Source organism: Nicotiana tabacum, chromosome 6, assembly GCF_000715075.1.
Source record: "Nicotiana tabacum cultivar K326 chromosome 6, ASM71507v2, whole genome shotgun sequence".
Taxonomy (NCBI): domain Eukaryota; kingdom Viridiplantae; phylum Streptophyta; class Magnoliopsida; order Solanales; family Solanaceae; genus Nicotiana; species Nicotiana tabacum.
Window position 1 is genome coordinate 155,983,109 of NC_134085.1, and position 72,089 is coordinate 156,055,197.

The window sequence follows — 72,089 nt, forward strand, 5'->3', positions numbered from 1 at the left end:
AGGATTCAAGGAGTGATTATTAGCTTGAGAATAAGGCCCTAGCAACATTCGAGGACGAATATTTTTAAAGAGGGAAGATTGTAACACTCCTCAAATTTATAAAAGTTTCAAGACACGCTAAATATAAAATTTAATTTTCCCCCTTAAATTATGCTTCTATTACAGACTTAAACCCTTGTGATTGATTTTGAGTTACTTCTCTATTTATAAATAATTGGATAAACGATTAGGGAAATATTAATAATTTTAATGTTATTAATTATTAAAAGTATGTATAATTAAATACTAGGTAAGTTAAGAAATAATGGCAAACAAATAAAAGAAGGCGTGACAGCGTTAGCCCATAAAGGGCTGTGGAAGGAAAAGAATTAAACAAAAGGCATTACAAAATAAAATGCCTCTCATTCTGTTTACTCACGCAAAACAAAATGGCTTAAAGCCTTATACGAACAGAGGCAGACACGAAATTACACGGAAAGTTTTAGGGTTCTTTACAAATCACTAATTCTTGAACTTAGGTATATAAAATTCTCTATTGTCAATTATCGTACATTATAAGAATTAGATAGTTAATTCTCTTCTTTCTCTATATTAACAGTAAATTTCATGTTTAGGTGTTTCAAGTTAAAATTAATTAAAATGCACTGGTTGTTGTAGAATTAATTATTTGACGGGTATAAATTTGAATGGGACTTACGTGTTGGCTCGAGGAGTTTTGAGGTGAGTGGATATAACCCTTTACTAAGTGGTTCTACTCACAAAAACACACCCACAAAGTATTTGATAAAATACTTTAAATAGTCAACATGTGCTTAATTGGAACGAGTGAATACATGTTAACTAAGTATATTCTAGTTAAAGCTTATATATTTTACTCGAGAAATATAATCGTCTATTTTTATATTTTTATGCTTTATTATATGATCTTACATGTTAAAGTTTCAAGAGTTAGATAGAACTTTTAGAAATACTTTGAGTAATTTTATTTCATGTTTATGCTATGCATACACTCAAGAATATTATTATGAATACTGATAGATCACTTTCAAACAAGATTTAGACTTAAAAAGTCACAAAAGAAGTTATAGAAAGATAAGTTTTTTTGGAGTATCCTCTATTCAGAGAAGGGTTCATCGTCCAAGCTGAGTGTCCTGACCAAGGCGTTGACTTCCTGAAAATACTTGTGCCAAAGTAGGGAGCACACGAGCCGAGGGTCTTGTTGCTGAGAATTTACTTAGACATGCTAAGGTAAGATATATGAGCACTGTCACACCTCCTTTTTCCGCCCCCGCGAGGGGTGAAGGAGTTTTTCCAATTAAGGGACAATCGAAACAGGATTTGTTTGTTTATTTCAGAGTCGCCACTTGGGAGATTTAGGGTGTCCCAAGTCACTAATTTAATCCCGAATCGAGGAAAAGAATGACTCTGTATTACAGTCCGCGAACCAGAAATTCGGATAAGGAATTTTGTTAACCCGGGAGAAGGTGTTAGGCATTCCCGAGTTCCGTGGTTCTAGCACGGTCGCTCAACTGTCATATTCGGCTTGTTTATCTGATTTTATATAATTATGAGCTCATGTGCAAATTTTAACTCTTAACCGCTTTTGTCATTATTATTATTTTACGGAGAATTGCAACATTGTGAAAACATATTTCAGACCACGTCGCAATCAATGCACACATGGTTATCGACACATTTCGACTTCGTTGAGATTTGGATTTAGGTTACATAAATGCACACCCATATTTAAGAAAATGATTTGTTAAAGACGCGCCTAGAACGACTAGCGTATTGTTGTTTTGGGAAAGGCCGTAAAATTTCTCTAGACGGCCAACTCCGATGTTCTAAGTAATTGATGCATACATTTGTGAGGGCCCCGCAATCTATACATTTTACTAGGCGAGGCTCATCTCATTTATTTTAAATGGACAAATCCTAAAGCGACTACATTTTTTCTATTAAAATTAGTCTCTAAAATAAAGAAAGAAAATCCTAATTAATTACGAGCCTTTTTTTATTTAAGAAAGCATGGCATACTAATTGCTAGATTAATACAAATATTGATGAAAAGAAATTTTACAAAAAAAAATTCGAAATTATAAATAAAAATAAAATTCGACAACTAATATTCAAAAGAATCAAATATAGCTAGATTAAAACTCGCATTGTTATAAAAAACTATTGAGATTAATTATTCATAACCATTTGAAACTAGATTTAACCATAATTACTAAAGCTTATTAGAAAGTTTATTAAACTTAAACGTTCTTCTAATCTTGTTTGAACTCAAATCATGCCTTAATGCCTAATTCACGAAATTTAGTTCAAATCCATGCCTTAGCTAAATTTAGCTACTTGTTTACGATTAACCTATTGTTGATAATCTTAAAACCTTCATAACTAGCGAGTTAACCCGTTTTGCCGAGCCGATTCATTAAAGACTAACTTATGTTATTTTCTCTTATTCCAATTATTATTCAGTAATACATGAAATAGCCTAAATACAATCAATAAAAGGAAGAAAGAAAAAGCGAAATCAAAACTTCAAAATTTCATTCTTCATATGTATTCATGCTTCCACATTATTATCTTGTAATAGCTAGTATTACAGTCGTGTACCTGGTATTGGAAATAAAAGAAGATGAAGATGAGAATCAGCAGCAGTAGTAACAATACAGCACAACAATAACAGCCCAGCAACAGTAACAACCCAGGAACAGAGTTTGCAAACCGGTGGAGTAGTAATCCCAAAAAAAAAAAACTTCAAGCTTCGATGAAACAACAACAATTAATGCTGATTTCAAACAATGAAGGAAAGTAGAAGATTTTTTTTCAGTTTTTGTTCTCTCCTTTAGTTTTGAAATTTCTCTCCCAAAATTCTATCTCTCAAAATTCTTCCAAAATCTCCTCCCTAAATTCAATCCCCTCATCCCCCCTTATATACAAAGTAAGACCCCCTTTTACCTCTTTCCCCTTTTTTACTTTAAACTATTCTTACTACCCCTTTTTACCTCTTTTTTTTACTTTTACCCCAATATTCTTCTACTATGTATAACTTTTAACCTTTTATTATTACCTACACTATTTCTAATTTTTACTTTAGTAAAAGTAGTCAACGTGGGCCCCACTGTTTCCTCTTTTTGAATGGTCAAAAGAAGACATCATCATTAACCTTTTCCTTTTTGCTTTTATCATTACGTCTTGTCCCCCACCATAATTAAATAATCTGCAATTGGTTAATTCTCGTATTACCCCTAAAACTACTGTTACTGCCCTGATTCAAAATCTGTTATAACTTCAAAAATCTGTCCAAATAACAATTATCGCACATTTAAATAGCAATTAACTATAAAAGTCACACAATTTAGACGTTAAATGCTAAAAATGCAATGTACATTATTTTTATGATTTTGTAAAACAAACTTAAATAAATACTAAATGCAAATGCGACATATTTTTGTAATTTTTTATTAATTTAACCAATAAACATGCACACACAGAAATACAAATAATTATCAAAAATGCCACAAAAATTCTAAAATTGCACACAAAGGAAAATTGTTTTATTTTGGATTTTTTGGGAGTAATTCTCTCATAGGGCAAAAATCACGTGCTTACAAGCACTGAGAACCATGAAGCGATTGTCACCTAGTGGATTGGCTCTATTCGATCAGGTTGGGATCGAACCCGTACAGATCATACGGTGACTAAGACAGAAATAAGTCAGGATAGTGGAAACTCCCAAAGTATAAAGTGAAGTATTTTTTATAAGAAAAAAAAAAGAAAAGAATTTCTTTTAGAATATTCATAAATTGCTATTATGCAATGTTCTTAGAAGCTTTATGTTTTCTATGCATTTAGAATCTTTTTCTCGTAATGTATTTAGTATTAAAGTTTCGTCCCCTGTCGTTGAGACTCATTGATTATAATGGATGATACTAATGTTCAATTTTGGGAACCTACGTTGGTCTGTGGTACAAAGTAGGAACCAGTTTTGCATGCAAGTAGGTTACACTTTAGGACTTCCCTCTCTTCCGGTGTTATTGGTGAGCTCCGCTTTTGTTTATGGAGTATTCCTTTGAGTCATATTTATGTAGTTATATTTCTTTGTTTGCTTGGAGAAAGAATGGGTCCATCTCATGTCCTGAGCAGTGCGCCAGTTTAACGGTAGAGGCTTCATAGACACAGTCGGTGGGTTAAGATTCAAATATTTTTGATAATAACTTAGCAGTATTTCAGTGGTTATTACGAATAAAGTTTGGAGTTGATTTATTTTAGATATTTAAATTAATTAAAAGTATTTGGTTAAAGTATTACCTGGTTGATTATAAAGTTTGAAGTTATTATAGATTTGATAAGCACAGATGGTTTGCTCGGTCAAGTTTAATGATCGGGTGTCGGTCATGACTTGTTCAGAAAATGGGTCGTGACAAGAACTATGCACTTTGCTACCATTTACAACAGCCACTGAAAAGGTAGGAATAGTTTCCAACTTATACCCCAACTTCTTGGCTATGGTTAAGTCCATGAAGTTGTGTGTCGACCCCAAATCAACCAAAACATACACCGTATTACCTTTAACCCCTCCTCTCATCCTCATAGTTCTATAATCTACTGTACCATCCAAAGCATGGACAAACATTTGGGGTTGTAAGGCAAATTCTTCATAATTCTCTTCCTCTACATTATCCTCCAATTGTCATTATTCCACTTCCTCCTCTACTTCAAGAAGAAACTAATCGAGTACTCCTCAGTCAACTCCACTTGATTTATCATCCCATCAAACTTGTCCAAGAATTCCTGCAATGTCCCTGTTTATTTCAATGCCTAACTCAGCCATTGGATCATCATAGAAATTTTCATCAAATCTCATCTATAGGGCTCGCACATAGTCATTCCAGTTAGGCATCATGCCCACTCTGGCTTTCATCAAAGCTTTGTGCCACTGTAACGCCCGACCTTCTAAATTAATGGCAGCTAAGTGTATCCTAGATTCCTCCATCGTTCCGTTAGCCTCAAAGAATTGCTCACACCTGTAAATACATCCCTCCAAATCAACACCCCCTAAATTTAGGAAAGTCCACCCTAGAATACCTCATTCCAAACAGATTATTGTTACCATGCCCATGATTTCCCCCATTTTCTACCAAAGCTCCGGCGACCCCCCTAGGGTTGGTTGTCATCGCCGCAATCAATTGATGAATTTCACCCAACACATCTTCTTGCCTTTCCCCCATCGCTCGAACCTGCTCATCATGTTTCTCTGTCGTGGAACGAATTTGCTCGCGGAGCTCATCCAATTCCCGTCGGACTTTGCCGTTTCTAGTTGTCGTCTCCGGCCTCGCTTCACCCAAGACCGTGGCTCTGATACCAATGTTACGTACTTAATAAAATTAAGTACAAAATTATAAACCTAAAGAGCCACTTGAAAGAATAGCTCTTGAACAATCTACAGCTAACTTGTTCTTAGAAGAGAATTAGAAATGCAGAGATTAAGAGAGAGAGAGAGATGTTATTGAGTAAAATCTAAATAGCTATTACACTAAGCTTCTTCCCTTATATCCTATAATCGAGCTTCTCTTCTAACTGATTTTTAACTGGCTGTTAGCTCCCTCTCCTAACTAACATTGTCTAACCGCCTAACTAACTTTCCCTCTAAAATGACTATTATGCCCTTCTTCTATTAACAGACTCGTAACAGTGGGATACTAACACTATTCAAAGAAGAAATGGGGCCATTAAATGTACCAAATAGTTTCAATTCAATGGCTAGAAAAGGCATCAGGTTATCCTCCTAACTATATTTCTACAGGCATCAGGTTATTATCCTCACTATTTTTTTACTCACTGACAGTAATGAATAGTGTTACTCTTCTCCGTTAAAATAAGACATAATAAGTATATTCAGACTTCAATGAGGCCTTCCTAAAATGATAAAATCAATTGATGTTAAGGTGCTCGATGTTTTGGTTCTGATCTCTTCAAATGGGGTTAATTTTATTGATAAGAAAATAATTTATCCACGCCTAGTGTTTAAATTAGTAAATTAGCCTACTAATTTACATCGCATTTGTATTTAAGTTATTGTAGGGACATTGAGGTCGATGAGGTCATGGAGGCAATGCGTAAGATGAGGAGGGGCAGAGCTACCATGCCAGACGAAATTCCAGTTGAACTTTGGAGTTGTGTGGGTGGAGTAGGTTTGGAATGGCTTACTGGGTTGTTTAATGTTATATTCAAGACTAATAGGATGTCTGAAGAGTGGAGGTGGAGTACAATGGTTCCGTTGTATAAGAACAAAGGCGATATACAGAGCTGTAACAACTATAGGGGTATCAAATTACTGAGTCATACCATGAAAGTCTGGGAGAGAGTGTAGAAATGAGAGTGCGAAGGACGGTGTCTATTTTAGACAACCAATTCGGGTTCATGCCTGGGCGATCTACCACAGAAGCTATTCACCTTATTAGGAGGATGGTGGAACAATACAGATATAAGAAGAAGGATCTCCACATGGTGTTTATCGATCTAGAGAAAGCTTACGATAGGGTTCCTAGGGAGGTCTTATGGAGCTACTTAGAGGTTAAAGGGGTCCCGGTTGTGTCACCACCCTAACCCCGAACCCGGTTGTGATGGCGCCTCTCATGAAGACAAGGCCAGCCAATTAAACCCAATTCACTTTCTAAAACAGTTAAACAAATATAAAAGCAGTCTAATTATGAATTAATGATAATGAGTAGCGGATATGCAACCCAACACAACCCTAACCGGGGTGTCACAAGTCACGAGCATCTACTAAGGTATAAATACAACTGAAAGCCTGGAGTGTACAAATACAGTCTATTGAAATGAAGAGAGAGAAAAGAAGTGTTGCGAACGTCGGCAGCTACCTTGCTAAACTCTGATGACTCTGCCTCCGATAAGCCAAAACCCGCAACCGGGTGTATAAATACCAAAATCTGCACACAAGGTGCAGGGAGTAAAGTGAGTACTCCAACTCAGTGAGTAACAAATGTAAATAAAAATTGAAGGCAAGAAATCACGTAAAGCACACCAAGATGCTGTATACAAGCAGTTTAAAACCAGTAAGAAAGCAGTAAAGTTGTAAAAATCTCTAAAAATATCTTACCTTAGTTTAAACTTTTTTGAAAATGGCTTTTTCAATGGTTACGCAAATGAATGCAAAATAGTTAGTGCAAAGAAGCACAGAAATTCACCCCTCGAGCACAAATACCATAGTTTAACAGGTAAAATGACAAGTAAATATGAAAGATAAAAAAATAAAGGTTCGCCCCTCGGGCACAATGTCAACAACTCTGCCCCTCGGGCAATATCTTAGAACAATACCAGCCCCTCAGGCAGTCACATATAATAGTATCAGCCTCTCGGGCAATCACATAGAACAATACCAGCCCCTCGGACAATCACATAGAACAATACCAGCCCCTCGGGCTATCACATAGAACAATATCAGCCCCTCGGGCTATCTCTCACATCATAATGGGTACTCGCGCTCACTGGGGTGTACAGACTCCGAGAGGGGCCCCTTACGGCCCAAGCGCAATATCAAGACATCTCGTGGCATCAAATCTAGGCCCTCGGCCTCATATCAGTCAAGCCACCTCGTGGCGTATATATCTCAGGCCCTCAGCCTCATAGACAATATCAACAAGCCACCTCGTGGCGTACATATCTCAGGCCCTCGGCCTCATATCAGTATTAGTGTTTCCTTACAACTAGGCCCTCGGCCTTACTCAGTCAAAAATACTCACAAGCCCCTCGGGCAATAGTAAAACAGTATTTCTCAGCCGAAAACATCATTTAAAATATCATTTAAGTCTCAAAATTGAGTAAAATTGGCTGAGTAGTAAACAGTGGAAAATAACGGGACTGAGTTCAAGTAATAAGTCAAACAGTGAGGAAATGGTAATAAAAATCCTGAAGGTTTCAAATTGTTGGCACGAAGCCCAAATATGGCAATCAGCCCCAAGCTGATGAAAGAAAACAAGTTTCAGTCAAATACGCGGTAAAATCATCAATCGGGACGGACCAAGTCACAATCCCCAATAGTGAACGACCCCACGCTCGTCATCAAGCGTGTGCCTCACCTCAATATAGCACTACGATGTGCAATCCGGGATTTCAAACCCTCAGAGCATCATTTACAATCATTACTCACCTCGAACCGACTAAATCTCTAGCTCGCGATGCCTTTGCCCCTTAAGTCGGTCTCCACGCGCGTCGAATGTATCCAAAATCAGAATGTGGACGTCAAAATATGCTAAGGGAACAAAGCCCAAGCGAAAAAAATCAAAATATGACACAATTCCCGAGATTACCAAAACCCAAGCCCCGGGCCCACATCTCGAAATCGGGTAAAATTTATATTTTCAGAATCCTTATACCCTCACGAGTCTAACCATACTAAAATTATCCAATTCTGATACCATTTGGTCCTTCAAATCATCATTTTATATTTTTGGAAGATTCTACAAATTTTCTTCCCAAATTCCATACCAAATCACGAATTAAATGATGAATTCAATGATAGATTTATGTACTCTAGCAAATCTGAGTTAGATCACTTACCCCGATGAATTTCTTGAAAAACCTTCGAAAACTCGCCAAAATTCGGGCTCTCTAGGTCAAAATATTAAATAAAACCCAAAAACTCGTATTTATAGAGTACCCCCACGGATTTCCACCTCTTCGGACCGCACAAAAACGATTGCGGTCCGCACAAAACTAGTGCAGTCCGCACAAAAACGACTGCGGCCGCACAGGTTTTCATCTGCAATGACAGGCTTTAGTCTTTTGGCCATAACTTCCGCTACAGATGTCAAATGCTATTATAATATGTTTCTGAAAACTAGATTCAAAGATCTACAATTTCCATTTTTGATTCATCTCAAAATTCTTTGTAGATCAAATGATATGAGCTTGCGAAGTAGGACCAGTGAAATATTCTCACTGCTGCCACACTACAATTTGTGCGGTCCGCACAGCACCTACCGCAGACGCACTTCTTTTTGTGCGGTCCACACAGCACATACTGCGGACGTACTTCATTTTGTGCGGACCGCGCGGGTGGGTTCCAAGGCCTGCAACCCTTCTGGACATGCTACAGCTATGATTTTCGGCCTAAAACATCCTGGAACCTACCCCGAACTTCAAACCAATTGTACCAACACATCCCATGACATCGTTCAAACTTGTTCAAAACTTCGGAACGCTCACAACAATATCAAATCATCAATTTAACATAGGATTCAAGCCTAAGAACTCCAAGAACTCTTAAATTATACTTTCGATAAAAAAGTTTCTCAAATCTCGTCCAAATGACCTGAAATTTTGAACACACATCCCAAATGACACAACGAAGCTACTGCAACTCTCGGAATTTCATTCCGACCTCTATATCAAAATCTCACCTATCAATCGGAAAATGCCGAAATCTCAATTTCACCAATTCAAGCCTAAACCTTCCACAGACTTCCAACATGCATTCCGATCACGCTCCTAAGTCCCAAATCACCTAACGGAGCTAACCAAACCATAAAAATTCCAATCTGAGAACAAATACAAACAAGTCAAATTTTGGCCAAACTTTGAAATTTTAAGCTTTCAACTGAGACTGTTCTTCCAAATTCATTCTGATTAACCTGAAACCCAACACCAACGATTTACATAAGTCATAATACACTACATAGGGCAAGTCATGCCCGAGAATTGGCGAGCAAAGTGTAAAAGCTCAAAACGACCGGTCGGGTCATTACAGGTTGCCTACATTAGGGTGATTAAAGACATGTATGATGGAGCTAAGACTCGGGTTAGGACAGCAGGAGGAGACTCCGAGCATTTTCCGGTTGTTACGGGGTTGCACCAAGGGTCTGCGTTCAACCCTTTCCTATTTGCCTTGGTGGTGGATGCCATAACGCATCATATTCAAGGGGAGGTGCCATGGTGCATGCTATTTGCTGATGACATAGTCCTAATTGACAAGACACGACGCGGCATCAACGAGAGGCTAGAGGTTTGGAGACATACCCTTGAGTCTAAAGGTTTTAGGTTGAGCAGGACGAAGACGGAATACCTCGAGTGCAAATTTGGGGCCGAGCCGACGGAAGCGGGAGTGGAAGTGAGGCTTGTCTCTCAAGTCATCCATGAGGGGTAGTTTCAAGTACCTTGGGTCAGTTATTCAGGGGATCGGGGAGATCGACGAGGATGTCACACACCGTATAGGGGTGGGGTGGATGAAGTGGAGGTTAACGACGGGAGTCCTGTGTGACAAGAAAGTTCCACCGTTACTAAAAGGTAAGTTTTATAGAGTAGTGGTTAGGCCTGCCATGTTGTATGGGACCGAGTGTTAGCCGGTTAAGAACTCACACATCCAGAAGATGAAAGTAGCAGAGATGAGAATGTTGAGGTGGATGTGTGGGCATACAAGGATGGATAAGATTAGGAATGAAGATATTCAAGAGAAGGTGGGCGTGGCCCCCATGGAGGACAAGATGCGGGAAGCAAGACTCAGATGGTTCGGGCACATTCAGAGGAGGAGCACTGATGCACCGGCGAGAAGTTGTGAGCGACTGGTTGTGGTGGGTACGAGGAGAGGTAGAGGGAGACCTAAGAAGTATTGGGGAGAGGTGATCAGGCAGGACATGACGCGACTTAGGATTACTGAGGACATGGCCCTTGACAAGGAATTGTGGAGGTCGAACGTTAAGGTTGTAGGTTAGGGAAAAGTTGTGGATATTTTTACAGCGCACTAGAGTGAGACTAGCCAGTTAGGAGTTAGTCTTAGGATGCTACTGATCAGCTACTGATGCAGGGCTTTATCTGTTGGATATTAGTATACCTTCCATCTTTTTCGTATTTCTTATATTGCTGTTATTTTATGTTATATATTTTATGTTATTTTATTATGAGTCTATTGATAGTACTAATATATCGTCTCTTGTTGCTTTTTTGAGCCGAGAGCCTCCTAGAAACAGCCTCTCTGCCCCTCAGGGTAGGGGTAAGGTCTTCGTACATATTACCCTCCCCAGACCCCACTTGTGGGATTATACTGGGTTATTGTTGTTGTTGTTGTATTTGTCTTTATATAAATTGTTATCAGTTAACTATAGTAAATTGATACATATTCTCACCTATTTTTTGTCACTGATCATGGTAAATTAATATAATTTGATATAAACATCAAGTATCCTAATAAATTAATATAATTTGATATAAACATCGAGTGTAAGTAAGTTTTTCATGTTCTTCTTGTGCGGGTAACTTATAGCAATTTTGTGATTTTCTAACATTTAGAAGTATGTCATTTAATCCTTAATCTCCTCAGCCGGTACCTGATCTCCTTGTTTGCATCAGTCCACTCCAATGGACCAAAAAAAGTACAAATAACAATGTGCTGACATGACAAAATTATCATAAGTAACAAGAAATTTCTCGTACTGCAATGAGAATAAAAAGTATATTGCAATTGTCAATTTTTTTTTGACATATTTTGTGAGTTCCTATGATTGTTTTTCCCTTTAGAACTTTGAAATCTACGTTGTCCTCATTAGTCTCCTAAGTAATACGTCCCTAATGTAGTAATATTGGTTCAAAGAGTTTGAACTCTTATAAATTTCTCATATACCTATTCATACAACTCAATAATCCCATAATTTTGAGTGCTTTCTTTGTTAACCTCAAAACATAATACTATGATATTTCGGTATTATGTTAGTGTTGTATTTTTTGTTTTGCTCTCAATTTGGGTTAGTATTGAAGGTCGTAGTATTTCTGAATTCTTGACCGAAGAATCAGAAGGAACAAAATGGGCTGTCTTAGTTGCTGGCTCCAATGGCTGGGAAAATTATAGGCATCAGGTTATCATAACTATTTTTCTTTTACATTGTCTAATCCTTCTTTTTTAAAATATTTATACTAGAAGCTCCGCAATTTTTTTACTAATTATATTTTATATAGTAATTACTTAGGTAAAATTGGTTCTGCATTTTATTCCTCTAAAAATATTTTGTAACTAATCCTAATTTCAGACAATTTTAAAATTCTTACATTTTTGTATAGCAAGTTAAAAAATACCTACGTCTTGAATAAACGTTGTCACAAATAAGGCAAAATTAGAAACACTTGCAGTATTAGAAAATATAGCGATAAACTGTAATAACCTAAATTTCAATAGAGATTCTTTTGCAATTAGCCTTAACTTAAAAGATAAAACAACAGAAACAGTGGATAAAAAACTTCTCGCGAAAAAGAAAAACGAAAGGGTTTCTCCATTTCGCTAGTCCTGATTTAGCCCTAAATAATGGAGCAAGTATTTCGGTGCAAGTTAACTTATAAACTCAATGGTGAAAAAAAATATTACATTTATCCAAAAGATATTTATAGATAAAATACGGAATTTATAATCTTAAGCATAAGACGTATTACTTGCTACAACAGTTATAGTATAAAAATTCTTTACTCGAACTCTTTCATATTTGAAAAATTAAAAATAGTTGTTGACATTTTTAATTACTCTTTTTTAACTTCAATTTGAAATACTGATCTCCTAACACTCCTCCCCCTTTTCTCTTAATAACTTTAGGCAGCTAAATTGATAGAGATTTTATAATTCAACTTATATTAAAAGATCAAACGAGAGAAAGAATTTCTCACAAAACAAAACAAAACAAGAAATAAGTAAATCAAAATAAAAAGGGAAAGCAAAAACACTATAGTCCCTGAATCACTTCACTGGGTCGCTCTTAAGAAATGCTGGCGGATCCTTTTTTAAAGAATTCATACGGTCCAAATCAAAATCAAAAGGAAAAGCAAACACTATAATGCATTTTTGATGAATCCATACGGGTCCGAACAACATAGCTTACATATTTCTTTGGTCATTTCAGGCACCAATTACTAAAGGATGGAGGTCAAAACATCATCCTATTCATGTACGATGATATACAATAGAGAGAACCCCAGACCTGGAGTCATTATCAATAACCCATATGGCCATGATGTTTACAAAGGTGTCCCCAAGGTTTGTTTTTGTTCTTTCTGAGTTCAATTCCTTGAAAATTTTATTTCAAGATTATAGTGTTTGCTTATGAGGGGTTATTTTTTATTGATGGAAGGCAGGATTATGTGCTTGAAGATGTTAATGCTAACAATTTTTACCATGTTATCCTTGGAAACAAAAGCGCTGTAGTTGGGGGCAGTGGGAAAGTAGTGAACAGTGGTCCAAATGACCATATCTTCATCTACTATCCTGATCATGGTGGCCCGGGTGTGGTTTGTAAGTAGCCTCTCCTCACATTATTACACTCTATATTCTACATAATAACTTTTGCTTAGTCTTATGTTTTCACATTTTTGATAGGAGAGGGGATTCTTGAATGCCATTGCTAAGAATTTTGGATTATTAGTCACTGTAGTTGTGAATATGCATAATCAATTATTGTTAGGAACGTCTCGCCTAATGCCACGGTTAGGCAGTTGGAAATTTCAGCTAATATTGATCACAAAATTGGTGATTCTCTCCTGGTTTTTATCATACTTTGATAAACTGATTAGAATATGCAAAATTGTTTCATGCTTTTACTGTTATCAGCGATGCCAAGTGGAGAAGATGTTTATGTAAATAATCTAGTTGATGTGTTGAAAAAGAAGCATGCTTCAGGGACATATGACAGACTGGTAAATTGGTGTTTTAGTTTTTTCAGGCTTTCTTTTCCTTGGCACAAGTTTTGATCAGTGAAAATTTAAGTCTATAGTTTCCATCTTTAGGTGTTTTATTTAGAAGCTTGTGAGTCCGGAAGCATGTTTGATGGTCTTCTCCCTGAAGGTCTAGACATATATGTCATGACTGCATCAGAACCTAATGAAGATAGTTGGGCGACGTATTGTGGTGAGGGTACTCCTGATGATCCCTGCTTGGTTGAGTGTCCCCCTCCCGAGTTTCAGGGTGTGTGCTTGGGAGATTTGTACAGTGTTGCTTGGATGGAAGATAGGTATAAACAATTTTTGTCACCTCCTTTTTGTTAGTCAATGGGCAAAAAGTGAGTTGATGCATTTTATTGATTTTAGGCTTCTTCCCATATGATCTAGTTTGTTAAAAAGCCGATATATTTTGAGTATATCATGATCTGTCAATACCAAAACTATAAGCTTGTCGCATTGTTAGGAACGAGTACGCCAAATACAGATTCTTGTATTTTCTCCGATAATTCTAGGATGAAGTTTAAAAGATGAATTTTATACTTAGAAGATGACTTATGTCAAACTAATAACTGTTTGCACTTGTGAACAGCGATGTAACAGATCGTGATGCTGACAGTGTGCAAGGGCAGCATAGCCGATTAAGAGTTTGTTCTGTTGTGGACAAATATTGTATATGCTTTTAGCAATTTATTCAAAAAAATAGAAGAGCAATTTTTAATGCTTCAGATCCTATATGCTACATCTATGCTTTTTTTTACTTCTAATGGAAGCTTTATGATTTCATTTAGTCACTCATGTTGCAAATAGAACTGCAGCCAACATAACATTTGGTGGCTATGGCTCCCATGTCACAGAATACGGTGATATAGTGGTGAGCTTTGATCGACTTTCCACATATATGGGTGAAGCTTCCACAAACCACAGTCATGCCTTTGTGAATGCCATGTCATTCTCGACATCATCAAAGAGTGTGGATCAGCGCACTGCTGAACTTTTCTATTTGTTCACCAAAGTATGTTTCTACCTCTTTTTGCAGCACAATTGGTAGACTTCTTTTTCCTACACCACACAATTTCCATTCATTTTTTTCTGAATGTTTGCAGCACCAAAATGCCCCGGAAGGCTCTGATGAGAAATTCAAAGCTCACGCGAGACTTACTAAAGCTATATCACAGAGATTGTAACAATACTGTCGATGAACCAGATACTTCATAACATTTTGCATAATTCTCAAAACTGTCGATGAACCCCTTTTATCCATTTGTCACGTGCTTCCCTACTCAACCTGGATCCCAAGCAAATCTCTTGTTGGGCTGTCTAATTCCTTGGCCTTTTCGCAGTTTAGCCCTCGGCCCAACAGCTTGGCTAGCCTCGGTCCAAATAATTGACCCACAAGCATTATTGGAGTTATCCATGTTCACAACAGAGAACTCAAGTGGACAACAATGTAAAACGTCTTGGGGAGCTTCTTTTTTGTGTTGAAAAAGGTACTGAGGTACTACACAGTGTTCTACCAGCTGGACAACCACTTGTTGACAGCTGGGATTGCCTTAAGTCCTACGTAAGTATTTAACTTGGCGATAAAGGCAAGATTCTTTGTGGTACTTCAGTTCAATCTTCGTATTTTTGGTTCTTTTAATGAGAATACATGACCACTCTATTCCTGCGAATAGGTTAAGATATTTGAGGCACATTGTGGAAGATTAACCTCGTATGGAAAGAAACACATACGTGGTATAGCCAACATATGCAACGCTGGAATTACGAGTGAACAAATGGCTTCTACATCTGCACAAGCATGTTCAAGTTAGTAGAGGGTATTCTTGGCAAAAGGATATAATGTATGTTTAGCCAGTTTGTGTCATGGCTGCAAAATTTCACTTTTGGTAGATAGCTACACACAGAATAACGCTGCTGAGAAGCAGAAATTTGCCCCGTTTCCATGTACTAAAGCTTTTCAACAATGAAGCATTTTGATCTTTTTATTTGTTCACCAAGTCTTGTTCAATATCAGTGGTCTTCTATTTTGAATAGACATGGTTAAGTAGCTTATAAAAAACAAGTTATGAAAGCAAAAAAGAGGAAGAAGACAGATTACCAAAAAGGAAAAGAAGGATTCTGATGTAAAAATATATTTCCCTCTTATCATTCTTGAAATATTTTGATCACCCAAATACTGCAGGGTTTCTTTTATAGGTTAGATGCTTTTACTTTTTTGGTAGAACCTAATATCCTAATTTTGTTTGTACAAAACACAGTTACTTTTTTTGGGCTGGAGTATCATAAATGCATATAAACAGAACTCTTCCTGCAAACCAGATTATGGATTGGGGCAAATTAAGAGTCTATGACTCGGCGTGAAGCCACATTTTTAATGTTAAGAAAATATTTGTAGCATACTGTATTATGCTTCTCTCCGTTTTAGCCATCTTAAAACTTCTTCCCAACAATGGCATCTTTGAGAGAGACAAACGTTGATTTTGTTGACTATTGGAGGGACTTTCATGCAGTAATAGAAAAAGAAGCTCTTCTTGCAACCTTCAATATGATTTATGTTCTCACCACTCCAAAGCTTGAATTACTAGGCGAGTGGAAACTGTATGTTCTATAGGGCATATCCGCGGCTCTATGTAAAACATACTATAATGTGATCAGCACAAAAGGACTATTTGACAAATTGGAGGAAAAAAATACATGAAAGAAGACGCGAGTAAGTAAAGAAGTCTCTTGCGACCTGTTTTCTCAATTGTAAGTTGAGTGATGGTAAGTCTTTCATGACATAAATTTGCTAAAATTGAGAGGACTATTAATAACTTTGAACAAATAAGATGCATCTGCCCTATTGGGGCAGGGGTAAGGTCTGCGTACACATTACCCTCCCCAGAACCCACTATGTGGGATTCTACTGGGTAGTTGTTGTAAATAAGATGCATATGGATAATACCATCAGTATTTGGTCTGTCATTCAGAAGCTTGCTCTGTCATGAAATGACCTTTTTTCTAATTTAAAAGAAAGTCAAGCATATATTCCCTTTCAAACATAGTTTGTTCAGGCAGAGCTTTTGCATAGTAAGAGTTATATACAATGATGACGAACTATAACAATAGTTACAGTAAGATATCTGCTTCTAGTACATTTCAACTCAATAATGATGCGCTTCTAACCTGTATTTACAAGGAAGCAATTATGCTAAAGAACCATCTTACAATAACTATATCAATCTTCATACTGAAAATCACGACATTGAGCAATCATACTGATATTTAGCATTAGATGCCAATCATGCACTAAAACCCCTGTGGAGGGAACTCCAAGTATTGGATGGAAAGCTGGGACAAGCTTGTGCTGATGCCTCCACCATCTGCTCCATCTTAATTCCAACGTTGCATATGTTGGCAATGGAGCGCATATGTTTCATTCCATACTGGGATAACGATCCACAATGTGTCTCAAATGTTCTTACCTGTACAACACAAGGATAAAGAAGTCATATTGCCGAAGAATATAAGCCATGACACCATCCAAACTAACGATACATCCAATACAAATGATTTGTGCCACATACCCCATATATTCAAACAAGCTACAAGAGAATAAAATTTCCTTCCCACCAGCAAATTTTGGAGATATTGATGAAAATGGGGTGTGTACTTACAAATGATTTAAGGCAGTTCCAGTCATCAACAAGAGGATGACCAGCAGGGCGGACACTACTTAGCACCTCTGGACCTTTTTCAATTCCAAACAGAAGTTTACCGACAAGGGCTATGCTGTTGTCCAAGTGCAATCTATGTGATATTGCTTCATTTAACTGTTTCTGAGCCTCTACTTTCCTCACAGAGCCTTCAGGAGCCTTGCGGAACTGCCAGTTTGGACAACAGAACAGGGAAGTCAGATATGAAGAATTTTCTTTGTTTAGGGGCAGAAGGACTATTCTACGACAGTAGGACTCACGAAACTAGACGAACTAGGCACCAATTTTCATTCAGCAGTGCGTAAATAAAGAAGTAGAATCATGTTTTTCAGATGAAACTCTTTCTCTGCACTGCATTTCAATGACAATATTACTCATGTTTTGAAACCAGTAGAAGCATCATTTTGGCAGCTTAAACTCACAAAGTGTGCCGGCACTAGAATTAACCTCAGAAAAAGTGTGCTTTGCTTTTAATACGAAAAAAAAAAAAAAACTCAAAACATAAAAGAGCATAATAATACGCCACATTGGCTCTTTTGAACCCTAAGAAACTTTAATTTCAAGATCACTATAGCTTTGCTTGATTAAAAATAGTTCATTCAGCTTAATACCACCTCAGTACACATTCAATGATCCAGTTGATATCTGAAATGCTCAACTCTGAACTATTCGGTGAATTATCTATACTATATTAAAAGTGGAAAACCTTAAGTCAAAAGTTAAATTACTAAAATACCCCTCCTTATTTACTAAACTAACCCATTTAATTTAACTATTAAAAATTTAAAAACTACAGATAGATGCAAGTGGCAGAAGCCTACTTTTAACAGCCAAGCAATGTTTCATATGCCCCTTCTTTAAGATTTCCTTCCATGCACAAACCTCCATTTATAATCTATTTAACTATTCTTATTTTCAGTAATTTTGTAAAGTCCTGTTTATATAAATAACATAGTAGATAATTTTAAGTTATGACTATGTTACTTATTTCTCCAAATTGATATCAACCACAGAGTTCAAAATTAAATTCTAAAGGTAGTTTGATTGACGTAGACTTTTGATTAATTTGAAGGTCTAAATGTTATGGAGTAGATCTAACTGTGTTTGCTGCTTATGCCCTTAAATTGGGATGGCAAACATGATTCTAAAAATGTTTCGTTATTCTTGCTTTAGTGATCTTCTTAATTTTCGTTTTCAGGAAGAATTGGAACAAGGAACATATCATCGCATCTGCACTCCTTTATTTGAGTACGTACTCTCCGTTTATTACTAAATTATCTTCAACAAAACCTTTCTTAATATACTTTTGTTACCACGTCAGCCCTAAAGTTGGAGATTGCATTTTTTTTAGCCTTAAGGGTAGGTTTCTACACGAATTATCCTAAACAAGAGTCTTTGTTTAAAGTCCTAAATTCTTAGATAAGGTAAAAATGTGAAGAAAAAAATATGATTTACAGAAGTTTTATTCGTACCATTGCTTCTTGCGGGTCTGACAAATTTATTCTTTTGTTTGTCAGCACCAAAAAATATACATGTGGCTGAGCAATGAAAATATTAGTAACTCGAACAAGTTTAGTAAGAGGACAAAGTTCGAGTCACATTGTAAATTTTAGTCCTATAATATTGGTTAACAAAAAATAACGTCATTTTAAATTTGTATTATATTTTTTACTTATTTATAATATTTTTATTAATTACATCAGCTGCTGGTTAAAACTTTTAAAGTAGGTAAAGACGATCCAAATAACATTCTTTCTAATCATGTAAAAAAGTGAGGATTTCTCTTAACCAAATTGAAGCTATTATATTATTAATGACCGAATGAATCATGTTAACCCCAATTACTCTTCAATGCACAAAGAAGTTGAAATAATTTTTACTAACAATGCCATTATACAAGAATCCAACAATGACATTTCTATCCAAAAATTTCAAAATGATTTGTATCCTGGGAAGACGGGGAAAATATAGTGACGGCACTATCTTTGTAAATTTTTGAAGGAATTTATGAACTACTTTCATACATAATTAGTTCATACTTATTACTAATTTTAATTTCATACTTTTGTGATGTAATTGCAAGTTAGTAATAGTGGTACTACTTTCAAGACGAATATTAGTATAGACAACAAGAGTCCTGACCATGATAGAACAACTGATTCGAATAAAATGAAAATATACTAGGAATATAGTCTATAGAGAAGTATTAGATAAGGTACTGGTCATTAATACATGTTTGTACCTCATAAATCAAAATAAGTAATATTATTTTACATATATAAAATTGAACTTTGATTGTTCAACTTCCTAGGTGTAGACGATATCAATCATCTTAATCTCGACATACTCTTTGATGTACAATTATTTACTCAAAGATTTATTTTAATAATATGTAATATTATTATTTCAAAAAAGCAGGAACCTTTAAATTTAAAAATTGAATTACATATATATTTGCCCTATTTAAAACCTAATGATCCTAATTAAAGAAAACAATTCACGTTGAATCAACCACCTTTGTGCGAGCGAATGTGTTTCTTCATAGAAGAAGTTGTGCCCTTCAGAAAAGTTACATTATTTAAACTTCTCAGTCCCAATTATGAATTTATACCTCCAACTACTCAATGAAAATTTACTTATTCAAACTTCCTTGATTGTACATCCTTTTGGCATCTTTTAGAGTCTGGTGCTCTATTTTTATTTCGAAGTTGCTGCTTCATATTCAGTGTAGCTTGGGCTTTACACCGGTGAATCACTATCTGCCAATTTAATTCACATAAGTTTGGTAGAATATTTTGTTGGTTAGTCCACTTATGTTACTATTACTTTATCTTGATTTCATTGATAGATGTTGTGAGCCTGACTTCGATAATTATTGTTTTTCAACTACGTGTAATTTTGGAATGGCTTCTTTCGGTTGGTATATCTTGCTTTAGTTTCATTAGTCTTGAGATATTGACTGTACAATTTTCTATTAACATAAATTGGTCCCTGAAACCTTACATCAAATCAATTAAGTATTGGAAAAATGGACTCACTTGCTTCAACCAGTATTGAAAATGTATGACCTATTTGGACGAACAACGCAATACTAAAATTCATCATTTTGGCAAATGTATTTGTAATTCTTGCTACAACTTTCTTTTATCTAAGTCCATTTAATTTGTTTTCAAAGCCTTAGTATAAGTTCTAATTAGTTAAATGACGTAGAGAAAGGAGAGCTTCATGTTGTGACAATGCTAATGTGAAGAAAGGACCACGGTCACCCTGAGGAAGATATTAAGCTCTTTGATTATTTTGAAAAATAAGAAATATAGTACATTATATATATATATATATATATATATATATATATATATATATATATATATATATATATATATATATATATATATTATATAGGGACCTTTTCCCTAAATTTTATTTAACTTGCTTATCGAATTTTATTAATTTGATGAGATTTGAACTTTCACACTTATTGATTTATAATAAATGTTACTTATAGATGTATATGATAAAGTTGGAGATTGTACATGATGTGTACATTAAAATAGGAAAAGCAAGGCATGAGTATTTCAGAAAAGAGCAATTAACCTTGAGAAGATAATTATTTGACGGTGTAATTGATACTGTTATGGTTGAAGGACATAGAGAAGGCAAAGTTGATATAAAAATGCTGCTTCTGACATCGACTATTGGAGCAATAAAATTACGAAAGGGAGATATACCAAAATTTAATTGATAATGTGATGGCTAGAGCGATAATAGAGTTTGTTAGATAGCCTTTGACTTTTTACATAAAAAGCCTTACGGTTACGCATGCATGAATGCTAGGTTTTTATATTCAAATTTGTAATTTATAACTAAATCAAATATTTTTCGAATATGTAACATTTACTATTTTAAGTATATATATATATCCTGTAAAAAATAATATGAAAGCAGAGAGACTAGTTAATTTAAAAAAACAGAAAGAAAAAAAATATCACATGGCAAGGAACATCAGATACAAAAATTCAGTGTTTCTTTGACCTGAATATTATGTGGGAGGCCTCTATAGTAGTTATGTCACCTCAAATATGATGATCAAATAAAGTACTCATTGGCACCTAAAGGTGCCTGCTTTTATAGATGATATTACCACTAGTTGATGCGCATTTATTTCGTGCCGTTTTACAGGTGTAAGTAAATTTCTTCTTTCATCCTTGGGATACTAACGTCTACCATATAAACGCATGTAAAATTGGAACATACCTTTGTGCCAGAAATGCAGAAGATATGCATCACGCTGGTTGACAGCCGTTGATACTCGCAAGGAATTGTCATCCATAAAAGTGTAATTATCATTTGCAGGATTTGTACCCATATATAAGTATAGAGCATCCTTGCTGAGATGTAGATCACCATATTGCATGACATGCGAACCATAAACAGGATTCCCAGTAGCAGTTCTCTCTTTGACCTGCAAAAAGTGCAACATTCGTTATTATTCACAACAAGAACCAAATCATCAGAGTATAAAAACACCCACCTCCCCCCTTGTTCCTTTCTCTCACTTTCACAGCAGAGAAGTATTGGCTTCACTTTCTAAGTTCTTCATTCTACTATAAATTTAAATTTTTCTGCTGAAACATGCACCCTATTAGATTACCACAATTCTCCACGTCCATAAGATCTTACCAGGTGATATTGCTGCTTCACACTTTCAGTCCGCAGGTTGTGTAATTCACTGCTCAGGTACAAAGATACAGAGTCAATAAAAAATTATGCTGCTGAAACTAATAAAGATAATTTCATAAGTAGATTTAAAGTTATAGCAACTATGCCTTAATCTCAACTAGTTGGGGTCGCTAATTAGCATATTCATAATTCCATAATAAGAAAAGTTGACTGTGAAGGAATAACAAATGGAAAGAAATCATCATAAAGCTGATACAGAAGTTGTACTGTCTGTCACACCTCCTTTTTACGCACCCCAGGGGGCGCAGGGGAGTTTTTTCCCAATTAAAGGACAATCGAAACGGGATTGGTTTAATTATTTCAGAGTCGCCACTTGGGAGATTTAGGGTGTCCCAAGTCACCAATTTTAATCCCGAATCGAGGAAAAGAATAACTCTATATTACAGTCTGCGTACCAGAAATCCGGATAAGGAATTCTGTTAACCCGGGAGAAGGTGTTAGGCATTCCCGAGTTACGTGGTTCTAGCACGGTCGCTCAACTGTTATATTCGGCTTATTTATCTGATTTTTAATACAATTATGAACCATGTGCAAAAATTTTATCTTTTAACCGCTTTATTAATTATTATTATTAAGAAATGTGAACATCGCTTAAAACATATCTTTGGACTGTGTCACATGAAATGCACCCACAATCCGAAACATATTTTATTTGATGTTTTAGAATTTGGATTTGGGTCGCATGAAATGCGCACCCGAGTTTAAGAAAATTAAATTATTAAAGGCGCGCCTAAAGCAACTAGCGCATTATTATTTTTGGGGAGGGCCGTGAAATTTTCTAAACGACCCGTCCCGGAATCTAAGTATTTAATATATACACTTAGAGGGCCCCGCAATTTGTCCCTTTTATTTGGCGAGGCTTGTCTCATTTTACTTATTTTTTTATTTTTTATTATTATTTATTTTTATTTTTATATTTTTAAAGGGATGCCATTTTTATGCCTTTAACAGTACTAAACCTTATAGCCTATTTACAACTGAAATCTCATAACTCGTTACAATTTTAATAAAAGGAATCTAGCAAAATGAGTGTTTTGGAAGTAATAACAACAAGTAATGCTAGTTTTGTCCGAATGAACTAAGCAAGAGAAAAGACGAACAAATTAACGTTAAACTGTGTCATGGAGCAACTAACCCTACTTAATTAAATGATATCAAATAAACAAAAATATGTAACACCAAAAATGAACAAAGCGCATATGGTGAAAACATAAGCAGAACATTATCGCATCAATTTATATATTGCATCTTCGAATGTTCAACGTAACATTTCCTTATCTAATGCTTGAAGTTTACTAACCTTTGAACCTCGGCAAACTCAAGACGACAAACACGACCCCGACGAAACTCAAGCCGGACCTCACTCGACGAGGAATAATGATGAAACCTCGGACAAACACCTCGATGAACCAAAGACGACCTCGACGGAGAGTTTGGACCCCACAACTGTCGACGATCAGGTGGGTTGGTGGAAGGTTTTGGACGTGAGGGTGCCAGCGTTAATGGAGGTGGGTTTTTGCTGGTTGCTTGGTCGTCGGGCAGTGGTCGACGGACTGGTTGTGGTGGTTATGGGTGGAGGTGACGGGACGGAGTGGTCGTTTGGTGGTGGTGCTTGGTCGACGGAGGGGAATGCGACGAAGCTGGTGGGTTGTTTGGACGTAGGGAGTAGAAGCGGCAGCAGTGGAGGAGTGGTCGTGGACGACGGACTGGAAGAGTGGTCGTTTGGACGGTGGTTATGGCGTTGTGGGGGTGGTCGACGAGACTGGGGCTGCGACGGGGATTGCCGGTGGTGACGAGGCAGCAGGTTGACGGGGATGGTGCGTGGGGGTGCCGGAAGGTATGAAGGAGCTTAGTGGTCGTTCATGGTGGTTTTGGGCGGTAGGGGTGTTGGTCCGGGGCTAGGAGGAAGTCCGGAAATGGAGTCCCTTTTTCAGGTAGGGTTTTTCTTCCTTCTTTAGGAAGAAGACGAGAGTACAGTCTCTTTTTTCCAATTTTTCCAATCCTTTTTCGTTGGTTTCCCAGTCCGTAAGTCCTCCCTTTTTGTTGGCTTTTTCCTTCTTTTAAAATTTCCCAAATCCCTTTTCGTTGGTCCCCCCTCTTTTCAAATTCTGTCCGTGTTTTTGTAATGCAATGCCCATGAAAATGAGCCCCACGCGTGGTGGGGTTCGAGGCATATGTCCCCCACGCGTGGTGGGGTTCCCCACGTGTCCTGGACACGGTTTATTATGGGCTAGGTCCGAAAATTAGGCCTAAAACCGGGTAGTTTAAACCCGAATATTATTCTTTTGCCCGGACCCGAGAAATAGGAACACGTTGCTTAACTAGTCCTATGTAAGCAAAATAACTACCGAAAATAAGACTAGTATTTAACAAAACTATATCTTTTTTTTTAAATATTTTTAAGGTTTTAAAATAGCTACAAAATATTAATAAAACTATTTTTTGTAATTTTCGTAAATATTAAGATAAAATATGAAGTACTATTTTTGTATTTTTTCAAAGTTAAAACGACTATAAAATATTAATAAAACCATTTTTTTGTAATTTTCGTAAATATTAAGATAAAATATGAAGTAATATTTTTTTTGTATTTTTCAAAGTTAAAATAACTATAAAATATTAATAAAACTATTTTTTTTTGTAATTTTCGTTTTTTTTAATAAAGACAAAAATATGAAATAATATTTTTTGTATTAAAATGACTTCAAAACATTAATAGAATTATATATATTTTTTTTTTGTTAATTTTCGAATTTATATAAAGTACCAAAATAAAGTACCGTTTTTGTATTTTTCAAAATTATAATGACTGCAAACATTAATAGAACTATATATTTTAGTAATTTTTGAATTTATATAAAGTACCAAAATAAAGTACAATTTTTTGTATTTTTTCCACGTTTATGAGAAATGCATAAACTAAAATTCATATATGTATTTTTTGTGATTTTTTTCTTTTTGCAACGAAATAAAGTAAAAATAGTTAAAATGGCTATATTAGACCCAATTTCACATATTCACGCTAAAAATGTGAAAAATCTCGGGGAGGGTCAAAAATCACGTGCTTACAGCTGGCCCTCTTTGACTGGAAACACGAAGAGTTTTCCGACAAAGAACGACTAGACGTGTTTTTGACCCGACCATTACTTGGACGGACTACACTTAAGGAAAGGGAGGGAATGTGACCGAGCCCTGGTATCTGAGCTGCCTACATATCCTTGCTTATACAGGAATCAGGCCACGTGTAGTTCGAAATGAGAGAGATAGTGAAGTATACCGAGGTGAAGAGCCGATCGAGGTGCCGCTCCGTTGAGGTTCCGGTCCACGGTCCTGTCGTTACAACAAAAACGAAGACTGAAAAAAGACTAACTAAACCTATCAGCTACTAGTTACAAGGATTCCTATCTGTAAGTCTTCTGAAACTTGGTCTTGAGTCTTGAATGGTGCTTCATACAGACTTCAGGTTTGAACCTTGATACAGCTAGTTGTAGGTGCTAGTTCTTTGAGCGGACCACATCTGTTCTCTACTTCCGTACCTTGGGTTCTTTTCCCCTCTTGTTTTCTTGTTGTCTTTCTTGACCAGCCTTTTGTGAATGCTGGGGATTTTATTGCTTCCTGCTGGAGGTTCCTGTTGTATTCCTTTGCTTCATTGATTCTAAGTGTGCTCCTTTCTCATATGAGCGGGCTTTTGACTTCAATGCTTCAATTGTATTCCCTTATTCTCCAGGTGGGTGCCTGATTTCTTCCTTCCTTTGTCCTTATTCTCCAGGTGGACGCCTGATTTCTTATTTTCTTTGTCCTTGTTCTCCAGGTGGACGCCTGATTTCTTCCTTCTTTGTCCTTGTTCTCCAGGTGGACGCCTGATTTCTATTTTTCTTTGTCCTACAACAAACTCCGTTCTACAGGCGGGTCTCCTATTGGTAAGATTAAACTTAGGAAGTGCGTCTCCTATGGTGAAACTAAACTGAGGAAGTGTGTCTCCTATGGTGATGACATGCCTGCATTTATACTTGTGGGCGACCTGGAATATGGAATGAACGGACAAAATGTATTCCCGCATTATACTGGTGGGCGACCTAGAACTGAAATGTATTCCCGCATTATACTGGTGGGCGACCTAGAACTTAAATGTATTCCCGCATTATACTGGTGGGCGACCTAGAACTTAAATGTATTCCCGCATTATACTGGTGGGTGACCTAGAACTTAAATGTATTCCCGCATTATACTGGTGGGCGACCTAGAACTTAAATGTATTCCCGCATTATACTGGTGGGCGACCTAGAACTTAAATGTATTCCCGCATTATACTGATGGGCGACCTAGAACTTAAATGTATTCCCGCATTATACTGGTGGGCGACCTAGAACTTAAATGTATTCCCGCATTATACTGGTGGGCGACCTAGAACTGAAATGTATTCCCGCATTATACTGGTGGGCGACCTAGAACTTAAATGTATTCCCGCATTATACTGGTGGGCGACCTAGAACTTAAATGTATTCCCGCATTATACTGGTGGGCGACCTAGAACTTAAATGTATTCCCGCATTATACTGGTGGGCGACCTAGAACTTAAATGTATTCCCGCATTATACTAGTGGGCGACCTAGAACTTAAATGTATTCCCGCATTATACTGGTGGGCGACCTAGAACTTAAATGTATTCCCGCATTATACTGGTGGGCGACCTAGAACTTAAATGTATTCCCGCATTATACTGGTGGGCGACCTAGAACTTAAATGTATTGAAATTGTTTCCCCCATTATACTGGTGGGCGACCTAGAACTGAAATGTATTCCCGCATTATACTGGTGGGCGACCTAGAACTTGAAAGTATTCCCGCATTATACTGGTGGGCGACCTAGAACTTAAATGTATTCCCGCATTATACTGGTGGGCGACCTAGAACTTAAATGTATTCCCGCATTATACTGGTGGGCGACCTAGAACTTAAATGTATTCCCGCATTATACTGGTGGGCGACCTAGAACTTAAATGTATTCCCGCATTATACTGGTGGGCGACCTAGAACTTAAATGTATTCCCACATTATACTGGTGGGCGACCTAGAACTTAAATGTATTCCCGCATTATACTGGTGGGCGACCTAGAACTTAAATGTATTCCCGCATTATACTGGTGGGCGACCTAGAACTTAAATGTATTCCCGCATTATACTGGTGGGCGACCTAGAACTGAAATGTATTCCCGCATTATACTGGTGGGCGACCTAGAATTTAAATGTTTTCCCGCATTATACTGGTGGGCGACCTAGAACTTAAATGTATTCCCGCATTATACTGGTGGGCGACCTAGAATATGGAATGAACAGACAAAATGTATTTGAAATTGTTTCCCCGTTCTTCCGAGAAAATTTTGACAATCGGTAGAAAATTTTCTGCCCCGGTTTTGGTGACTTCCCTGGCGTTGCATCTTGCTGCCATCATCAACCCTTTGTTTTCCTGCAGCAGACAAAAGGATTTAATTAGTTTTCATCGTGGTGGTAGAGGGTGCCTTTCGGGCGGATGATTTTTCCTTTCTTCTCTTTTTCTTGCTTTATGTCCCCATAATTGATTAGTGGGCAGAGTTGCCTACTGGGGGTCTCTAGCCTGCTGGGGATTGGCTTTCAATTAATCCCCTTTTCTGCTTTCTCTTTAAGCACATGTTGTGGGAGTCTGCTTTTAATTCCCGAAACCACTCCCTTTATGAGCTTACTTCCTCCAAAATTGTCGGGCACGATCACTGCATTGCCTGGGATCGGCCTTTAAGACTGTTTGTATTATCCTGCATTGGATGAATTCCCCTCCGGTTTCTGGTAGTAAGCTTTGAAAAATCCTTTCAAGACACATTTTAGGAAAAGAAATAAAAGATAGAAAAAGGAGAAAATCTTTCTGAACCAATATTTTGGTGGGAGAAGAAACTCAAAAGAACTTATCTGGAGGACATGACTGGTCCCCGTGATCATGACGTGCACCACCGATTCCTGACCCAGTCTATTTGTATCAATCGATTTGCCCGATGGTTTGATTTGCTGGGGCTGATAAAAGAGTGTCCATTTCGAATGTTGTAGCTTTTGTTGATCTGTCTTGTCGCCTCATAGTGCCCTTCGAGGGGTTTTCACTAATGAGACTCTCTCTTTTCTCTCATCTCCCGGCGCCTTATGGTGCCTGTGAAGGTTTTCACCAATAAGACTCTCTCATTTCATATCCCTCATCTTACATCGCCTCTCGGTGCCTGTGAAGGTTTTCACCGATAAGACTCTCTCATTTTATTTATTTCGAGGAATCGGGGCGTTGTAATTACAACCTTCTCTTCTGGAGATTCCTTTGACTATCAATTCATTCCCAGTCTTACGATCCTCTTCTTTGCTGGGGATCGGTGTATTATTCTCGGTCTTATTTGCCTGACTCGACATCTCTTGAACATTGATCGGGAGGTCTTTTGGACGTTGATGTTGGTTTTGGTGTGGGGTTAAAGAAAGGCTATAAAAATGAAAATAATTTGATGGGTGATGTGCTACAGCTTTTGGAATCAAACCTTTGTTGGAACTTAAAACATAACCTCTGCCCCAGTTTTCTTGTTTGGGGAATTTTTTTTTTTTTACACTTATGTTGCGCTATGTGCGTTACGCACACTGTGCCTATTATGCACACTATGTACATTATGCATCCTATATTCTCTATGATGCAGACTATGACCGAGCCGTGAGGCGCCTACGTATCCTCTTCGAGGAATCAGGTCAAACGTAGTTCCCACGGTTTTGTATTTCTTATGATTTTATCTTCTTCTCTTTTTTTCTTTTCCTTCTTTTCATTTTCTTTCTCTTTTCTTTTTCTCTTTTTTTTCCATGTCTTTTCCATTAGTGATTCCAAAAGAGGGGTATGAAAGAATTACTTAGGCTCAAAGGGGGAAGCAAGGGTTAAAAGTGTTTGGATAGAAGAAAGAATTGCCTCCGTCATCTCATTATTCAACAAATGCCAAACACAAACAAATAAACCAAAAATTGCCATAATTAAAGAAATTACGCATAATATCTCTTGACTGCATCTGAATTGATAGCCATGTTGACACATCTACTCTCGACATCTGTCAAACACAAAGCACCGTTGGACAATACTCTGGTCACGATATAAGGCCCTTGCCAATTTGGGGCGAATTTGCCTTTTGCCTCGACCTGATGTGGGAGGATCTTCTTCAATACCTGCTGCCCTACCTCAAACTTCCTGGGGCGCACCTTCTTATTATATGTTCTCGCCATTCTCTTCTGGTACAGCTGACCATGGCACACTGCTGCCAATCTTTTCTCATCTATCAGGCTCAACTGTTCCAATCGAGCTTTGACCCATTCATCATCATCAATCCCGGCTTCAGCGACAATTCGGAGGGACGGAATTTCGACTTCCGCTGGTATTACGGCCTCAGTTCCGTACACCAACAAATAAGGAGTTGTGCCTATGGAAGTTCGGACCGTAGTGCGGTAACCCAACAAAGCAAAGGGTAATCTCTCGTGCCATTGTCTGGACCCTTCCACCATTTTTCGCAGTATCTTCTTGATATTCTTATTGGCTGCTTCGACTGCTCCATTCGCCTTGGGACGATATGGGGTGGAATTGCGGTGTGTAATCTTGAATTGTTGGCATACCTCTCTCATCAAGCTGCTATTAAGATTCGCACCGTTATCCGTGATGATCACTTTTGGGATCCCAAATCTGCAGATGATATGGGAGTGAACAAAGTCCACCACTGCCTTCTTGGTTACTGACTTGAAGGTTTCAGCCTCAACCCATTTGGTGAAGTAATCAATGGTCACGAGAATGAACCTATGACCGTTGGACGCTGCCGGCTCGATGGGCCCAATGACATCCATGCCCCACGCCACAAACGGCCAGGGTGCTGACATCGTATGTAACTCTGTTGGCGGAGAATGAATCAAATCTCCATGTATCTGGCACTGATGGCATTTCCTCACAAAAGTGATACAGTCGTGTTCCATGGTGAGCCAATAACACCCTGTTCGAAGGATCTTTCTTGCCAATATATATCCGCTCATGTGTGGCCCACAAACTCCAGCATGTACCTCTGCCATAACTGTCGTTGCTTGACTGGCATCTATGCATCTCAACAATCCCAAATCCGGGGTTCTTTTGTACAATACTCCTCCACTGAGGAAGAAACCATTCGACAAACGCCGAAGGGCTCTTTTTTGGTCTCTAGAGGCATGTTCTGGATATATCCCCATTCTGAGGTATTCCTTGATATCATGAAACCAGGGTTCGCCATCTGCTTCTTCTTCTATGGCATTGCAGTAGGCGTGCTGATCACGGACCTGGATGTGCAGAGGATCAACATACATTTTGTCAGGGTGGTGCAGCATTGATGCTAAGGTGGCCAAGGCATCCGCAACCTCATTGTGAACTCTCGGGATGTGTTTGAACTTCACCGATCGAAATTGCTTGCTCAGATCATGCAAGCATTGTCGGTATGGTATGAGCTTTAGATCTCGTGTTTCCCATTCACCCTGAATTTGATGTACCAAGAGGTCCGAGTCGTCCAAGACCAAAACGTCTTGGACATCCATGTCAGCAGCCAAGCGCAGACCTAGAATGCAAGCCTCATACTCGGCCATATTGTTGGTGCAATAGAAGCGTAGTTGAGCCGTAACAGGATAATGCCGTCCTATTTCAGAAATGAGTACTGCTCCTATTCCGACCCCTTTTGCGTTTGCAGCTCCATTGAAGAAAAGCTTCCAACCCGGTTCCTCAGCTAATTCCAACTCATTCATATGCATTACCTCTTCGTCAGGAAAATACGTTCTTAAGGGCTCGTATTTTTCATCAACGAGATTCTCTGCCAAATGGTCTGCCAGCGCCTGGGCTTTCATGGCCGCCCTCGTTACATAAACGATATCAAACTCTGTGAGCAGAATTTGCCATTTTGCCAACCTTCCCGTGGGCATAGGTTTCTGAAAGATATACTTCAATGGGTCCAAACGGGATATGAGATAAGTAGTATACGATGATAGGTAGTGCTTCAACTTCTGAGCTACCCAAGTTAAGGCACAACATGTTTTCTCGAGTTGAGTGTACTTGACCTCATGTACTGTGAATTTCTTGCTAAGATAGTAGATGGCCTGCTCCTTCCTTCCTGTGTCATCGTGTTGCCCTAACACACAACCAAATGAATTTTCCAAGACCGTTAGGTAAAGAATTAGGGGCTTCCCGGGCTTAGGCGGGACCAATACCGGTGGATTAGACAGATATCCTTTGATTTGGTCGAAAGCCTCTTGACACTCTGCCGTCCAACCTACCGCAGCATCCTTTTTCAGCAGCCGAAATATGGGCTCACAAGTTGCTGTGAGTTGAGCGATGAACCTGCTGATGTAATTGAGTCTACCCAGCAAACTCATTACCTCTGTTTTGTTCCTTGGCGGTGGCAAATCTCGGATGGATTCAATTTTGGATGGGTCTAACTCAATCCCCCGTCGACTGACGATGAATCCTAGCAACTTTCCTGATGGGACCCCGAATGCGCATTTGGCCGGGTTAAGCTTGATATCATACCTCCGGAGTCTTTGGAAAAATCTCCTTAAGTCTGCTACATGGTCCTCCTGACGCCAAGATTTGATGATCGCATCATCGACGTACACTTCGATTTCCTTGTGTATCATGTCATGAAACACAGTAGTCATTGCTCGCATGTACGTTGCCTCGGCGTTCTTTAACCCGAACGGCATTACCCGATAGCAGTAGGTTCCCCATGGCGTAATAAACGCTGTCTTCTCAGCATCCTCTTCGTCCATTAGGATCTGATGATAACCCGCATAGCAATCCACAAAGGATCTGATCTCGCGCCCAGCGCAATTATCGATCAGGATATGAATGTTGGGTAACGGAAAATTGTCCTTGGGACTTGCTTTGTTGAGGTTGCGGTAGTCGACGCACACCCTGATTTTTCCATCCTTTTTTGGTACTGGTACCACATTGGCCAACCACTCGGGATATCGAGTGACCCAAATGACCTTTGCCTGCAACTGCTTAATCACCTCTTCTTTGATTTTTACACTCATTTCTGTTTTAAATTTCCTTAGTTTTTGCTTGACCGGAGGGTATGCCGGGTCAGTGGGCAATTTGTGAACAACTAAATTGGTGCTTAATCCAGGCATATCGTCATATGACCATGCAAAAACATCTTTGAATTCCATGAGGGTTTTGATCAATTCTTCTCTGACATTCGGCTCAATGTGTATACTAATTTTGGTCTCTTGGACGTTATCAGCGTCTCCTAGATTCACAGCCTCGGTGTCATTTAGGTTAGGCTTGGGTTTCTCTTCAAATTGGCACAGTTCTCGGTTTATCTCTTCGAAGGCTTCCCCTTCGTCACATTCAGATTCATCGTAAAAAACGACCTCTTGCATCATTGAGTCGGTTTCAGATTGATTTATTAGACTAGGTCGAAGATCCGATGTGCGGGCCATGTCATTAGAACCAGTAAAAAGAGAACTGTTCAGAAAGAAAAAGAACAAAACAAAATTAAAATGGGACAAAAGAAAAGAACTTCATTAAACTTGCGGGATAAAAGGGTTCACACTTTTACAAAAACGAAAGTAAAATTTGGATTACACCCTTGAGTAATCCGGACAAAACAAAACACACAAAACATAAATCAAAGCCTACTACCAAGACTCCCCTCGGACAGGAAGAGGAGTAACTGTCCAATTGTTGGTCTTGGCCTCAGGCCCCACAAACTGTATCTCTGCTCTGCTAGAACCTTCTCCAGCTTCCACCATACTGACATCCGCGAATAGCCTCTCAAAACTCTGATTCAGGTCTTCATTTATACCGATCAAAGGTCCTAGAATCTTTGGGACCGGCGACCCCTTGGCACTTGCTTTGACAAAAGACCTTGAGAGGCGTGGCACTGGTTTAGGCAGAAACCAGACCCTCTTCTTCATTTTTCGCGCTTGCTTCCTGTCTGCTGCGGTTGGTTTGAACCCCAATCCGAAAGTTTCCAGATTTTTAGGAAGGGAGACAGGTTGGACAATCCCTTGAAGCTCGACTCCCAGGCCCTTTCCCGGCACGAATCCATTACCCAGCATTTCTGAGACCATCATGACTGTTGCGGCAGCTACCCTAGGGTGTGGGATGATTTCTCCTTCAGAAATTTTGTTGGCCGACCCTGTATCGAAAATCTGGTAGACCCAAGGACCTTTGTCATCAGCGGTCTCTATGAAAGGTATAATGGTTCCGCCCATGGTGCACGTTGTATCCTCGCCGTGTAACACGACCTCTTGTCTTTCCCACTCGAACTTCACCATCTGATGTAGGGTGGAAGGCACCGCTTTGGCTGTATGAATCCATGGTCGACCTAACAGCAGGTTGTAAGATACCGTGGCGTCTAATACCTGGAATTCCATGGTAAATAGGACCGGACCAATGGTCAGTTCGAGTACAACATCCCCTACAGTGGCTGTTCCGTTTCCGTCAAACCCTCGGACACAGATGCTATTCTTGCGGATTCTTCCGCGGTCGATCTTTAACTGGTCCAGAGTGGATAGTGGGCAAATATTGGCGCTTGAGCCGTTATCCACCAATACTCGAGTTACCACCGAGTCTTCACATTTGACAGCTAGGTATAAAGCTTTATTATGCTCCGTACCTTCCACCGGCAGGTCATAATGTTACCCTGTTCACCTCGAAAATTTTGCTGGCAATGGTTTCCAGGTGGTTTACAGCAATCTCACTGGGTACATGAGCTTCGTTCAATATCTTCAGCAGGGCCCGACGATGCTCCTCAGAATGGATCAGTAACCACAACAGTGAGATCTGGGCCGGTGTTTTTCTCAGCTGTTCGACCACAGAATAGTCCTGTACTTTCATCTTCCTCAGGAATTCTTCAGCCTCTTCTTCGGACACAGGTTTCTTGGTTGCAACTAGGTTGGTTCTTCTTAGCTCCACCGGAGCAAAACATCGACCTGATCGAGTCAGCCCTTGCGCTTCACAACTGACTTCTTCCACCTGTTTTCCTTTGTACATCACCACCGCCTTTTCATATTTCCAAGGCACAGCCCTGCTGTCAATCATCGGCAGCTGGACCACAGGCTTTATGGTCACCCGTTCTCTACATACCCCTTTCAACATGACCGCCGGTGTGGGCGGGATCCCTGGTATTACCAGCTTGCTTGGCTCGGGTTTGCTTGTTATGGCGGATGGGCTCTTTCCCCATATCACTACCGGCTTGACGCCTTCTCCCTGCGACTGTACACTCGTTCCTCCACTGGTTGAGACTTCTTTCGGGGCGGCTTGGATCATCATCACTGTTTGTGAGGGTTTTCTCAATTCTCCTCCCTCACACACCAACTCAATCATGTGAGTTTCGTGGTGCGCTGGCAGTGGGTTTTGGTTGATGTTAGGAGCCTCCGGTGTCTGGACCTCGATCTTATTGGTGTCGATAAGATCCTGTATGGCATGCCTTAATTTCCAGCACTTCTCGGTATCATGCCCGAGCATCCCTGAACAGTATTCACAACTGATTGATCGATCCAAGCTTTGAGGTGGGGGATTTGGTTCTCGAGTCTGGACAGGACTAACCAAACCCAATTGCCTCAGCTTGTGGAACACAGCGGTGTAAGTTTCTCCCAACTCCGTGAAAGTTCTCTGCTTCCGCAACCTGTCATTCCTAGCATCTGGATTTCCCCGGAAACCTGCCCCTGAAGGGTTTCTATACGCCCTCGGTGGAGGATAGGTGTTTTGTGGTGATGCATATATGTTCTGGGGAGCCGGCGCGCGCCATTGTGGGCGAACCGGAGGCTGAGTGTATGCTTGGGCCTGGTGTACGGAACAATGTGGCTCTCGAGGCGGATAGAAATTTTGTGGTGGGTTGTATGGGTAGTTTGACCTGTGAGGTCTGGGTTGGTTGTAGTGCGGCCTGCCAGCCCTGGACCAACTGCCTGCCTCGATCGTGGCAACCTCTTCTTTCTTTCTTCTCAGCGCACCTCCCGCGCCGCTTTGAATAGCCTGGGTTGTGGCTTTGAGTGCCGAATAGTTCAAGATTTTGTCAGACCTCAGACCCTCTTCTATCATGACCCCTATCTTGACCACTTCGTTGAAAGATTTTCCAACTGTTGTCACCAAGTGACCAAAATAGGTTGGATCCAGTGTCTGCAAGAAATAGTCCACCATCTCTCCCTCTCTCATGGGAGGATCGACTCTAGCTGCTTGCTCTCTCCAGCGGAACCCGAACTCGCGAAAACTTTCCCCGGGTTTCTTCCCAGTTCTCAATAATGTGAGACGGTCAGGGACTATCTCGAGATTGTACTGGAAATGACCTGCAAAAGCCTGCGCCAGATCATCCCACGTGTACCACCTGCTGGAATCCTGCCTGGTATACCATTCTAGTGCAGATCCGCTCAAACTTTGGCCGAAATAAGCTATCAGCAGCTCATCCTTGCCGCCTGCCCCCCTCATTTTGCTACAGAATCCCCGCAAATGTGCCATGGGATCACCGTGCCCTTCATATAAATCAAACTTAGGCATCTTGAACCCAGCCGGGAGTTGGACGTCTGGGAAAGGGCACAGATCTTTGTATGCTACGCTGACTTGGTTGCCCAGCCCGTGCAAGTTCCTGAAGGACTGCTCCAGGCTTTTGAACTTTCTCAATACTTCATCCTGTTCAGGGGCCTTAGCCGGCTTCTCAATCTCTGCCGGCACTTCCAAATGTGGATTGTAAGCCTGTGGTTCGGGGGCATGAAACGTAGGCTCGGGGGGGGGGGGGGGTAGTATTGTGTATCGTGAGCCTGAAACAATGGCTCACTGGTCGTTCTTTGCAAAGGGGCTGATGTTGGTCCCACAAAAATGGGAATATTGGGTGTTGGGAGAGGTTGATGGGGTGGTGGATCTTGGGAATCATGAGGGCTTCTTTCTTGATGATAAAGGGGATTTGGGCGGCTTGTGGAAGGGCCAGAGTGAGGGTATTCCGGCATGTGCCCCAGTGTTTTAGGGCTCTTTTGTGTTTTGGCTATGGCTAGCTGCATTGCATTCATCTCTAGTCCCATCCTTTCAATCTTTTCCATCGCTTCTTTTAGCAACTGGCTCATCGGCCTCTCTTCCTCATTACTATTCTCTGAAGTAGTCATGCTGGTTGCTATCAGTCCTTTGGATCTGGTTTGATAGGAGTGTGCTGCCAGAGTTCCTTAACAACTTCTTTGTTTGATTCAGACAACAACAAACTTTGTTAGCGTTAGAGTTTAACAGATTTGATCATAACACATAGAGGATGCAATGCACATAGGCAATTAATCATTTCTACATGCTTTGCTTCAAACAACCTGCGTCATCCCGGTTTGCTCATTCGTCCCCTTTTAAAGTAATTTGGGAAACCCTGTGTTTTATTTTATTTTGTATTTTCTTTTCTTTCTTTATTAAAAGCGGTCGAATCTTATGGGGATTGCCTACGTATCACGTCCCCGCGCGAATCAGACCAGGCGTAGTTCTGCCTTAAAGTAAAGAAACACAAAATTCTTGTGAAATCGTTAAATTCATTCTCAAAATTTTGCTATTACAAATTACTTCAAGCAAGGAATAGCAATAGTACAGACTCCACAGTTCTTAACCCATTTTGACTAAAAGAAAAGAAAACAACATATGGAAAAGCAACAAAGCCAAATAAACAAGACTCAACCAAAGATCAATTTTCCAACTTAGGGGCCCGCGAGGCATCATTCGGCCTTTCCGCGGCCCTTGGTGTGAGGTCCCTCTGCAGGCTTTTCAACTCATTCATGATTCGGTGGACGCAACCCATGATGGAAACAAGGAGGGTCTTCCGAGGCATTTGCTCGCATGCCAGGCATCTCATGTAGATGTAATGCCCAATCTCGTCGATCCTTCCTCGAATGTTGTCCCTTTCTGCGAACAACTGCCTTATCTGTCGGTTCTTCAATCCTAGTGTTTGCGCATTGTTGGCAAGCTGATCCTGGAATATCTCCATTTGTCTTTCCATTCTGGTCATTGCATCGTAACATCGCCTTCTGTCGGCTTGGGCATCTCGTGCTTGTTTGACGATCCGATCATGTAGAGTGGAGTTCGTCTCCCTCAATATTCCGATGCTCATCTCATAATCCCTTATGACCTGTTGCAAACGCTGCTTCCGGGCCATTGTGTGCCTTGCCCATCTGACCTTCATCCTTGCTATGCATGCTTCTGATTGTTCTAATTCTTCTTGGCTCTGGATGACCTGACTTCTCAAACTTGCTATCAATCTTTCGTCAGAGCGACGCTTCTGTCGGTCAACGTTACTCTTACTAGCTTGGTGAAGGCGGGCCTTCAAGATTTGGTTTTCTTGGGCTAGCTTGTTTCTTTCAGCCTGCTCCGAAGCGGCTTGCACATTGTTCTCAAATGCAAGTCCTTCGACTTGTTGCTTTAGCTTCCCGATTTCAACCCGGTAACCTTCCTCCCTTTTTAACCATCCCCATTGCTCTTGTGAATCATCTGTGAAGTGTTGGACGTGTGCCTTTTTAGCAGGTCTTTGCCGAATCTGAAACCTTCCTTCGAACCAAGCATCGTACTTTGGGTCTACCTCACCTTTAGCTAGTTCTCGCACCATGGTCTTGGGCTCCAAGAATCTACATTCATGCCACAGTTTTCTAATCTTCCCCTCGGGGAATATGACTCCCGGGCTTAATTCCAAGGCATGCTTGCTCAGATCTTCGTCAGTAGGGACTACTTGAAACCTGCCCAATTGTCGTAATACCCGATGAGGGGCATATGGCTGGATGCTGCGAAGACCCATTAAGAGAACATGACATTCTTCAGCCGACATGTAGATCACCTCAGTATCAGCCAACCAACCGAATGCCCATTCAATTTGGTCAGCTGTTGTTGACCTTAACCGTGTAAACCATGCTTCGACACCTTCAGGAAATCTGGCGCCTGTCATGCGCTTCTTGAATCCGCTGATACAATTCCTCTCGGTCAACCCGTGGTTCATGTATCCTACTCGGTGATGGAGATGTTCCTGCATCCATAGCTGAAGTAACAGGTTGCAACCTTGGAAGAACTTGCCTCCTTCTCGGCATATAGTCAGAGCCCGGTAGATTTCGGACAAAATCAAAGGAACCACAGTACTATTGGTTCTTTTGATTGCCACGTCGGCCATCCCTACCAGGCCTATCTCTATCTTTTTATCCTTCCTTGGACAGACCATGACTCCCAAGAATGCTGTGATAAAAGCCAAAGTACGTCTTGCTTCCCATTTGTTTCTGTTCCCTCCGTGAGTTAACCCAAGGTTCGGTTCCTCGAAACCCTGCGGGGTTCCGTACCGCTGATACAAGAAATGGAGATCACAACATCCTCTCGATAAATCGCCATGTTGTACCTTCCGACTAATGCTTAGTAGATCCAGAAACGCATGCGGAGACACTGGCCTTGGCGAAAGCAAATATTGCCCTCTTAACCTCTCATTCAATCCCGCATATCCGGCGACTTCCTCAAGTGTTGGTGAAAGTTCAAAGTCAACAAAACGGAATACATTGCGGGTTGGGTCCCAAAATGGTATTAGAGCTTCAAGAATATCTGTCCTTGGCCTAACGCCCAACAAATTTACAAAGCCTCCCAATATTCTTCCTACTACCTCTTTGCTATTGGCTTCCAAATCATTCCACCACATGTGGAGTTGTAGGGGGACCTCGCTGAGGGCCGAGAATGGTTCATTTTGCTCTGTGCTCATCCTGCACATTTATTAAGGTGACCTTTTAGGCGAAAACAGAAACCTTTATTTTGACTCTAAACAAAAATCTTGGAAAACAAAACAAACAGTATATGTATTTATATACATGTGTGTACATATATGCTTTATGGTATATCATTATTGGTAAAATGAAAAGGGGAGTTGGACCCGATGAGGGTTGCCTACGTATCTCACATCCGGTGAGAATCAAACCGGCGTAGTTTGGGTCAATAAGAGATAAACAATAATAAACATTTTTTCAATTTTCATGTTAAAACAGACCGGGTTCCAAAGGTTTGAAGATGACCTACAACTGAAAAAAAATCAAACAACACACATATTCTAATTAAAAGATTTACAAACGCCAAAAACAGATGATCAGCTCCCTTTCTCCGTTTGACAAATGCAACCAAACGGTTATTTTTTGCAAATGTGGCCCCTTCCAAATTTCACATGAATTTTGAGGCCGGGGAAGATTATCTTGACACTTTACAAACTTGTCCATTCTTTTACGAAAATAACCGTTCGACAACTGAAAGATACTCTAAGGCTATTTCGGCAAGAACGGTTTAAGACGCGGCCGAAGCTGGCTCGGCTTATTTTATTCTTTCATTTTTTTTTTTGACTAAACATCCTAACGGCATTCACCTGACCGTTTTACTCTTTGTTTTTTTTTTCAAATTACGATAAAACCCTTGTGTTGCAAACACGGCCTTTCGACATCTCGGGGACGAAGCTTTTTAAGGCTGTGTGGGTCAACTGGACCAAACTCCCAGACACGACCCAAAAGGTGACTGTTTACACAAAATCAGCCTTCCGGCGTCCCTTTCGGGAACATTCGGCTATTTATGACAAAACAGCATCACCCGACTTCTTTATGACTCTTTTTATTGTTTTTCAAATTAGAAAACTCAATATTACAAACACAGCCTTTCAACGTCTCGGGGACGAAGATTTTTAGGCTGTGTGGGTCCATATCTCAAAATGACCCAAAGGTGGCTGTTTATGCAAAGTCAGCCTTCCGGCGTCCCTTTCGGGAACATTCGGCTATGTCTTGATAAAACAGCGTCACCTAACTCCTTTATGACAAAATTAAAATTTGACATATATTTTTTATTTATTTGTTTTTTTGGCTATTTTAGCAAAAGGTGGGGTTGGACCCGATGAGGGTTGCCTACGTATCTCACATCCGGTGAGAATCAAACCCGCGTAGTTCGGGCAAAAGAACTACTTAAAAAGAAGAAATGAAGTATATTTTTTGGATTTTTGATTAATCTTTTTTTTTTGAAAGAAATACTTCTAAGATATATTTTGAATTTCATTTGCTTTTTTCTTTTATTCTAAAGAAGAAAAATATATTTTTTGGAATTTTACCTTTAATAAAAGAAACGCTCTAAAAATGTGTTTTTTTTTTAATTTTGAATTCCCTGTCAATTTTGAAAGAAGGATCAAAATATTCTCGGATTTTTTTATTTTATATTATTATTTTATTTTGTTTATTTAGTTTTTTTTAAAAAAAAACAATTGAAAAAATCTTTCTAAAGAAGTCAATAATGGAAAATATTTTTGGATTATTTGTTTAGAGAATTGGGATTCTAAAAACTTTTGGCAAGACAATTGTTCTTGCAACAGATAAAGATATATATAAATTTTTTGGAAAATAAGAAAAACTTTTTGGATTTTTTATATATATATATACTTGCGACAGATAATGAAAGACTCCTTTTATTTTTTCTTTTATATGTTTTTTTTTGCATTTTCATAAGCAAATAAATAATAAACAAAAACCAATTTTTTTTTTATTTCTTAAAATAAAACTCTTTTTCATTTTCTTTTTAATGGCAAGACAAACTATATATCTTTTCTCCTTTTTTTTTTTTGAAAAACAAAATAGAGCGACGACCTTTTTTTTTTCCTTTGCTTTTAATAAAGCAAACTAACACATTTTTTTTTATTTTCTCAAAATTTCGGCAGAGTTTCGACACTACTTGGACATTTGTTTTCTTTTTCTTTCTAAAAATAAGTAGTTATATCTCTACACTGCCATTTCCTCATCTTTTCACGATTTTCTAATTTGTGGAAAATGATGACAACATACAAAATCTTTTGAATTTTCATGCCTTGTTTTTATATGTATTTTTATTTTTTTATGTTTATTGTTATTTTCAAAATGTGGCATGGGAAACATAAGGATTTCCAAGACATCTTGGATTTCGCAAATGTTCCCCATGCGCTTTTTCCAACATATGAAGCGTGGGGGACATATGGGAATTCCAAGACTTCTTGGATTCCACAAATGTTCCCCATGTGTTTTCCCAAAAAGCAAGCGTGGGGGACATAGGGAATTCCAAGGCTTCTTGGATTCCGCAAATGTTCCCCATGCTTTGATTAAAATAACATCATGCTGGAAATGACCAAATGACCCATTCGCCCTTGACTGAATACAACATGTAGCACATAGGATGCCATAAGATGGTCTATTATTTTCAGGTTGCTTGTCCTAGACGGACCCAACCCTTGTGTTGAGTCCCCTAAGTCAAATGCACATGATGCAAATAAACGTTCCTACTAGGGATCCGGCATGTGGATTTGTTATACTAGGTTCAGAACCTGGGTGTTTGTTCTAGACCTGGCTTACCCGAGCGGACAGCTCGAGCCGAGGGGGGGCAGCGTACCGGGAATACAGAAGCTTCACCGGCTTAGCAACTTATCCGAACCTCGTTCTAAATTGGGATTTGACACTATACAGAAAAGAAGTCATACGAAGTACGCCCTTCTTCATGATTTAGAAGACTCAGAGAGAAGATGGGTTTCGGCACAATTTATATACAGTTCACATAATATCAAAAGCGGTAAAAGCAACATTTAGCACATTAGGCTTAAAACATGTAAAAAATCAGATAAAGCCAAATATAACAATTTATCTAAGCTCGAATTTCTAACCCTGAACCAGTGGTTCTGGGTTACGTAATCCCCAGCAGAGTCGCCAGAGCTGTCACACCTCCTTTTTACGCACCCCAGGGGGCGCAGGGGAGTTTTTTCCCAATTAAAGGACAATCGAAACGGGATTGGTTTAATTATTTCAGAGTCGCCACTTGGGAGATTTAGGGTGTCCCAAGTCACCAATTTTAATCCCGAATCGAGGAAAAGAATGACTCTATATTACAGTCTGCGTACCAGAAATCCGGATAAGGAATTCTGTTAACCCGGGAGAAGGTGTTAGGCATTCCCGAGTTCCGTGGTTCTAGCACGGTCGCTCAACTGTTATATTCGGCTTATTTATCTGATTTTTAATACAATTATGAACCATGTGCAAATTTTATCTTTTAACCGCTTTATTAATTATTATTATTAAGAAATGTGAACATCGCTTAAAACATATCTTTGGACTGTGTCACATAAAATGCACCCACAATCCGAAACATATTTTATTTGATGTTTTAGAATTTGGATTTGGGTCGCATGAAATGCGCACCCGAGTTTAAGAAAATTAAATTATTAAAGGCGCGCCTAAAGCAACTAGCGCATTATTATTTTTGGGGAGGGCCGTGAAATTTTCTAAACGACCCGTCCAGGAATCTAAGTATTTAATATATACACTTAGAGGGCCCCGCAATTTGTCCCTTTTATTTGGCGAGGCTCGTCTCATTTTACTTATTTATTTATTTTTATTATTATTTATTTTTATTTTTATATTTTTAAAGGGATGCCATTTTTATGCCTTTAACAGTACTAAACCTTATAGCCTATTTACAACTGAAATCTCATAACTCGTTACAATTTTAATAAAAGGAATCTAGCAAAATGAGTGTTTTGGAAGTAATAACAACAAGTAATGCTAGTTTTGTCCGAATGAACTAAGCAAGAGAAAAGACGAACAAATTAACGTTAAACTGTGTCATGGAGCAACTAACCCTACTTAATTAAATGATATCAAATAAACAAAATATGTAACACCAAAAATGAACAAAACGCATATGGTGAAAACATAAGCAGAACATTATCGCATCAATTTATATATTGCATCTTCGAATGTTCAACGTAACATTTCCTTATCTAATGCTTGAAGTTTACTAACCTTTGAACCTCGACAAACTCAGGACGACAAACACGACCCCGACGAAACTCAAGCCGAACCTCACTCGACGAGGAATAATGATGAAACCTCGGACAAACACCTCGACGAACTAAAGATGACCTCAACGGAGAGTTTGGACCCCACAACTGTCGACGATCAGGTGGGTTGGTGGAAGGTTTTGGACGTGAGGGTGCCAGCGTTAATGGAGGTGGGTTTTTGCTGGTTGCTTGGTCGTCGGGCAGTGGTCGACGGACTGGTTGTGGTGGTTATGGGTGGAGGTGACGGGACGGAGTGGTCGTTTGGTGGTGGTGCTTGGTCGACGGAGGGGAATGCGACGAAGCTGGTGGGTTGTTTGGACGTAGGGAGTAGAAGCGGCAGCAGTGGAGGAGTGGTCGTGGACGACGGACTGGAAGAGTGGTCGTTTGGACGGTGGTTATGGCGTTGTGGGGGTGGTCGACGAGACTGGGGCTGCGACGGGGATTGCCGGTGGTGACGAGGCAGCAGGTTGACGGGGATGGTGCGTGGGGGTGCCGGAAGGTATGAAGGAGCTTAGTGGTCGTTCATGGTGGTTTTGGGCGGTAGGGGTGTTGGTCCGGGGCTAGGAGGAAGTCCGGAAATGGAGTCCCTTTTTCAGGTAGGGCTTTTCTTCCTTCTTTAGGAAGAAGACGAGAGTACAGTCTCTTTTTTCCAATTTTTCCAATCCTTTTTCGTTGGTTTCCCAGTCCATTTTTCTTCTTTTTTCCTTCGTAGGTTTCTTTTCTTTCTTCTCTTTTGAAGAAGAAAGAGGAACAGTAGTTTTCCCTCTCAATTTTCCAAAAGTCCCCCCCCCCCGTCCCTGGCTTTCTGTCCGTGTTTTTGTAATGCAATGCTCATGAAAATGAGCCCCATGCGTGGTGGGGTTCGAGGCATATGTCCCCCACGCGTGGTGGGGTTCCCCACGTGTCCTGGACACGGTTTATTATGGGCTAGGTCCGAAAATTAGGCCTAAAACCGGGTAGTTTAAACCCGAATATTATTCTTTTGCCCAGACCCGAGAAATAGGAACACGTTGCTTAACTAGTCCTATGTAAGCAAAATAACTACCAAAAATAAGACTAGTATTTAACAAAACTATATCTTTTTTTTTAAATATTTTTAAGGTTTTAAAATAGCTACAAAATATTAATAAAACTATTTTTTGTAATTTTCGTAAATATTAAGATAAAATATGAAGTACTATTTTTGTATTTTTTCAAAGTTAAAACGACTATAAAATATTAATAAAACCATTTTTTTTGTAATTTTCGTAAATATTAAGATAAAATATGAAGTAATATTTTTTTTTGTATTTTTCAAAGTTAAAATAACTATAAAATATTAATAAAACTATTTTTTTTTGTAATTTTCGTTTTTTTTAATAAAGACAAAAATATGAAATAATATTTTTTGTATTAAAATGACTTCAAAACATTAATAGAATTATATATATATATTTTTTTGTTAATTTTCGAATTTATATAAAGTACCAAAATGAAGTACCGTTTTTGTATTTTTCAAAATTATAATGACTGCAAACATTAATAGAACTATATATTTTAGTAATTTTTGAATTTATATAAAGTACCAAAATAAAGTACAATTTTTTGTATTTTTTCCACGTTTATGAGAAATGCATAAACTAAAATTCATATATGTATTTTTTGTGATTTTTTTCTTTTTGCAACGAAATAAAGTAAAAATAGTTAAAATGGCTATATTAGACCCAATTTCACATATTCACGCTAAAAATGTGAAAAATCTCGGGGAGGGTCAAAAATCACGTGCTTACACTGTCTCCAGCCTAGAATTTGAGAATGTCTTTATATATGGCATTGCTATTATAGGACTGACAAACTCATGCAGAATAAGCAGGACCAAAAAGAGCTGACACATTTGACAAATATCATAGCCAAAAACCACAACACATCTTAAACTCAAATTTCTTATAGCTGTTTCAGATGGTATTCATGTAATGACAGAAAAGGAAATGCAGAAGGTGAAGGTCATATAAGGTACATATACCTGTCCTCCATCCAGGAAATACTGTACAAGTCACCAAGGCAGGTCATGTATTCAATAGGAGGACTGGGATACTCTCCTGGGCAACAGGTTCCCCAGCTACTCTCTTCAGCATTTGATGCTGTCGTGGCATAGATATTTAAACCGTCAGGAAGAACACCCTCAAATATACTACTAGACTCACAAGCTTCAAGGTAAAATACCTGCAAATAGACAAAAGAAGAAATAACTTAGAGAATGAAAAAGTGTTTAACCAAAAATCTGAGTCCTTGGTCAAAGCTAAAAGAGAAATTCGGGTTACTGATAATCAGGAGACAAAAAATAAAATACTTTTGAGAACAATGGTAGAAGGTAAATAGATAAGTATTTCAATGAATTCTCAATAGTATTCCGTGTGTCTACAAATGATGATACTTCTTCCTTTTATAGATCATTCTAGGTAGAGGAATAAAGCATCAGTTTTAATGATATAATCATGAGCAATAAATGACATTAAATAAGCCGTTATACAATCATTCCTATTAAATACCAACTTTATAACGTATCAGACATTTAATAATGAATTTGGACTCCTTTCTGTCATCTGATCCTTGCTTTCAATGCCTTCTAATCCGTTGGCTGTAAATAATTTAAATTGGTACGAGACTCGTATCTATACATCGTCTCGTGCCTATTTAAATTCTTCTTCCCGTGGCTGTTTTCACCGTGCCTCTTAGTCAATTGCTGTTCTTTGACCATTCAATTAATCCATGTGTCATGCCACATCATTTTTAATATAAATTCAATTTTTTCCCAATACAGATAGTCCCCCCACTTTCCATTTTTTTTATCAATTAAATAATTGGGAAGTGGATCTTCATATAAAAAGAACTTTTGCCACAATTAATGCTCATGACAGTACTAACGTTTCAACAGTCTTTTCCATTTAATGTTCTGTCCATGTGTCATTTTATAATTGATTCTGCTATTCATATCCTTCTTCGAGACTTCTTCAATCTCACTATTTACGAAGTGATAGCTGCCTTTATTATAGGCTTTTCATCATTATACTTTAAAAGTTGACGGTTCCCAATTTACACATACTTTGTCTTCCTTTGTCTTCTTCACAAATTTTCAGCACATACTTTCTTCTTAACAATGTCTTCTTCAAACCCTAACCGTAAAAAAGTTCCAATTCTAGATCAGTTCCCCAACGCCCCTGTTAGACACAGAAGAGGCGGAGGAAGTAGGCCTCGAACAGGGTTGGAATCTACGCGAGGCGGTTCCTCTGGTTCTTCTTCAAGGAGTTTTATCCCAAAAGCCCCTTCTTCTAAAAGTAGGGAAATTCTTGATACTTCTCAAGAACCCTCAGTTGATGATATAGTTCCCGGCGATTTGTCTTTTGAAAGTGACAAAACATCTCTTCAAAAACAAATTAAAAATTTAGAAAGAGCCGATACTTACCCAACATTAGTAACCGAGCTTACAATCCCCACCATAAGAAGAGATTGTAACTGGAAGGATAGTCTTCGAATGTCAATTCCTTCCCCAAATCAAAGAATTTCCTCTTTTAGAAATGGGTATTCTTCTGTTTATACTTACCCCTTCACTTTAGGTTTTAATCCTCCGATTGACCCAGTTATTCTCGATTTTTGTCGTTTCTTTACCATTTGTTTGGCCCAAATTGGTCCATTGGTGTGGAGAACAGTGACTTGTTTGAGATATTTATCATCCAAGGCAATTGTCAATTTCACCTTTTCTCATCCCAACTTAATACGCCATGGGGTTTTAAGCTTAACTGCAAGGAGCAAAAAAGTTTTGGTAAACCCTGAGGATGACAGAGATCGTGGATGATATATCCGTTACGTTGCTGTCCGTACAGTGGATTTGATTGGCGAAACAAATATTCCCTTTCCTGAGAAGTGGAATTTTGAACGTAAGTTTCCTCTTGTTTACCGTACCTACTTTTGAGAATTTCAAAAAAAATGTGGTTTTTAACCTCGTCCCTTCTTGGTTTTTTGTAGCAACCATGGGAGATGTGGAACCTATTCCCAACTTTCGTGGTTGGGTAGACTCACTTTTGAAGATTGCTACTAGGGAGCAGAGAACTTGGAAATCAATTTCTTCTTTACATTGCTGGAAAGTCAAAACACATGGTATCCACCCTTTTAAAATTTTTGTTTTACATGTTAAGCACTTTTTCCTCAACTTTAACCATGTATATCCATTCTTTAATCAGGATTTGGCATTAGAGGAATGACAGCTGAAGTAGCTATGGCCATTCGCATGTCTGCGAATGCTGCTCTGGATTTAGATAAGGCTCGAGCCTTGCTACCTAAAAGAAAAGCTACAAAGGAAAGTTCTGAAGAAGAAGAGGAGGGTACCTCCCTAATTACCAGGCCAAGGTCCAGGAGACGAATAATCATTGATAATGAAATTGAAAACACTCCTGCTCGTACCTCCGCCACTGAGCCTGTTTTGATTCAATCTGATGAGGATGCCGAACCAAGAGATAACAATGAGTCAATTCAGCACCTTTTTGATAGTGGTTTCGGGAGTGGCGAGCTCGGACCTGTTTTTGATGAAGCTCCTCTTTCCTCATTTGTTCCTATTTCCTCCATTCCTCTGCCTGCCGTAAGTGTTTCTTTACCAGCTTTAACAACTTCCGTTTGTTTGCCAATTTCTACTGCTCCTATATCTGTTCCCTTGGCTGCTTCAACCGCACCTGCTTCTGCTCCGGTGTTGGTTTCTACATCTTTTCCCTCCATTCCTTCTATTCCCTCCGTTGCTCCTCTTCCCTCTGTTCATCATACAGAGAAAGGTTCTAGCAGCGGAAATATGACAATGAGAAGTGTTACTTTGGAGGTTCCTGCCAATCATAGCCTCCTGAGGAAGACCGACAGAGCCGATGTTTGGCTCGAACCTCTCATTGGAGATATCGAGAAGAAGAAGATGGAGAGCCATAGCTGCTTAACTTTGATGAACGACGTAGTTCATTCTACTTTGAAGGTATTTCTACCAACAAGTTTTTTTTTTTAAATTATCTTCAATTTCTCATTTCCATGACTTACCTCTGTAGGCTAACCTTATTAGCACGGAATTAATGAGAAGAATTTCCTTACTGGAAAGAAAAGCTCGTGAGTCTGAGAAGTCTGTCCACGAGGCTGAGGAAATTGCTAGGGGAGCCCAACTTGAAGCAACCAACTGGAAGGAGCAGTTTGAAAATGCTCAAGGGACTATAGAAGAGTTGCAAGAAAATAAAAACCTCCTAGAGCAGCAAAACCGTGGTTTAACTTCTGAACTGGCAACAGTCAAAGCCTCTTCAAGCCAATTGAAAAGAGACAAAGAGCTTTTGGAATGCTCTTTATCAGAACAATTATCCAGAGCTAGTGAAGAAGTTAGAGAGGTGAATGTACTTTTGGCTAAAAAGGAAGAATATGCAGGAGAGTTAGTGCAAAGCTTGACTCAAGCTCAGGCTGACTTACAGACTTCTTCTGTCGAGATTCAAGCCTTGAAGAGTTCTCATGCTTCTCTTGAAGCTTCCCTTGATTCCCATTTAGCTGAAAATCAAATTTTAAAAAACGATCTTGCTATGTGGGAAAAGGAATATGGACTTCTAGAGGAAAATTTTAACATAGAAGTGAGTTGGGCTTTTCTGAATTCTCGTCGTGATGCTTTGACGGAAGCTGCTCAAGAGGGTTTTGACTTGCAGTCTGAACTGGCTAAAGTCTTAGATACCATCGAGAAAAGCCAACAGTCTACTGATACTCCTTCTCCTGCCCTTGAAGTTCCTGAAAATGTTGCTATTCCAGCTTCAGAGGGTGAAACTTCTACAACCCAGTCTATGAAAGTTGAAGCTTCCGTGACAATCCCCTCAACTGAATGATGGTTTGATCCCTTAGTTTTTTTTTAAAGGATTTTTTGGTGAAAGTCCCCAGTTATCATAATGGGGCAATTGTATAAACTTTTATTGACTAAGTTTCTACTTAGTCTTTTTAATTATATCAAAAAGTTTTATTAGTACTTCAATGTGTTCTACTCTTGCCTTTTCTTTACTTATTTAGGACTTATAGAATAGTTTAGCATTTTTATCCTTTGAAAATACTTTATGATTCTTCCCATGACTTATTGACATGAGGCTTATAAAAGAGGGCCCTTTTATTTTATCGACACTTAATGAAGAAGACGTCTCAACTTCATAATGGTGTTAAAATACGATGAAAGTAATAGGAAAACACACGTTTTGTATGAAACAACTTTGGCAAGTTTTCATTCATAAAATTTTAACAAGTGTTTGACTGTTACATGTATTACAATACATCTACAACTTTTCTCGTAACTGTTTTTCTTGTAACAGATTTGTAAATAACATAAACTAAACAAGGTTTTTTTTATAACCTGTTTCAGTACATAGTCATGACCCTATCTTTATATGTTAAAAAGGGTTTGAGAGGTGACTTTGTTTATGAGTTTGAGAGATGACTCTGTTGTTCTCATGAATGCTGAAGACTTCGTAACTTCTTCTCAACACTTGCTTCTTTGTGGCCGATTTTTATTCGATACTCGTATCTGTTTCTTTGCACCTATCTGTGTATAATATGTAGTCCCCCAAGTGTTTGAGCGGTGAAGTATGAAGCCTCGAGCACTTGTTTATTTCTTTTACTTTGGCCGTTTTCCTGAAACAGAAAGATATACGGGACTCGACGGTGTGATTATAGATGAAGACTGCCTAACTCATGTGTATTTCCATCAGATTAATTGTAACCCTGGGCTAGGAATTTAAGCATACTCCATTTTGTTGTGACTCATCATTTGGCACGTGTTAGGATATTTAGCCTAGCATCTCAAATCGTTAGTAAAATATTAATAAACCAAGAGAAGAATTTTTACATGGTGATACCTGACCGTAGGTACTTTCTTAAAAGTAATATCTTTTTAAGTGGACAACATTCCAATGTGAGGGTAAAACTTTACCATCCATTGTTTCCAACTGGTATGCTCCTTTTCCTGCAATGCCACGAACTTTGTATGGTCCTTCCCATGTTGGACTTAGCTTTCCTGAGTTAACAGCTTTTGTAGATTGGAAAACCTTTTTAAGCACGAAGTCCTCAATTTTGAAAAATCTGAGGCGTGCTTTCCTGTTGTAATATCGTTCTATTACTTGCTTTTGTGCTGCCATCCTTATCAAAGCAGCTTCTCTTCTTCCTTCAAGTAAATCTAGGCTAACCCGCATCTCTTCATTATTAGATTCCTCCGTTGCCTGATCGTACCGTGTGCTTGGCTCACCTATTTCAACTGGTATTAAGGCTTCCGTACCATAAACCATCGAAAATGGTGTTTCTCCAGTGCCTGTTTTGGTCGTTGTACGATAAGCCCATAGTACTCCGGGTAACACCTCAAGCCAATTACCTTTTGAATCATGTAACCTCTTTTTCAAGTTATTGATAATAACTTTGTTAGTTGATTCCGCTTGTCCATTCCCCACTGGATGGTATGGCGTAGATGTTATTCTTTTGATTTGCCAACTTTGAAAAAATTCTGTAACTTGTGCTCCAATGAATTGTGGTCCATTGTCACATACGATCTCCTTTGGTACTCCAAAGCGGCATATTATATTGCGCCATATGAAGTCTTTAACTTCTTTTTCTCGTACCTGTTTAAATGCCCCTGCTTCTACCCATTTAGTGAAATAATCTGTAAGTACGAGTAGAAATTTTACCTGACCTTTTGCTTGTGGAAGTGGACCTACGATATCCATTCCCCATTTCATAAAAGGCCAAGGGGCTAAAATAGTATGTAGTAACTCAACTGGTCTGTGCATATTATTGCCGTACCTTTGACATTTATCACATTTTGACACGAAAATGGTTGCCTCTTCTTCCATCTTAGGCCAATAATATCCTGTGCGAATTAACGTTCTTACCAGTGACCGTCCTCCTGCGTGATTCCCACAATGTCCTTCATGTACTTCTCTCATGACATATTCGGTTTGAGAAGGGCCGAGACACCTTGCTAGTGGTCCGCCGAACATCTTTCGATAAAGATTACCTTGATATAAACAATATTGTGCACCTCTTTTGCGAAGCGCGTAAGCCTTTCTTTTGTCATTAGGCACGGTTCCGTGCTGTAAAAAGGCAACAATTTCATTTCTCCAATCCCATGTTAGATGATTAAAATTTACCTCGTTTTTGTCAGGTTCAAGAACGGAATGAAATAGATGTATGACTGAAGCATCTGTATTGTTTGCCACGTCTGCTGCGGATGCAAGGTTTGCTAAAGCATCTGCCTCTACATTCTCATCTCTTGGGACTTGCACTACTTTCCAAGTTTGGAATTGCTTTATTAACTCCCGTACCTTTGCGAGGTATTCTTGCATTCGTGACTCTCTGGCTGTGTAAGTCCCCAGCATCTGATTAACCACGAGTTGAGAATCACTCTTGATTATAATCTGTGTTATGCCGAGTTCTCGTGCCAATTCTAAACCTGCAATTACAGCTTCATATTCTGCTTCATTGTTAGTTATAGAATGACATTTTATAGCCTGTCTAATGGTCTCACCCGCAGGTGGTACGAGGACTATTCCTAAGCCTGCCCCTTTTACATTAGATGAACCGTCAGTGTATAAAACCCAAGTCCCCGGGTTCACACCATTAAAAACTAATAATTCTTTTTCTGCTTCTAAATGCATCCCCTGGCTAAAATCAGCCACGAAATCAGCTAGTACTTGAGACTTTATAGCGGTCCTGGGTTGATAAATAACTTCATATTCACTTAGTTCTATAGCCCATTTTGCTAATCTTCCTGAAAGTTCATGTTTATGCAAAATATTTCGAAGCGGAAAAGCAGTAACTACAACAATGAGATGACATTGAAAATAAGGTCTTAACTTTCTGGATGCCATGACCAAAGCTAATGCTAATTTTTCTAGCTGTGGGTATCGTGTCTCAGCTTCCAATAAGGACTTACTTACGTAATAAATAGGAGATTGTTTACCTTGGTCCTCGCGGACTAAAACAACACTTACCGCGACTTCAGATACGGCCAGATAAATGAGAAGTTTTTCCCCTACCTTCGGTTTTGCCAACAACGGTGGTTTTGACAAATAAGTTTTCAAATTTCTAAGGGCTTGCTGACAATCTTCATTCCATTCAAAATGATCTTGCTTTTTAAGTGCAGAGAAAAACTTAAAACATCTTTCTGAGGATTTGGAAATAAATCTCCCCAAAGCTGCAATTCTTCCCGTTAATCGTTGTACTTCCTTTTTGTTAGTAAGGATATCCGGGATTTCTTCTATTGCTTTGATCTGAGAAGGATTCACTTCAATACCACGGTTAGAAACAAGAAAACCCAAAAACTTACCTGATGCACCTCCAAATGCACATTTTTCTGGGTTGAGTTTCATATTAAATTTTCGCAAAATTTCAAAAGTAATAGATAGATGAGAAATATGATCATGAGATTGTTGGGTTTTGACGAGCATATCGTCTATATATACCTCCATTGTTTTCCCTAAATGTTCTTGAAACATTTTGGTGACCAACCTTTGATAGGTTGCCCCAGCATTTTTGAGACCAAAGGGCATTACTTTATAACAGTAAGTCCCCCTGTCTGTGATGAAAGAAGTTTTTTCTTCATCACCAGGATCCATTTTGATTTGATTATATCCTGAGTATGCATCTAAAAAACCTAAAAGTTCATGACCTGCGGTCACATCAATTAGTTGATCTATATGTGGTAAGGGAAGGGAATCTTTTGGACATGCTTTATTTAAATCAGTATAATCTACACAAATACGCCACTTACCATTTTTCTTGGGTACGACCACCGTATTAGCTAACCAAGTTGGATATTTTACCTCACGGATTGATCCGATTTTTAATAATTTTTGGACTTCATCCTGAATCACCTGGTTCTTGAAAGCACCTTGTTTTCGTTTCTTTTGCTTTATTGGTGTGAAAGAAGGGTTCTCGTTGAGTTTGTGAGTCATCACATTTGGTGGTATCCCTGTCATATCAGCGTGGGACCAAGCAAAGCAGTCTAAGTTAGCTTTTAAAAATTCGATTATCATACCTCGCATGTTCGTGTCTAAATTAGCCCCGATATAAACCTTCCGTTCAGGCTGTTGATCAAATAACGTCGCTGCATCAAGCTCTTCAATCGTCGTTTTGATGCTTTCATTCTCTTCAGGTTCTTGAATTGTGTCAGGCCTTGAGTCCAAATCTGTTTTCTCTTGTTCAGTTGAAGTTTGATCTTTTTTACTTTCAACTGTTTCCTGTAATTGCTATTTTGCTTTATTTACGGCGCTCATACTTATTATAGCGTTGACATTTCTGGCCATCTGCTGATCCCCATGAATTTGACAAATTCCCCATGGTGATGAAAATTTGATAACCTGATGCAGGGTTGATGGGACAACATCCATATCGTGTATCCATGGCCTTCCCATGATCATATTGTAGGCCATTTCCATATCAACTACCTGAAATTTAGTTTCTTTCACAACACCCATAGCAAAAGTTGTTAGTATTACCTCACCTTTTGTTACTACGCTTGAATTGTCGAAACCTGACAAGGTGTGCGCCTTGGGTAACATTTTGTCTTCAGCTTGCATTTCCCGCAGTACCCTTAGTAATATAATATTTACAGAACTTCCTGGATCAATCAAAACTCGCTTTACATTAGTATCATATACAAGTAAAGATATTACCAGTGTATCATTATGTGGAGTTGTCACTCCTTCGTTATCTGCGTCATCGAACGAAATGCTTTCATTGTCAAGGACCTGCCGCACCCGTTTCCCGTGTGTAATCGTTACCTTAGAAACCTTGTTGGAAACTGTGTAAGTTATGCCATGAATATCTTCTCCCCCGCTTATGACATTCACTGTCCTCTTGGGTGAAGGAGGTTGTGGTGGTTCTTGTCTGTTTTTCATATAAGCTTGTTTTCCTTTCTCACTAAATAACTCAGTGAGGTATCCTTGCTTCAATAAATGATCTACTTCGCTTTGCAGGAATCTGCATTCTGAAGTTTTATGCCCGTGATCGTTGTGAAATTCACACCAATGATCCGGATTACGTCTACTTGGATTTGACCGCATTTCTTTCGGCCACCGTACCTTATCTCCCATGCTTCTTAAAATAGCTACGAGCTCGGAGGTAGAGACGCTAAAATTATATCGACCGAATCGTGCCTTTAAATTCCTGTCATCATCACGTGATTCCTGTCTATTCCGATCATTCCTGAACTTTGAAGAAGAGCCAGAATCCCGATTCCTTGACTTTTGATCGTATTGCTGGTTATCTTGCTTCGACCGTGGGTCCTTTTCTGCGGGTCCCATATATGGATCGTACCTGTTTTTACCTGATCTTTTTTCAGAATCTGACCTTCGGGTACCGCCCCTTTCTTCATGATGGAGCTTAGGTACGGTATCTTCTTCGATTCGCAGCTTCGTGCTATACCTGTTGTAAACATCATTCCATGTAGTTGCAGGAAATTCTCTAAGACTTTCTTTGAGTCGTCTCGTGGCTTCAGAACTTTTGTCATTTAAATTACTTGCAAAAACTATAGCAGCCCAATTGTCAGGCACACGAGGTAGAGTCATTCTTTCACGTTGGAATCTATCAACGAAGTTTCTAAGCAACTCCGAATCCCCTTGTTTGATTTTGAAAATATCTTCCATCCTTTTCTCAACTTTTTGTGCTCCCGAATGTGCTTTAATAAAAGAATCTGCAAGCTCAGCAAAAGATTTAATAGAATTTTCAGATAAAAGAGAATACCAGGTTAATGCACCGTTGGTGTGTGTTTCTCCAAATTTCTTGACCAATACTGATTCAATTTCTTGTTTGGTCAAGTCGTTGCCTTTCACGCCGATTGTAAATGCAGTCACATGGTCACGTGGGTCTGTAGTACCATCATATTTCGGGATGTCAGGCATTTTGAATTTTTTCGGAATTGGAAGGGGAGCAGCACTAGGCTTCCATAGTTGTTGTGAGTATTTGTCCATGTCTACTCCTTTTATTACAGGTGGAACTCCAGGGATTTGCTCTATTCGCTCATTTTGTTCCTTCAGCTGTTTCTGCAAGGTTAGTACTAAATTTTGCAAATATGAATTATTTAAATTACCTGGTCTCCCTTATTGTGGTTCACTGGGGGTTGCTCCGTTTCCAGAATTATCAAGACCAGAACGGGGGTTCTCCAATGTATTATTATTAGGAGTCGGTGTAGGTGGCGCATCAGGCAATCGACTAACAAGTGCCTGAAGAGCTTTATCGACTTGTGCATCGATTAGCTTTTGCAAAGCTTCAGTTGTAACTTCTTCAAAATGTTCGGATTGCTCTTGTTGATCAGCACGGGATTCAGTAACAGGAGTGCCTTCACGAGATTGACGTGGTGAATTTAAAGGAGAGGGAACCACGGTATCTTGATTTTGATGTATTTGATTCTCATGGTTTCCCAATGTGTTGTTACTGTTGTTGTCGGCGTTATTGTTTGACATGGTGACGATAATAGATAAGATATAGCTTAAAAGGAAAGATTATCAGATTCCCGGTAACAGAACCAATTTGTTTAACCAAAAATCTGAGTCCTTGGTCAAAGCTAAAAGAGAAATTCGGGTTACTGATAATCAGGAGACAAAAAATAAAATACTTTTGAGAACAATGGTAGAAGGTAAATAGATAAGTATTTCAATGAATTCTCAATAGTATTCCATGTGTCTACAAATGATGATACTTCTTCCTTTTATAGATCATTCTAGGTAAAGGAATAAAGCATCAATTTTAATGATATAATCATGAGCAATAAATGACATTAAATAAGCCGTTATACAATCATTCCTATTAAATACCAATTTTATAACGTATCAGACATTTAATAATGAATTTGGACTCCTTTCTGTCATCTGATCCTTGCTTTCAATGCCTTCTAATCCGTTGGCTGTAAATAATTTAAATTGGTACGAGACTCGTATCTATACATCGTCTCGTGCCTATTTAAATTCTTCTTCCCGTGGCTGTTTTCACCGTGCCTCTTAGTCAATTGTTGTTCTTTGACCATTCAACTAATCCACGTGTCATGCCACATCATTTTTAATATAAATTCAATTTTTTCCCAATACAGATAGTCCCCCCACTTTCTATTTTTTTATCAATTAAATAATTGGGAAGTGGATCTTATTTCAGTAGGAGTTGGCAGGAAATATAACAGCTTACCAAGCTTTTATATGTTCCAGAAGCATGCTTCTTCTTCAACACGTCAATCAAATCATTTGCATAGAGGTAAGGATCGGTAGGCATCCCTAGAGTACATGACAGCGTAATTAGCATATAAAGTGGAGGAACTATAAGAAGAATATGAAATAGTATGGAAGATTAATTATAGGAATATAGTTTAACAGTTAAGGAGAATATGTTAACTTGACAAAGCTAGCTTGTAGATGATAATTGATAATCTTAGAGTAAAAACTCATGTCTACAACAAATTAAGAAACCAGTAATCGCTCAAACGGTGCAATAAGTCAACTGCCCTATGTTTTCAATCAATATGAGTTTCCCACTGCATCCCCTTTGATTTATTTTAAAAAAAGCTTTTAATGAGTGATAAAAGTGGTTAAAACATACTAGATGTGTCATCTTTATATTTTTATTTTTTTTAAAATCCCCTTCTTAGAATTCTCGGCCCGCTACTACTCTAGACATTTACTTTAGAAACAGAATTTCAGAGAACTGTTGCAGGTTCAACAGAAAGCAGTCTAATACATAACCAATTTACAACCTGTTTGTTTAACACAACAAGGACCAGCAGACATCATTTGTCTCTATAAAAACAGCTAAGAGGAAATGTAAAACAGTAAAGGACAAAGATTTTCGTGAAACAATCAGTATTTAGAAGTACAAAGAAGCTACTAACCAAGCACTCCAGGACCGCCATGATCACTATAGAAGATGAAGATATGATCATTTGGACCACTATTCACCACCTTTCCGCTGCCTCCACTAAGAGCAGTTTTATTCCCAAGGATAACAGCAAAAAAGGTTATCAACAGTAATATCATCCCCAGTGTAATCCTGCCTCAAGAGACAGCATCTGATCAGAAAACTGAAGTTACTAGGTAGATATTATAAAATATGAGGAAGTATATACACCTACCTTAGGGACTCCTTTGTAAACATCCTCACCATGAGGGCTATTAATAATAACTCCTGGTCTTGGATTCTCTTCATTGTTTGCAATGTCATCGTACATGAACACTACAATGTTCTCATCTTTGAGACCACCCTTCTTCAACCGTTGATATGCGTGGCATATATCAGCCTGAGTCAAGGTTGGCAGGGCATATTAAGAATTTAAGCTTTACATACACTGTGTAACAAATATTTAGGCAGATCACTTATTAGGTGATTATCGGTAAATCTCTATACAAACATTAATTGGTAACTGATAAAAATTGTTACTAACCTACTGTCACAAGTTAAAAATAAATGTAAGTCTAAAAAATACTTTATTCCTTGAGCCGAGAGTCTATTGGAAATAATCTCCCTACCTTCACAAGATAGGGATAAAGTCTGCGTACACATTATCCTCCCTAGATCCCACTTGTTACACATGGTTTGTTGTTGTTGCTAGTGTAAATATTCTTTACTATGACAGTAGTATATAGAAAAGTGAAAACCATGTAAATGAAGACACAGTACATTCTTATAATCAAGAGAAAGTTCACTATTTAGTGTTGGCTAGCCTGACAGCGTATCCGGCGCCATCACGCCCTTTAATGGATTTTGGGTCGTGACATAAGGGATTGCAGGAAAAGCTAAAATTTATTCTGCACTTTATTTGCTATTGAAGGTTGTTTAGATTTTATATGTAGTACTAACACTTGATAGAGGAGTCCGGAACCGAAATATTTTCTTTTTGGACCAAACAAAAGCACTGTTGGTCAAAAAGAAGCTTGGTCAAACAGGCTACAAGCAATAACAATTATTATAACTACTATATCTTAATTTTAAGAAAGTTAAAATTGCCTATATGAATTCTCCTTGACATATTGTTTTATTTAAGCTCATTCCAAACACAAATTAATAAAATAAATTTAAGATTTCTGTATTTTAATTTACTCATGAATTTATATCGTACAAGGAAAATCGATATTTAAATCAAAGTCAAAAAGAGGAACTCAAAGGCAAGAAAAGGAAATGACATTGTTTTTGTATTGTGTAACCCAGTAAATATCGGAATAGTCATTTTAACTTTTTCTTCTATCATTCCTTCCTTCGAAACAAAGAATTTTCTTGCCTACTTTTCTACCCAAAATATGTAAGAATTTGAAAGACCAAAATTTTTAGGAGATTCCCTTTTTTTCTGTGTCTCAACCATTCTGAAACTTTGGTATTAATACCAACATAGCAACATGTCCACTACCTATTGTCTATTGAATATAAACAAATTAATGTACTATGTATAACTTTATACAATATTTATATACACAACTTCGTCTTATTATATTTACATAATAGCATGCCTACTATCTAGTGGTTTCCGGATGGGAACAACTATATTTTGTTTCCAATTTGATAGCTATTGGAAGACCAATCAGATGTTGGGCCTGGGTCCTCAATTGTTGGGCCATTTCCATGCTTCTGGACCATTTCCATGTTGGGCTGCACAGATGAGGTTCTAACACCCCTCTCAAGTTAGAGGGGAGTGTAGCGAGGCCCAACTTGCCAAGAACCAAATTATGGGATGGCCCGGATAGGGGTTTGGTGAATATATCAGCTAATTGAGAGGATGATGGGACAAAGGACAAAGAAATCAAACCAGAGAGAAATTGTTGCCTCAAAAATGGCAATCAAGGTCAACGTGCTTTGTTCGCTCATGGAATACAGGGTTCCGGGCGATGTGAATTGCAGCTTGTGAATCAGAATGAACAGAAATCGGAAGAGACGGTGGTGTATCGAGATCTGTCAAGAGTCGAGTTAGCCAAGTGACTTCAGCAACTACCCGCCTCATAGATCGATACTCTGCTTCGGCGGATGAGAGCGATACTGAAGCTTGCTTCTTGGATTTCCATGAAATTGGAGATCCGCCGAGAGTGACAAAATACCCACTTATAGATCGTCGTGTATCAACACAAAATCCCCAATCCGCATCACAAAATGCAAGTAGTGTGAGGGAGGGAGCAGAGGACATGAAAATACCCTGTCCAGGGTTGGATCTGAGATATCTAACCACCCGTAGGGCAGCATTAAAGTGAGGCACTCGGGGCTGTTGCATGAATTGACTGAGGTGTTGTACTGGATAGGACAGGTCTGGTCTTGTGTGAGTGAGATAATTCAATTTGCCTAGGAGTCGGCGATAGACAGTTGGATCAGAAAAAAGGTCACCAGATTCAGCACTAAGCTTGCATGAAGGGTCCAATGGAGATGTGGCAGAGGGCAAACGACTACAATCAAATTCTTCAAGAACTTCCAAGGTGAATTTCCGTTGACTGATGATTAAACCTTGTGGCTCGCGAAGAGTCTCCAGACCCAAAAAATAGTGTAAGTCACCTAAGTCCTTGATCTGAAATTCCTGGTGAAGAAATTGTTTCAATTGATGAAGTTTTTCCTTGTTATTTCCTGTAAGCAGGATGTCATCAACGTAAACTGCGACAATTGAAATTGAATCTAGTGATTTCTTGTAAAAGAGTGAGTAGTCATTAAGAGATGAATGAAACCCTTTGAAACTTAATGCTGTTGTTAGCCTGGCATACCATTGGCGCGAGGCTTGCCTCAGACCATAAAGTGATTTGCGAAGTAAACACACATGGTTGGGATTAGTTGGAATTTTGCCTGCTGGAAACTTCATATATACCTCTTCCTGTAATTCACCATGTAAGAATGCGTTGTTTACATCTAGCTGTGAGATTCCCCATCCTTTCTTGACTGCAATAGCTAGAAGACATCGTATGGTAGTCATTTTTACCACTGGGGAAAATGTCTCGTTAAAGTCAATCCCTTCTCTTTGAATGTCACCTCGAATAACCAGCCTAGCCTTCAACCTCTCTACACTTCCATTTGCATTATGTTTTACTTTATAAACCCATTTGCAAGGAAGAGCCTTTTTTCCATGTGGTAATTCCACAATTTCCCAAGTTTGGTTGGCTTCTAGTGCTTTAAACTCAGTGTCCATTGCTTGTTGCCAACCAGGATGCATATTAGCTTGGGAAAAACTGGTAGGTTCAACTATGTTTGAAATAGAGTTAATAAGATGTTGATTGATAGTGGAAAGTCCAGCAAAGGAAAAAATGGTAGGATTAACAGGTTGATTGAAACATGAATCAGTTAAAGTAGTAAAGTAAACATTATTGCAAACATAATCATGTAAATAGGCTGGTCTAGTATGAGGTCTGTCTGATCTTCTCAAAATTAGTGGAGATGTATCCTGTTGTGAAAGATCCAACTCTGATGCATGATGAATTGGAGATTCTGATCTTTGGTTTGAAGTAGAACTAGGAGGAGAAATGAGAGTAGAAGAATGAACTGGATTAGGAGCATTACAAATAGGATGAATGGAATTAAAAGGTCCATTGATGGCATCAGAACTACTGTCAACCAAATCAGTAACTGGAAAAAATCCAGGGAACATAGGATGAGAACTGGATGGTAGAGAAAATGCATAAATAGATTCATGGAATTGCACATCTCTAGAAACAAAGATCTTCTTAGTATTAAAATCTAGCAGTTTGTAACCTTTCTTACCATAAGGATACCCAATAAACACACAAGCCTTAGCCCTTGCTCCTAACTTGTCCCTGTTGTGAGAAAGAGTTGAGGCATAACACAAACAACCAAAGGATCTAAGGAAATCATAATTAGGAGCTTGACCAAACAAAATCTCATAAGGTGTTTTGTTCCTGATGACTTTTGAAGGAAATCTATTGATCAAAAAAGTGGCAGTGAGTAAGCATTCTCCCCAATATGAAATAGGAATTTTAGATTGGTGCAATAGAGCTCTGGATGTTTCTAAAATGTGTCTATGCTTCCTCTCAACAACTCCATTTTGTTGAGGGGTAGCAGTGCATGAAGTTTGGTGTATGATCCCTTGAGAAACTAAATATTCAGAGGTTGTTAAACTTGTACCCAATTCTAGTGCATTGTCTGATCTGATAATTTTAACTTTGGTGGAAAATTGTCTTTCTACCATCACCAGGAAGTCCTTTAATACTGAAAAAGCGTTACTTTTTGTGCTTAACAGAAAAGTCCAAGTTCCCCTACTATAATCATCAACGATGCTAAGAAAATATCTATATCCATTATAGGTAGTTGTCTTATATGGCCCCCATGTATCAATATGAATTAGTTCAAAAATATGTTTGCTGGTGATATTGCTTGAATGAAAAGGAATTCTTGTTTGTCTAGCTAAAGGACAGATATCGCATTGATAGTGAACATTGGATATAGAAGGGAAAACAGATGGCATATTAATGTTTTTCATTGCAGAAAATGGCATATGACCTAATCTAAGATGCCATAGCCTTACATTGGAATTAACCTTTTCAGGAAAAGAAACTGAAGAAAGGGAAATAGCATGACTAGATTGTCTTGCTTTAGGTAATGAAACTACATTGTTGTCAGATGACTTCTTAAGCTTATGGCTTGAAGAATCTAGAAGATAGATGCCCCCTTTTGCTTCACCAAGACCCTGAGGGATCCTCATTGAAAGGCCCTGTATCATGCATGTAGTAGCGGAGAAGATTAGAAGACAGTTGTATTGTTTGCAAATTTTTTGAACTGAAAGTAGATTGTATTTGAAAGAAGACACATATAAGACATCTTTTAGAGTCAAATTGCCTGGAATAGATACATCTCCAATGTGAGTCACTTTTATTCTATATGAATTAGGAAGATTTATCATTAAAGGTTTTGGAAGAGGTTTGAATGTGGAAAAAATTGTAGGGTCTGAAGACATATGTTCAGAAGCTCCTGAATCCAATATCCAAGAGGTGATTTTGAAATTGGAAGATGTAGAAGGTGAACCATTAAATGCTTTACCTGCACAGTTGGCAACATTTGCAACAACATCTGAGTTAGAAGACACTGTCTGACCACCCTTCACCTGTTGAAGAAGTTGAACCAGCTGAGAAACTTGGCTTTGTGTGAGTTGTTGACTTCCATTGCTTCCATTAACAATGCTCTGCTCTCCTACTTCACTGTCAAAATATGCTGCATTGCTCTTAACAGGTGCCTGGAACCTTTTTGACCTTGTGAACTTGAAGTCTGCTGGAAATCCAATGATCCTGTAGCATTTATCCACTGAATGCCCAGGTTTTTTACAGTAAGAGCAGCTCAAATTGTTCTTCTTTCCCTGGAAATCAGAATTTCCAAATTTCTGACTTGGATGACTTTGATTTGCAGCCATGAAGGATGAAGAATCTCCAGGGAATTGAGAGTTTACATAAACTTCCCTTTGCTTCTCATCTTGCATCAACAGGGAATATGCATGTCCCACAGTTGGAAGGGGTGTCAACATCAAGATACTACTCTTCACTGAGGCATAGGTGTCATTCAACCCCATGAGAAACTTAATTAACCTCTCATCCTGGAGTGATTTGGACATTTTCATCTTACCTCCACAACTACATTCACATGAGCAGTTGACATGCGTATTCAAGGTATCTAACTCATCCCATAGCCTCTTAATCTTAGTGAAATACCCTGCTATGTTGCTTGACCCTGAACCAAATCACTCAACTCTTTCTGTAAATGATACATTTTTGCACCATTTGATTGACCAAATCTATCTTCCAAATCATCCCACAGATGTTTGGCTGTTTTGGAATAGATGACACTTTCACCAATCTCTCTGGAAAGGGAGTTCAACAACCAAGATATGACCATGTCATTACACCTATTCCATAACTTGAAGTCAGGTGTTTCTGAGCTTGGTGCAAGGCAGGTTCCATCTATGAACCCCACCTTGTTTTTGGCAGAAAGAGCAATGAGAATGGACCTGCGCCACCCTCCATAGCTTTTACCATCAAAGTTTGTGTTTACTAAGTTCATTCCGGGTGAATCTGAGGGGCGAAGGAAGTAAGGATGACTTGAGTCCTTCATTCCACCTCCATTATTTGCAGAGGTGGTGACATTTGCTGAACTGACCTCAGCTGTTTCAAGAATAGAACCCATTGAAGAACAAGATATTGAAGATAAGAGTGAACAGAAAAAAAAAAACTAAAGGATCGATACTTTAGAGCTACTGCTCTGATACCATGTAAGAATTTGAAAGACCAAAATTTTTAGGAGATTCCCTTTTTTTCTGTGTCTCAACTATTCTGAAACTTTGGTATTAATACCAACATAGCAACATGTCCACTACCTATTGTCTATTGAATACAAACAAATTAATGTACTATGTATAACTTTATACAATATTTATATACACAACTATGTCTTATTATATTTACATAATAGCATGCCTACTATCTAGTGGTTTCCGGATGGGAACAACTATATTTTGTTTCCAATTTGACAACTATTGGAAGACCAATCAGATGTTGGGCCTGGGTCCTCAATTGTTGGGCCATTTCCATGCTTCTGGACCATTTCCATGTTGGGCTGCACAGATGAGGTTCTAACAAAATAAAATAGACATAGGAAAAAAGAAAAAGCTCGACCGAAATTGTGAAACAAGTTAAAAAAGAAAAAAAAAAGGAACAACTGGAATAATTAAAAGTAACAAAGCAATAGTTGAAAGATAAAAACAATTCAAGTGATTCGTGCTACTTTTTCCTCTCTTTTTTATTTTTTTTTGGGTTTACTTTATTCACATGAACCGATATCATATAGCGTATTGTCTTCATTTAAAGACGTCATTCAACAGCGTAAAAGGTGATTTAAAAGAAGGGAAACTACTTGTCCATTCTATTTATAAGTAGCTTATTATAAAAGTTAGTCAATTTATTAAATATTATTAATATTAAACAATTAGTTATTTTATCAATAAAATATCAAATTTTTGCTTTCTTTTGAGTGAGTGTTATTAGAATAGATTAGGTACATCTAAGAAGCTTGAATCTCAGTTTTGGGATGATTTGGTGGAGTTTTGAGGTGTTTGAATTGAAAATTCGAAGTAGAAGATGAACATGAACAAAATGATATTTGTATCACACTTGTGTATCATTTGTGTATCATATTTGTATCAAATATGTATCACATGTAAATCCATGTATCCAGAAATCCATGTTGAACTTAATAAAAATCAAAACTAAAATAAAGAATTCAAAAAAAAATGTGATTTCTATTTATGGTTCCACATTTCATTTACATGCAATAAAATACTTCGAAAGGTTTAAAGATAAGAACCGCATTTTTACTTCATGAAACGAAAAACTTGAATCCCCGTTCGATTCACTGCTCAAACTTGGAGAAAAATAGGCCTATTTCAAAAGAGACTAGTAATAAGTAAGAATAGAAAATTCGATTTAAGTTTTAAATTAGTTTAAGTTAGTCCATAGATACATGTTTGATACATCCGTCGCAGAAGAATTTTTTGAACTTAATTTTAACTACGAATTTTGATATCAAATCAGTCCAAATCACCTCCAATCTTCCTCAAAATTTGTATATGGCTCATCTATATGTTTTTAATGAATTTCAATCATACCCATTAAAAAGGGTCACTTTTTTCTTAGATTTTTAGAATTTTTTATACATATTTTTTTGTATTTCATCACCTTATTTGCTAGCTCATCCATGAAGTTCCCTTTCCGTCTTTCATCTAATGTTGCTAATCACGCTTAAATATATGGAAGATCTTTGCATGTGATTATTGGAGAGAAAGAACCTTATTTATTTGGGTTAAGTTTTATATGTGCTTGGCTAGTTTTGGTAAGTTTATGATTAATGGCTAGAGATTGGTAAGTTGGGATATATTTGGGACAGTTCTGTAAGATTCCCTTAAAACAAACACGTGGAAGCCCATCTATTTATTGTATAGCGTATTTCTTTCTTTTTTGGTTGGGTTTACCCACCATGTGTTTGATGTCCACAGTGGAGCCCGACTACATCTGAAGCGTCGCATAAGGCTTATTTAATGAAAAAGCACTTCCTAACAAGATTTTTTTATACCCAAGGCTCGAACCAAGACCTCTGGTTAACGGTGGAAGGATATATTACATCCATTCCACCGTAATCCATATTAATTGTATAGCGTATGGGTGTACAAAGAAAAGCGACAAACCGCACCAACCCGATAATCCGAGTCAACCCGAGAAGAAAAACCAACTATGGTTCGGTTTGATTTGGTTTGGTTTTTGAAAAAAAACCCGACCAAAATTGGTTTGATTTGATTTTAACCAAAGAAAGTCAAATCGAAACCAAACCAACCCGATATTACATAGTATATAGAAATTTTAGATATATTTAATATATAAATATACTTATTGTGATGTAATTTATAATATTTCTAAAACTTTTTCATAATTTTATCTTTAAAGGTATTATTTCAAAGTTGAACTTAGAACTTTGAATGTTCCAATAAGTTTTATAGTCATTAATATTAGTAACTCATATAATGCTAACAAAAGCCCAAACTAAAATCAAATAATACTAATGCTAACAAAAGATATTCAATTTAATACTAGGAATGTCAATGTATCGAATATCTAGTTTTTGTTTTGCGATGTTTAGATAAAAATGTATCACCTATTTTTATTTTTTTCTTTAGCAGTTAATCATATAATTAATACTCCCTTATTAGTCTACTTATTTTAGCATGACTTAGTACTTTTAGATTATGTTTATTTTTGTTATGGCTTTTTAATTAACAATATTTATATTAGGTGATTTTATTGTTTTTATTGTTGAATATTTTAGGATAATGCCATGACACATCTCATATTCTATATTATTTTTTTGGAAAATACCTTATATAGTTATATCATACTAGGATTAAAGAAATATTTGGAGCACAAGTTATATGTTTTGTGCTACAAAGATTTTAGCGGAAAAACCCCGAAAGAACCCAAAAAAATCGAGATTGAAAAATCCGAGTTTGATTGGTTTGGTTTGTGTATACGGTGGAAATTGGGGCTATCCAGATTTCGGTATTCGATGGAAAAAGTGATTCCATGTCGGAAGACCAAAATGTCGAGCTCGGGGTCGAAGTTCCTTTCCGAGGTCATGGTCGATAACACTTACCGAAGCCGGAAGAAGGCATGCTTCCAGGTGATGCCGGTATGAGTCAATAACGGAAAGAGCGAGATACCCGCAACGGGCCAAAGATCACGGCGTAAATTTCGGAATGGATTGATCTTCAGCGGTTAAACAGTTGTCAAATATAATTTCCTACTATAGTTGGAAGTGTACCTTATTTAGGACCCCCCTCCCTCCGGTTATAAAAAGGGGGGATCATATCCATTTGTAACGGATTGATCACTGCTCACTGATAAGATATCACGACCCCAGTTCGCCCTCCGTGAACAAGTCATGACGGCACCTTGTCCCTACGACTAGGTAAGCCTATCAATGCGAAACAACACAACTTGCGGAAATAATAATTAAAACTGAACAACTAGAAGAAAAAATGTATATAAATGTCGCTTGACATATACAACTCAATATCGCGGAAGTCCACAATATCATCCCCAAAACCCGAAAGCTCATGGGAACACAAGCTAACAGAATGTAATACACTGCTCTAACTCCAGAATGTCTAAAAACAACAGCGCGGGGATCTACCGGAATCATTCCGTAGTCCCAAAGTAAATATGCAGGGGGATCTACCGGAAATCTAACCCGTGTCCCAAAGTAAACAAACAAGGGGGGGAGCTACCGGAATCCCACATCCGTAGTCCCAATGTAAATACGCAGCCACAACAAAAAAATATTCAGAAATGGAGTACAAAAATACAAGACAGCAGGTAGTTCTAGCCTAACATTCTTCACTTAATACAAACAAAGCAACTTAAGCAAATAGGCAATTTAGGTCAACTAGGCATGCTTTTCTAATCTAATACATGGTATATTTGCAAGTGGGATAAAGCAGGTAAGAAAGAAACTCAGTCTGAATAATTAAAGTAAAACCGGATTTTCAACAATTAGATCAAGTACGCGTCCGTCACCTCGCGTACAAGGCATTCAATTACCAAATATCATGTCCTAAGGGGAAAGGTCCCCCACACAAGGTTAGACAAGCCACTTACCTCGAACCGGCTCCAAAATCAACTCGAAACCACATGTTTGCCAAGAGTATCCGACTTCAAATGGCCAAAATCTATTCAATTCCATTACATATAGTAAATAACATCTCAAGCAACTGATTCTACAATTTAATTCAAAGCTAAGACGCGAAATTAGTTAAAGTGACCAAAACGCCCCTCAGGCCAATGTCTCGGAATTGGATGAAATTAACATTTTTAGAACCCTCGTAATCTCAAGAGTCTAACCATATAAAAATCTCTCAAATCGGAGGTCAAACACCTATTCAAAACTCAATAATTCGGTCTATGATGTTTCTTCCAATTTTTCCCAATTTTTAATCCCCAATACGAATTTAGATGATGAAATTAACTATAGATTGATGGAATATAACTAGAAAGGGGTAAAGAACCGCTACCCAATGATCTTCTCTTCAAATCCCTCTCAAAATCGCCCTCTCCCGAGCTACAATTCGATTTTTCTAACTTTTGAAACTACACCCTTGAATTTCATATTTCAGCCCAGTGATTTCCGCATCTGCGGTCAAGGGACCGCATCTGCGGTCAAGGGACCGCATCTGCGGTCCCGCTTCTGCGGACCATTTGTCGCATATGCGACTCCTACTTAAAAATCCAATTTCCGCATCTGCGGTTGTTCTTCCGCGGTGCGGTACCGCTTCTGCGGTTAAAGTCCCACATCTGTGGAACCTGCTTATCCTGCCCAAATCTGCATCTGCGCTTGCCTTGCCGCTTCTGCAGCTCCACACCTGCGGAACCCAAACCGCAGGTGCGGTTATGACAGATACCAACAAATTTTCTGCAACTCTTCAACTTCAAAATCCTTCCGTCAACCATCCGAAATCATCCCGAGGCCCCTGGGACCTCAACCAAAAGCACCAATATCACCTAATACCTTATTCAAACTTGTACCAATCCATAAAACACCCAAAACAACGTCGGAAACTCGAATTAATCAAGGATTTAAGCCTAAGAACTTCAAATTCTCTCAAAATGCGCTTTCGATCAAAAACCTAACCAAAACACGTCTGAATGATCTGAAATTTTGTACACACATCCTAAATGACATGACAGAACTACTACAACTTCCGGAATTCCATTCCGACCCTCGGATCAAAATCTCACTATCGGACAGGAAACATCAAAAATTCAAACTTCGGTATTTCAAGCCTAAATTAGCTACGGACCTCCAAAACACATTCCGAACAAGCTCCCAACCCCGAAATCACCTAACGGAGCTAACGAAACCATCAAATTTCCATTACGAGGCGGTCTTCACACTGTTTCGACTACAGGCAACTTTCCAATACTTAAGCTCTCATTTAGGGACTAAGTGTCCCAAAACTCTCCGAAACTCAAAACCGAACATCCCGGCAATCCAAATTAGCAGAAATAGACTTGGGGAAAACAGTTAATAGGGGATCAGGGCTTTAATTCTTAAGATGACCGGCCGGATCGTCACATCCTCCTACACTTAAACATTCGTTCGTCCTCGAACGAGCATAGAGACATACCTGAAGTAGTGAAAAGATGAGGGTAACTGCTGCGCATATCCTACTCAGTCTCCTAGGTCGCCTCCTCGGCCGGCTGACCCTGCCACTAAACTTTTACTGAAGCAATGTTCTTTGACCTCAACTCTCTGACCTGCCTGTCCAATATAGCCACTAGCTCCTCAATATAGGATAGATCCTTGTCCAACTGGACTGGAAATCCAACACGTGCGACGGGTCACCGTGATAGCTCCGGAGCATCGAAACATGAAATACCGGATAAACTCCCGCCAAGCTGGGAGGTAAGGCAAGCTCATAAGAAACCTCCACAACACACCTCAATATCTCAAAAGGGCCAATGAATCTCGGACTCAACTTCCCTTTCTTCCCAAATCTCATAACGCCCTTCATAGGCGAAACCCGAAGCAGAACCCACTCTCCGACCATATATGAAACATCATGAACCTTCCGGTCCGCATAGCTCTTCTGTCTAGACTGGGCTATACAGAGTCTATCTTGAATCACCTTAACCTTCTCCAAAGTATCCTGAACCAAATCCGTGCCCAATAGCCTGGCCTCACCTGGCTTAAACCAACCCACCGGAGATCTACACCTCCTACCATATAAAGCCTCATACGGTGCCATCTGAATGCTGGACTGATAACTGTTGTTGTACGCAAACTTTGCCAATGGCAAGAACTGATCCCAAGACCCTCCAAACACAATCACACATGCACGGAGCATATCCTCAAGAATCTGAATAGTGCGCTCAGACTGTCCGTCCGTCTGGGGGTGAAATGTTGTGCTCAACTCCACTCGAGTACCCAACTCCTGTTGAACGACCCTCCAGAACCGTGATGTAAACTTAGTATCTCTGTCTGAGATAATAGAAACTGGAATACCATGCAGACGAATGATCTCCCGGATATAAATCTCCACCAACCGCTCCGAAGAATAGGTAGTACACATAGGAATAAAATAAGCGGACTTGGTCAGCTGATCTACAATCACCCAAATGGCATCAAACTTCTTTAAGGTCTGTGGGAGTCCAACTACAAAGTCCATGGTGATCCGCTCCCACTTCCACTCCGGAATCTCTATCTGCTAAAGCAACCCACCCGGTCTATGGTGCTCATACTTCACCTGCTGAAAGTTGAGGCATCTAGCTACATATCCAACTATGTCTTTCTTCATCCGCCTCCACCAATAGTGTTGCCTCAAATCCTGATACATCTTCGCGGCACCCGGATGGATGGAATACCACGAACTATGGGCCTCCGCTAAAATCAACTCTCGAAGCCCATCAACATTGGGCACACAAATCCGACCCTACATCCTCAATACCCCGTCATCTCCAATGGTCACATCTCTGGTATCACATGCTGTACCTTGTCCTTGAGGATAAGTAAATGAGGGTCATCATGTTGCCGCTCCCTGATACGATCGAATAAGGAAGACCAAGAAACCACGCAAGCTAGGACCCGACTGGGCTCCGAAAGATCCAATCTCATAAACTAACTGGCTAAGGCCTGAACATCCATCACCATAGGCCTCTCTGAAGCTGGTAAATATGCCAAACTCCCCAAACTCTCCGCCCGGCGACTCAAAGCATCAGCCACTATATTGGCCTTGCCCAGGTGATACAGAATAGTAATATCATAATCTTTTAGCAACTCTAACCACCTCCTCTGGCGCAAATTTAGATCCTTTTGCTTGAACAAGTGCTGCAAACTCTAATGGTTAGTATAAATATCACAAGGCACACCGTACAAATAATGATGCCAGATCTTCAAGGCGTGAACAATGGCATCTAACTGAAGGTCATGGACAGGGTAATTCTTCTCATGTATCTTCAACTGTCTGGATGCATAGGCAATCACCCTACCGTCCTGCATCAACACCGCTCTGAGGCTAACCCGCGAGGTATCACAATAAACTGTATAAGACCCCAAACCAGTAGGCAATATCAAAACTGGGGCTATAGTCAAAGCTATCTTGATCTTCTGAAAGCTCGCCTCACACTCCTTTGTCCACTGAAATGGAACACCCTTCTGGGTCAATCTAGTCATAAGGGCTGCAATCGATGAAAACCCCTCCACAAAGCGACGATAATAGCCCGTCAAGCCAAGGAAGCTGCGAATCTCTATAGCTGAGGATGACCTGGGCCAACTCTGCACGACCTCTACCTTCTTCGAATCCACCCGAATGCCCTCATTTGATACCATGTGGCCTAAGAATGCCACAGAATCCAACCAAAACTCACATTTTGAGAACTTTGAATATAACGTCTTGTCTCTCAGGGTCTGAAACACAATCCTCAGGTGTTGCTCATGATCTTCCCGACTCCGGGAATACACCAGAATATCATCAATAAAAACAATAACAAACGAGTCAAGATAGGGCCAGAACACACTTTGCATCAAATGCATAAAAGCTGCTGGGGCATTGGTCAACCCAAATGACATAACAAGGAACTCATAATGACCATACCGAGTCCTGAAGGCAGTCTTTAGGATATCGGGCTCCCGAATCTTCAACTGATGGTAACCTGAGCGCAAGTCAATCTAGAAAACACATGTGTGCCCTGAAGCTGGTCAAATATATCATCAATACGAGGCAAGGGATAACGGTTCTTCACTGTAACCTTGTTCAACTAACGATAATCGATGCACATACGCATAGAACCATCCTTTTTCTTCACAAACAAGACAGGAGCACCCCAAGGTGAAACACTAGGTCGAATAAAAACCCTTATCAAGCAATTCCTGTAACTGATCCTTCAACTCCTTCAACTCAAGAGGAGCCATACGATACGGAGGAATGGAAGTGGGTTGAGTGACCAGCAACAGATCAATGCCAAAATCAATATCTCTATCGGGCGGCATGCCCGAAAGATCAGCTGGAAACACGTCGGGATAATCCCGTATCACTAGGACTGAATCAACAGAAGGGGTATCAACACTGACATCTCTCACATACGCTAAATACGCGGCACACCCCTTCTCAATCATACGCTAAGCTTTAAGGAAAGAGATAACTCTACTGGGGTGTAATCTAAAGTACCACTCTACTCAACACGCGGAATACCTGGTGTCACGACCCAAGCTTAGGGGCGAGACTGGCACTCAGTGCCTCAACTATCCTTGCGTATCACCTGTGACTCAGAGACTTTGAACATGTAATGTCATATTTTTGGCCATGGGCTACAAGAAAATGTACAATGTAAAGTATAAAACTGAATAGAGACTAATGCTGACTAACCATCAACATAAGGCTGGGCCGGCAAGACCGTCATATTTACTACAACTGACAAGCCAACAAAATATACGTACAGGACCTACCAGTCCAACATACTATATTAACTGACAAGACATATCTACAAACCTCTAATAATAGATGTACTATGATCGGAACAGGGCCCCGACCTACCCATAACCTA

The 72,089-nt window shown here is 38.9% G+C and overlaps 3 protein-coding genes and 1 pseudogene across 3 annotated transcripts; 1 reads left to right on the forward strand and 3 right to left on the reverse strand.

Moving 5' to 3' along the window:
* The first annotated feature begins 11,658 nt into the window (after positions 1–11,658).
* On the forward strand, positions 11,659–15,729 carry LOC107822625 (vacuolar-processing enzyme-like; annotated as a pseudogene).
* Positions 15,730–17,000: 1,271 nt separating this feature from the next.
* LOC107822623 (vacuolar-processing enzyme-like) lies at positions 17,001–45,917 on the reverse strand. Its single transcript, XM_075256081.1, has 7 exons — positions 45,894–45,917; positions 44,996–45,195; positions 22,095–22,143; positions 21,669–21,876; positions 17,862–17,881; positions 17,376–17,582; positions 17,001–17,183 (listed from the first exon to the last, which is right to left on the reverse strand). The coding sequence occupies exons 1-7, from the start codon at positions 45,915–45,917 to the stop codon at positions 17,001–17,003; spliced, it is 891 nt and encodes a 296-aa protein (XP_075112182.1).
* Positions 45,918–56,142: 10,225 nt separating this feature from the next.
* Positions 56,143–57,226, reverse strand: LOC142182121 (vacuolar-processing enzyme-like). Its single transcript, XM_075256082.1, has 3 exons — positions 57,119–57,226; positions 56,879–57,036; positions 56,143–56,267 (listed from the first exon to the last, which is right to left on the reverse strand). The coding sequence occupies exons 1-3, from the start codon at positions 57,205–57,207 to the stop codon at positions 56,143–56,145; spliced, it is 372 nt and encodes a 123-aa protein (XP_075112183.1). The 5' UTR covers positions 57,208–57,226.
* Positions 57,227–62,664: 5,438 nt separating this feature from the next.
* Positions 62,665–63,132, reverse strand: LOC142182122 (uncharacterized). Its single transcript, XM_075256083.1, has one exon. The coding sequence runs from the start codon at positions 63,130–63,132 to the stop codon at positions 62,665–62,667; it is 468 nt and encodes a 155-aa protein (XP_075112184.1).
* Between the last annotated feature and the right edge of the window lie 8,957 nt (positions 63,133–72,089).

Bases quoted from the DNA above. Each gene is read 5' to 3' on its own strand.
- LOC107822623 (XM_075256081.1), bottom strand. From the start codon at position 45,917: ATGGAAAAGACTGTTGAAACGTTA. The intron at 21,877-22,094 runs GTAAGATCTTAT...CACTTTTTGCAG, and splicing joins TGAAGCAGCAATATCACCTG to GTCAAAGAGAGAACTGCTAC. The intron at 17,184-17,375 runs GTAAGTACACAC...TGTGTTGTACAG, and splicing joins GGAACTGCCTTAAATCATTT to GTAAGAACATTTGAGACACA.
- LOC142182121 (XM_075256082.1), bottom strand. From the start codon at position 57,207: ATGACATTGCAAACAATGAAGAGAATCCAAGACCAGGAGTTATTATTA. The intron at 57,037-57,118 runs GTAGGTGTATAT...CTCTTGAGGCAG, and splicing joins TTTACAAAGGAGTCCCTAAG to GATTACACTGGGGATGATAT. The intron at 56,268-56,878 runs GTTAGTAGCTTC...CATGTACTCTAG, and splicing joins TGGCGGTCCTGGAGTGCTTG to GGATGCCTACCGATCCTTAC.
- LOC142182122 (XM_075256083.1), bottom strand. From the start codon at position 63,132: ATGGGTTCTATTCTTGAAACAGCTGAGGTCAGTTCAGCAAATGTCACC.